Source organism: Pantherophis guttatus, chromosome 3 (assembly GCF_059756535.1).
Source record: "Pantherophis guttatus breed Tessera chromosome 3, ASM5975653v1, whole genome shotgun sequence".
Taxonomy (NCBI): domain Eukaryota; kingdom Metazoa; phylum Chordata; class Lepidosauria; order Squamata; family Colubridae; genus Pantherophis; species Pantherophis guttatus.
This window is the reverse complement of record NC_142065.1, coordinates 141,923,153-141,995,241: the sequence shown is the minus strand read 5'-3', so window position 1 is coordinate 141,995,241 and position 72,089 is coordinate 141,923,153. Positions and strand designations below refer to the sequence as shown.

General features: G+C 41.6%; 1 protein-coding gene and 1 long non-coding RNA gene across 2 annotated transcripts in view; both read right to left on the bottom strand.

The window, feature by feature from the left end:
• The window catches only part of LOC148114841 (uncharacterized), a 5,330-nt gene extending 588 nt beyond the window's left edge, over window positions 1-4,742 (bottom strand). The window contains exons 1-2 of the long non-coding RNA XR_015732891.1: window positions 4,611-4,742; window positions 1,323-1,373 (exon numbers count right to left, since the gene is read on the bottom strand). This is a non-coding gene — a long non-coding RNA (uncharacterized LOC148114841). The remainder of the gene's footprint in view (window positions 1-1,322; window positions 1,374-4,610) is intronic.
• A 37,216-nt stretch (window positions 4,743-41,958) lies between these two features.
• On the bottom strand, window positions 41,959-57,540 carry LOC117659446 (serpin B3-like). The gene is made up of 8 exons (XM_060691139.2): window positions 57,442-57,540; window positions 53,927-54,111; window positions 50,652-50,702; window positions 48,730-48,873; window positions 47,944-48,061; window positions 46,994-47,136; window positions 46,601-46,756; window positions 41,959-44,325 (listed from the first exon to the last, which is right to left on the bottom strand). Exons 2-8 carry the CDS (start codon window positions 54,092-54,094, stop codon window positions 43,912-43,914), a joined length of 1,194 nt encoding a protein of 397 aa, XP_060547122.2. The 5' UTR covers window positions 54,095-54,111; window positions 57,442-57,540; the 3' UTR covers window positions 41,959-43,911.
• Window positions 57,541-72,089: the final 14,549 nt, after the last annotated feature.

The following is a 72,089-nucleotide window of genomic DNA, read 5'->3' as shown; positions in this document are numbered from 1 at the left end:
CTTTCCAAGCAGAGGGAAGACCTGCAGGAGTGCAAAGCCAAGTATTGGCGTCTGGAGGCTCAGTGAGCTGAGATGGTCAGCCAGTTCCATCCATGATGCATTCCCACTGGAACAAAGCTCTTTGCCACCAGCAGCACTTCCCTCCAGCCTTTCCCAAAGCCCCGCACCAGGAGGCTGAAGCAGAACCCAAGTCAGAATTTCTTCCCGACTCTGACCCACACAAGAAGACCCTGAATTTTTCTGCCGACCACCAAAATTTTCTTGTGGACAAAGACCACCAGTTGGTGACCACTGCTCCAAAATATCCTCCAAAGACTGTATTACTATTATTCTTCTCATCCTTCCTATTACCTACCTCCTCCCACTTATGACTATAACCATGTTGCTTGTATTTTTACGATTTATATTATTCTGTTTGTTTCCTAGTATGATTTGATTGCTTATTAGTAACCTATGACTATCACTAAGTGTTGTATCTTATGATTCTTGATGAATGTATATTTTTTTTTCTTTCCTTTTATGTACACTGAGAGCATATGCACCAAAGACAAATTCCTTGTGTGTCCAATCACACTTGGCCAATAAAGAATTCTATTCTATTCTATTCTATTCTATTCTATTCTATTCTATTCTATTCTATTCTATTCTATTCTATTCTATTCTATTCTATTCTATTCTATTCTATTCTAAATATTTACATTTCCCATAACTCATAACAGAGTAACTCATAATAGCAATAGCACTTAGACTTATATACCATTTCACAGAGCCTCTCTAAGTGGTTTACAGACTCAGCATATTGCCCCCAACAAGTTGGGTCATTATTTTACTGACCTCGGAAGGATGGAAAGCTGAGTCAATCTTGAGCCTGGTGAGATTCAAACTGCCAAACTGCTGACAATCAGCAGTGCCTGCAGTACTGCATTCTAACTCACTGCTGCACCATGGCTCATAACAACACATATATGACAATTCTTAGCTAAACGGTTTCAAGATGTGAATATATGTTTTATTTTTACAGCAGAAGTCCTCTTAGGGGTCATTGTCCTGATCCTTGAGATATTCTCCTTTAAGATGAGAGTCTAGGAAGTGAGCCATTATTCTTATCCATTACTTTGTGGACAATACAGGTTGGGCCCAATCACTTAAACATCATAACAGATTTCGGTTAGGATATACAATTCTGATTGCCGATATTTAATATTTCTTTACTAAGAAAGAAATTATTTTCTATTTTTCAAGTGCTTAGAACACTTTATACCAAATAGTTCATTTAGTAGAGTTAGTAAAATGAAATTCAAGTAAAATGAGAATTTTCTTACAGGCCCATCTGTAGGGGTCACAGTTTCTGGCCATCTCCAGAAGTGAAGAGCCTGCAAAACAAAATATATAAGTTTTGTCCCAATTTGTCTTTGTTGGGTATAAGATCAGGCTAAAGCTGACGTACCTCAAGATGAAGCAAGCAAGGAAACATGGAACAAAGTTGTTAAAGAAACAAAGGAAAAAATGTCACCTGAACCAGACAAAAGAAGTTGAACTTGAGCGGAGAAGAAACCCCTTCACAAATCCTCTGAACAGCTACCAGACTTTTAAATCAACAGAGCAATGACTTTTGGGGATAAAAGGGGTCCCAAAGCCTGCCTACTCTGGGAGTCATCTTTGAATCCGGACTTAGCGACTCCCATCTCTCTGCTTAGTGTCTGCCAGCCTAGGACATGGGCAAGTGTGGATGAGTGTGTGTGTGCGTGTGCCCCACCCCAACAACCTGGCCAATGATAATGGGTGATACAATGGAATTCTCAGAGCTTGGAAAAGAGGACGGATGTTTCCAAAATATTGAAGAATATGAAGAGATGGGACATTCCTTTCATGGCTATAAACAGATAGCACCACGTCTGCCTTGCCCTCAAAGCTACCAACATTATGTAACCTAACTCATATTTTCCCTCGCAATACACCTGATTAATTAACCTGTCACAATCAAGCTTTCTTCTGCTTGGGGCTTTACAGATGCCAGAAATGAAAAAAACTAATGAGTGTGTTATTTTTTTAAAGTTATTTAAAACATAGTGGGGTTTGTATTTTTAGTATTATTATTATTATTGCAATATGACAAACAAAACTGCAGGAAGTGGGGATATGTCCATTTTGGAAAGTCCTCATTTTCCTGCTAGTCTTACATATCCTCTAATGAATGCTGTTCCTGCAGAAAATACTGAAAAATAGTTGTGTCCTGTTAAATTACATGAAGACATGGCCAGGCCACTTGGACGCTCAAGTATCATCTCAAAATGGCAAATGTATCTTTCAGCACCTGACATAAAAGTGGGCTAGCTCTTAACCAAGAAAACTTGTTTGTCATTGTTCATCTTTAATTATATGCCATCCAATAGGGGCTGCGGTGGCTCATGTGGTTAAGAGACCGAATCAGAAGGCCATTGAAAGGATGACAGCTCAGAAGTTCTAAACCCGGGAGCCGCATAATGGAATGAGTTCCCTCATCAATTTGACCCAGCTCCTGCCTGCCTAGCAGTTTGAAAGCATGCAAATGCAAGTAGATAAATAGGTACTACTTTGGTGGGAAAATACCTGGGGGACATGAAAGAAGTCCCCTCAGGCATCCACTGGCCAATGGTGATGTCATTAGCTAATCCTTCCAATAGGGAAGAACCTTGTGCTTTCAACATGAATGTAGTAAGTAGTATCCAGGAATTTCTTTCTGCTTGAAGTGAGGGACAAGGTGTTGCCCTCTAAGGATCCTAGAGAAATACATTCACCTGACTTAATGCTCAAGACTGCTAGTGGGATCCCTTCTTCAGTTGTCACTGAGGGCAGCAGGAAAATTTAGAGAATTCAGGGGATAACTCGCAACATGCTAAAGTCTGATTGCAGTTTGCTGCTGAGGGCCATGCAATATGGACTTTGTAATACTTAAAATATAGGTTTTGTAAATAATATTATTGCACCAGCTAGCTAACATGGGTTTTCTTGTATTTTAATTTGCCTTATTTTCCTTCTTTTAAATGTATTGCTTACAATTTGCCATAAACCTTAACCTTCTAGAACAGGGATGCCAAACTTGATTTCATTGAGGGCCACATCAGGGTTGTGTTTGATTTGGGGGGTAAGAGGGGGCCAGGGGAGGCATGGCCAGTGTGACATCACTCATGTTGGGGGTACCTGTGGTGGCCTGAGCACTCTGCCAGCAAAAATGGGCTTCCAAGCTCCATTTTCGGCTGCAATGGCCTCCTGCAACCCTCTGCCAGCGAAAACGGAGCTCACAACGGCCCTCCCAAGCTCTATTTTTGCCACAGGCCGGTCATTCGCTGTTTCCAGGGTGGCCCCGTGGGCCAGATCTAAGCACTCTGCAGGCCGGATCCAGCCCCCGGGCCTTGAGTTTGACACCCCTGTCCTAGAAGAATGTAAAAAGCATTTCTTTTAGAAACTAGGACTGGCCAAATATTTGATACAAGTCTATGAGTCCAGAGCTGGGAAAGCCATGTGAATGTATCTCATCAATATCTCGTCTGATGTTTTTCCCTTGGAAATCTTTCTTTTACTTTTACTCAGAATACAACACTCTTCTCCGTTCTTACACTTACATATTATTGAATGTCTAATTTTTCATGATGTAACTGGAGAGATTATTTTTCTTAACCCAATCAACTTTTACTTTGAAATGTCTTTATTGTGCAAACTATAAAAAGAAATGTAAGTCTATGTTTTAGGTTCTCTCTCTAAGAGAATCCTCTTTATCTTGGAATATTTCTAAATGAATCATAAATTAATAGATCTTCCTGTCCCAGTAGCTGCATTGGGGTTGAGCATACCAAGGCACAAATACAGAGCCATATTTGGACATCACCGACTCTTCTTGTTCCTGATCATCTTATCTCCTGAGCTTCTTGCATCACCTTGTCTACTTGTTAGGGTTATGATAATTTTCCAAAAAGGTGTTTGAAAACCATTGCTCTGTGTCATTTTTCCTGAGCTGGAGGGCAGAAATATTTTAGCCACTCATCCTCTCCCCTGCTTTATACAAATACCGTCACTATACAAAGCTTTAAAACTCAGGAAGATAGAAAAGACAGGAGTTTTCTATGGGACCTTAAATTAATAAGCCATTGTCATTACTGGATGCCAAGAAGTTTTGGGCATTTGTGCATGTGTGACTCTGTGTGTGTTAGTTATATATTAATTTTACTAGTTTTGGAGTGAATATTCTAACCCATCAGGAGTTTTGTTGGAATGTGGCTGTCAGCAAGAATGAAGATTGAATAAGGAGGTACATAAGTAAATATTTCCTTTGTGCATGGTGACATGCTTATTGCAAAAATGCACAGATTTCTTTACATTTCTTATATCATTTCCTCACTGAAGATCCAAAAAGGTTCCTTTCCAAGGAATTTTGGAAAGTCCAGTTGGGAAGAAAGGCTGCTAATCAGGAGAGATTTCCCCATGGTTCCATGCAGATATTCATATGACAGATACCAGGAAGAAACATTTTCTAGCAATAACATAGATGTGATTATATGTGTGACCTATAGTTAATAATTTAATAAGACTTAAAATAACTATTTTAAGGAACACAAGTACTTGAGGACACTTACCTTTCTTATTTCATCAGCAGTCTCTTTGTCACTGCCAAGCAAGATCAAGGCTAATGCCATTTCTGCGCCGATTGAGAATGAAATGACATTTTTCCCAGAGTTGTCCTGCAGTTGCAATTTGAAAAGTTCTACAGCAAAATTGCCATTAGCCTCAACAAAGTCTTTCATGGTGGAGCTAATAGTACCTGCAACAGTAAAGAAATGAGATCAATAGTTTGTACTGACATTTGTTTTTTTCCTTTGTACAAGAGAGAATAATGGAAAAATGACAAATACCAGCTAATCTATAACTGCTGCATGAACAAACTACACTGATGGTACATTTTTATGGCTTAGCCCTTCCCTTTTCATTGTCTACATTCACACTAAGGTGAAAGTGGGCCAAATAAATATATCTGAAGCTTAAGCATCTACCTCTTCTCATATTTGAAAATTAGAACTCCTAAGCACTTTTTAAAGAATCAGGATTATTTGTCATTACATTTGAACTAGCAAAAGTCATGATTAGCTTGAAATCTTGGTTGTTTAAAAACACCATCCTATCAAAACTACAGTTTTGCTTCCCATGTTCCCATAAATCAAAATTGATGCTAAACTGTGTCTTCATTCATTCATCAATGAACTGGGTGAGCTGAAAACTGAATCACCTGCTTTCAAGCTGCTTATGGATACAGGTTATGGAAGAACCAAAGTGAGGAATGGGAGGGGTATCTTCAGACTTGCAAGATTGATGTCAGTCTTAGGCATCCATGCAATTGTGTCAGAAGCACCAAGGTGCTTCCGGATTGAAAGAATTAACCAGTGACATCACCGTTGCCCGAGGGACACCCAATTGAGAGCCCCTTTCACAGTCCCATTAATGTGTCCACCAAAGGATGCCTATCTATCTACTTGCAATTGCTCACTTTTGAACTGCTTTTGAACTGCTAGGTTGGAGAGCGCACTGTCCTTCAGCCTCACTTGGTCTCAAACATGGGCTTGCTAAATTGTCAACCCAGTGTCCTAACTACATGAGCCATTCTGTTTCCATCAGACCTATGGGGAGATCCAGACAAGGAGACAGGAGTACTAACTTTATCTTTCTTGTAAGATTTCATTAACAGAATCTTGCAAGTCTGAAAGTACCTCTCCAGTCCCTCACTTTCACTCTCCTGAAAATTAGGGAGGGTCCCTTCTGAGTTGCTTTTTGCCACCCCTCCCTGTTCAGACTCAAATTTGGTTTATCCCATCTTTGTCTTGGCTTCACCTGTTCCCCCTGTCTCCCAAAATCATTCTCACATACCATTAAAAAAGGAAAGACAAGGCTATAAAGCAGGGGTGTCAAACTCAATTTCACTGAGGGCTGCATCAGGGTTGTGTTTGACCTCGGGGGGCCGGGGTGGGCATGGCTGAGGTGGGTATGGCCAGATCGATGTCACTCGTATTGGGCGTGGTGTGACTGTGGTGGCCTGAGCACCCTGCCAGTCAAAACAACCTCCTGAGCTCCGTTTTCAGCTGTGACCACCTCCTGCAACCCTCTGCCAGCAAAAATGGAGCTCAGGACCCGTTTTGGCTGGCAGAGGCACCATGGGCTGGTCCTTCACTGTTTCCAGAGCGGCCCTGCACGCCAGATCTAAGTACCCCGTGGGCCTGATCTGGCCAACGAACCTTGAGTTTGACACTCCTGCTATAAAGTAATTTAAAAAAACATGTTTCATTCTCCATTTATTAGGTAGCCATACTAGTATGCAAATAAGGCCACTGTCTATAGCAACCTTGCAGCCACCTCATCTTCTTCATTCACCAGAACAACTAAACACAAGAACAGTTTTTTCCTGAATGCCATCACTCTGCTAAACAAATAATTCCCTCAACACTATCAAACTATTTACTAAATCTGCACTACTGTTAATCTTCTCATCGTTCCCACAACCTATCTCCTTCCACTTATGACTGTATAACTGTAATTTTGTTCCTTGTATCCTTACAATTTATACTGATATTGTTTCCTGATTGCTTATTTGTACCCTATGACTATAATTAAGTGTTGTACCTTATGATTCTTGATGAACGTATCTTTTCTTTTATGTACACTGATAGCATATGCAACAAGACAAATTCCTTGTGTGTCCAAATCACACTTGGCCAATAAAGAATTCTATTCTATTCTATTCTAATTTCCAGGAACCAAAAATTGGGAGCCACGCTTTTTTTTTTTATGTGATCAAGCCAAACTATTTTGGCAAAAATGGTAGATGGAGTACGGCAGTGCGGCAGTTTGATATGAAGCCATATTTGATTAAATCTGATTTTAAAAGCTTGCTCCTATTCTTATCCTGTGTTTCTACTTTGGAAAGCATGCAGTTAATGTGATCTTATATAGGAAGGCAAAACCTGTTACCACTTGTGAGGAAAACTTCTATTAAGGATCTTTCCAAAACAAACAGAACCACACATCTGGGCAAGCGCAACCAATAACCAGCAAAAGTGGCTCCAGTTTCAATTTTTTTGAAAATGAGAATGACAATGCCAGGTATGGGGACAAGCTGATCCAACTGGCAAATCATTTGATATATCAAAAACAGAAAGCAATAACATGGAAAGACAAAAACAGGACTCAGAACAAGGCTTTGAGGAAGGCTATATAGAAGAGAGACAGAGAGGGAGGGAGGGAGGGAGGGAGGGAGGATGTCTGGCAGATTGAGAAGTTTCAAGTATACGTTACTTCATTGTGCATACAATATCGTTATTTCATTTTACATTGATCCAGAACTTCCTTATTATTTCCTTATTGCTTTTTTTATTTTTTAATAATTATTATTATTTTACACCAGGATTTAATGATTCCAGGCTCTGTAGGATCGTTCAGTCAATCTCCAGCATGATCCTCACTTTTATGTGGTTTTAATTTTAATTTCTGCTCATTAATATTGTTCACCATTTTTTTCTGCACATCATTGTTCTTATGGATCAGAACAATTAATTATTATTAATATATACCCTCCTGCCCCCTCATGGTCAGGAATCTGCATCATTGGATGTATACCTTCAACACTAAAAACTCCTAGATTAAAGGGAAAGGAAGGAAGCAGAGCCTTAAATAAAGTGTGAGCTAGCCATTCATGGAGAACCTTTGTTCAGTTGTGTCTCTTCCTTCAAGAAAGACACAAACCCAATTAATACAGAAACCTCATTGTCTGCAACAGAAGCATAAGGTTTCTCTCTTCCTGATTTTACTGACTGTGCCTCCATTGGCTGCTTCCTCTATAACCACAGCCCCATGGGGATTACTGTACCGTGGGAATGACACCAATTTAGATTTTCCTTAGACAAGATTCAGGATAAATATCGAGTGGAGTAGTAAAGCTGAAATAGAAAGAAAAGCTGCCTTCATGAAGTCTAATCAGAAGGCACAGATAGGTAGGGAAGTTGAATATGTATACCGCACATCTGTTTTAGGAAGTAGGGTGATGAGTTAAAGAACCCAGCATAACATGGCATCGGGCCTAGCTATCTTCGAGACCGCCTGCTGCTACCAACGACCTCTCATCATCCCGTGCGCTCCCACAGAGAGGGCCTCCTCAGGGTGCCATCAGCCAATCAATGCAGGCTGGTGACCCCCAGGAGGAGGGCCTTCTCTGTGGGGGCACCTACCCTCTGAAATCAGTTGCTCCCAGAGATAAGGAGAATCCAAGACCTTAGCGCCTTCCGCCGTGCCCTTAAAACCCACTTTTTCCAGCAAGCCGGGCTGGCTTAAGAAGAAATTTTAAATGTTTTAATTGGTTTGTATTTTTAATTTTGGGCCAAATTTATATATATATTAATTGTTTTTAATATTTGTATTTCATGTTTTTTAATTCTGGCTTTACACCGCCCTGAGTCCTCAGGGAGAAGGGCGGTATATAATTTTAAAATAAAATAAAATAAAATAAAATAAAAATAAACATGTTGCAGCTTGTTTAGATGAAAGTTAGTTATGCAATTGGATTTGGGTTCACACAAACCACAGTATAGCTTCCTGGACAGTGGTGGGATTCAAATAATTTAACAGCCGGTTCTCTGCCCTAATGATTTCTTCCAACAATCAGTTTGCCAAACAGTTCAGAAAGTTAACAACCGGTTCTCCCAAAGTGGTGCAAACTGGCTGAATCCCACCGCTGTTCCTGGGTTTCTTTAAGTTGGCCAAATACAGTTTATACAGTAAGCTGTGTTTTAGTGCCCTTAAGATATCCCAAGTATTTATAGCTTTTATGTTCCTCATTTTGAACATTTAACATGAAGATCTGCTATAAAAAGGAATGCTTGCCTAATAAAACACAATTAAATCCACTGAACAATAGAGGTTACACCTTGTTCACAATGGCCAGAGATTATTCTGATTCTTCTTGAACAGATTTCTTGTGGAGGAAGTCTTCTTGCTGTGATCTTCTTCTCTGCTTAATGGGACATCTCTTTACTCTTTGCCTGACTTTAGTTTTGTCTGATTAACAGTGGAGTTTGACTTCAACTCTCCTTTTTTTCCAGCATGCCAAATCAGTCAGTTCATTTTAAGAATTATATTCTTTCACCTGGGATTTTGAATCAGGTGCATCGTACATGTATTCACACGCCCATGTAAAGGGATGGTGTTTTGATTGCAATTAGCCTATGCAGATCTCCAGAGAAACCAAGACGTGAGCAGGTCCAGAATTCTATCAGAGTAAGATGTGTGGTACACTGTAATTATGTTAATATTAATATTATTTCTTCCTTTTTTGTGGTAAGATAGGGTATTTAATGGGGGTATAGAATATTTCATTTAGAATACAGTATGAAGGGAGAGGGCTGTAAACTGTAAATTAAGTTCTACCGTCAACAACATCCATGCTTCTTTTGAAAAGGAAAAGCGTCGTATTAACGTAAGTTAAATGTGACTTAACTTAGAGATTGGGTTAACAGTATAACAAAAGGGACCTTGGAATTCTTCTAGTCCAACCTCTGCTCAGGCAGGAAATCCTATACCATTTCAGACAAATGGTCATCCAATCTCTCCATAAAAACTTCCAGTGTTGAAGCACCCACAATTTCTGGAAGCAAATCATTCCACTGATTAATTGTTCTAATGGTCAGTAAATTTCTCCTTAGTTCTAGGTTGGACCTCTCTTTGATTAATTTCCATCCACTGATTCTTGTCCTGCCTTCAGGTGCTCTGTGGAATAGGTTAACCCCTTCTTCTTTGTGGCAGCCCCTTAGGTATTGGAACATTACTCCTATGATGTCATTCCTAGTTTTGTTTTCATTAAACAAACATATCCAATTCCAGCAACCGTTCTGTATATGTTTTATCCTGCAGTCCCCTAATCATCTTTGTTGCTCTTCTCTGTACTCTTTCTAGAGTCTCAACATTTTTTTACATCAGGTTCAGAGATGGGTTTCAGCAGATTCTGACCAGTTCCGAAGAACTGGTAGCGGAAATTTTGAGTGGTTCGGAGAACTGGCAAATACCACCTCTGGCTGGCCGCACAGTGTGGTGGGAATGGAGATTTTGCAATATCCTTCCCACAGGAGTGGGGAGGGAATAGGGATTTTGCAGCATCCTTCCCCTGGAGTGGGGTGGAAATGGAGATTTTACAGTATCCTTCCCCTGCCATGCCCACCAAGCCACACCCACAAAACCGTTAGTAAAAATTTTTTTTAAAAAAATGTGAAACACACCACTGATCAGGTTGGAGATACATTTTACATACATCTATCCAACTGATATTTTGATCAGAGCAAAAGGACGTACTATATGTCATATAAGCTTCCCATGTCAGATTCAGCCCCTTATGACCAATAAGAATGATAAATTTATTTTTGGTTCTTAAAGAGTATGACATGTTTATGTTTATGTTTATGTTTTATTTGATTTGTATACCGCCCTACTCCCGAAGGACTCAGGGCGGTGAACAGCCAAACAATAAAATAACATAGATACAAAAAATTAAAAAACCAGATAAAATCAAATTAAATCATTTTGGCCCAGACAAATTTAAGACACCCCAATAATTTAAAAACAGATTAAAATTTACATGTTTAAAAAGGGAAGAGATTAGGCCAAGCCCACCTGATGGAATAAAAAGGTCTTCACAGCGCGGCGGAAGGTGCGCAGATCCGGGATCCTCCGTATCTCTGGGGGGAGCTCATTCCAGATGGTAGGTGCCCCCACAGAGAAGGCTCTCCCCCTAGGGGTCGCCAGCCGACATTGTTTGGCTGACGGCACCCGGAGGAGTCCCTCTCTATGAGAGCGTACTGGCCGGTGGGAGGCTATTGGCGGTAGTAGGCGGTCCCGTAGATAACCAGGTCCTAAGCCATGGAGCGCTTTAAAGGTGGTAACCAAAACCTTGAAGTGCACCCGGAAGACCACCGGGAGCCAGTGTAGCTCGCGCAGGAGAGGTGTCACATGGGAGCGCCATGTCGCTCCCATTACCACCCGCGCGGCCGCACTCTGCGCCAGTTGGAGCCTCCGGGTGCTCCTCAAGGGGAGTCCCATGTAGAGAGCATTACAATAGTCCAGGCGGGAGGTGATGAGGGCATGAGTGAGCATGCGTAACGAGTCCCGATCCAGAAAGGGACGCAACTGGCGAATCAGGCGAACCTGATGAAAAATCCTCCTGGTCACGGCCGTCAAGTGCTCTTCTAAAGACAGCCGTGAATCCAGGAGGACGCCCAAGTTGCGAGCCCTCTCCGTGGGGGCCAATGATTCGCCCCCAATAGTCAGTGATGGCATCAACTGACTATATCGGGACGTCGGAAACCACAGCCACTCGGTCTTGGATGGGTTGAGCCTGAGCCTGTTCCTCCCCATCCAGATCCGTACGGCCTCCAGGCACCGGGACATCACTTCAAGGGCATCGTTGGGGTGATCCGGGGTGGAGATGTACAGCTGGGTGTCGTCAGCGTACTGATGGTACTCCACCCCGAAACCACGGATGATCTCGCCCAGCGGCTTCACATAAATGTTGAACAGGAGAGGCGAGAGGACCAACCCTTGCGGCACCCCACATATGAGGGGCCTCAGGGTTGACCTCTGTCCCCCTGTCAACACAGACTGCGACCGGTCAGAGACAAAGGAGGAGAACCACTGCAACACAGTGCCTCCCACCCCTAACTCTTCCAACCGGTGCAGCATGATACCATGGTCGATGGTATCAAAAGCTGCTGAGAGATCTAACAGGACCAGGACAGAGGAGCACCCCCTGTCCCGAGCCCTCCAGAGATCATCAACCAACACGACCAATGCCGTTTCCGTGCTGTACCCGGGCCTGAAGCCCGACTGGAACGGATCCAGATACGTCGTTTCTGGACGTATGGGGGTGCTGGGGGAGCTGTTGCACAACCACACTCTCAACAACCTTCGCCACAAAACGAAGGTTGGAGACCGGACGATAATTTACCAACATTGCCGGGTCCAGGGAAGGCTTCTTGACGAGAGGCCTCACCACCGCCTCTTTCAAGGCGGCAGGAAAGACACCCTCACCCAACGAAGCATTTATAATCCCCTGGAACCAGCCTCGTGTCACCTCCCGAGAAGCCAGCACTAACCAGGAGGGACACGGGTCCAATAAACAAGTGGTCGCGTTCAGTCTACCCAGAATCCTGTCCACGTCCTCAGGGGTCACAGGATCAAACTCATCCCAGATAACATTCTCAAGACCTGCCCCCGTCCCTCCCCCTGAGACTACCCAGTCGGAGTCCAGATCTTCCCAAATCTGAGTGATTTTGTCATACAGATACTGAACAAAATCCTCGGCTCTACCCTCCAAGGGGTCCTCCCGCGCTTCCTGGTGGAGCAGGGAGCGGGTCACCCTAAACAGGGCGGCTGGGCAATTATCTGATGACGCAATAAGAGCAGCAAAATAGCTACATTTTGCTGCTTTTATCGCCACTAGGTAATTCCTAATATGAGATCTTACCAGTGTCCGGTCAGATTCAGAAAGACTGGCCCTCCAACTGCTCTCTAGGCGTCTTTTCCAGCGCTTCAACTCCCTCAGCTCCTCAGTGAACCAAGGAGCTAAATGAGATCGGCGCTGGGTCAGAGGCCGCAAAGGCACGACCCGGTCCAGAGCTCCAGCGGCCGCCCTATCCCAGGCGGCCACTAGGTCTCCAGTCGAGGCGTGTGCCAGAGCCTCAGGGAATGGCCCAAGCTCCATCTGGAACCTATCAGGTTCCATCAGGCGCCTGGGGCGGAACCATCTTACTGGCTCCGCCTCCCTGCAGCGGGGTGTAGCGGTTCGAAGGTCGAGACAAAGGAGAGAGTGATCAGACCATGACAAGGGCTTGGTGACTATATCCCCTATCTCGAGATCACTCAACCACTGTCCAGAGACAAAAACCAGATCCAGCGTGTTTCCCCCCGTGTGGGTAGGGCCATGAATTAACTGGGTCAGGTCCATGGCTGTCATGGAAGCCATGAACTCCTGAGCCACCTCTGACACCTCACCCACGGACGGCAGGTTGAAATCCCCCATGACCATAAGCCTAGGGGTATCAACCGCCACCGCGGCGATGACGTTGAGTAGCTCAGGCAGGGCTGCTGCCACGTGGCAGGGAGCCAGGTACGTGATCAGCAAACCCCTCTGAACCCCGTGACCCCATTTCACAAGGAGGGATTCACAGCCGGCCGCCTGAGGAACAGTGGCCTCCCTCGGTCTCAGGCCATCTTTAATGATAACCGCTACCCCCCCGCCCCTCCCCTGTGACCTTGGCTGATGGAATGCGTGGAAACCTGGTGGGCACATTTCAATGAGGGGAACCCCTCCCCCTCCTGGCCCAACCAGGTCTCCGTAATACCTGCCAGGTCTGCACCCCCCTCCTGAATAAGATCACAAATGAGGGGGGCTTTATTTACTACGGACCTGGCATTGCACAGCATCAGCCGAAGGCCTGGGCCCTGAGGGTCTATGCAACCTGGAGAACAGGTGGAGCCTAGGGGGCCGGAGCACACCACCGCTCGTAGACAGCGGGTGTGCGCTCCCCTAACACGATATGGCCCCCTGCTCCCGCCGTATCTACCCCTCCCACTCACAGTATTGATGTTTGAAACACTATCCGGATGAGCTCTAACACCCCCCTCGACCCCAGGTCCCCCACCCCCCCCGCCGCACTTCGAGGCCAGACCCAACCCTCCCCCTTGTGGGTTTTCCCCCAAACCCACAACCCGAGTTCTAATTCGACCCTCCCCCTCCCTGGGACCCCTTAAAAGTTTAATTAAAAAATTTGATAAAAAACCCCTCAACCCCCTGGTTTTCACATGCCACCTCTCTGGGTCCCAAAACCCATCCTTGAGGTAGGCCCTCGATAATGTGGAGGGCCAGATCTGTGAGAGGGGGGAATCTCGCAGCGCAAGAAGTTCATAGGTAGTATACATCTTAGGTTACAGTGAGGGAGGCGGAGATCATAATCAGGGGTCCATTTGGTAATCCCAAAATCAGATGTAACACACAGCCATGCGGCTCCACCGGTAAATACACTGTCCTCTCACGACAGTTTGAGGGGTCTTTCACAGTTTCAGCCAACGGAGAATGACATCCAGCCCACCCTCTCACGGCGGGAGGCCCTTAAATAGCCCTAGAGATAGAAATGTTCCATCCTTCCGGTGGTGAATTCATGATGTAAAAGAGACGACCCCCTCAGTGGTTGCCACATGGTTGTCCCAAGGTTGGAGAGAATGATTTATAGTTCAGTCAGTCAGTTCATCCGGGGGTTAAAGATGACAGTCCCTGCTCTTTATAGTCGCACCAATATGAAAGTTCCAGTAAGAGACACAAAACATACGAGGGAAGGGGAGGGGGGGAGAAACCCCTTTACCTGGGGCCAGATGGTAGCCCATTTCACGGCCTAGACAAGGTCCGGGAGGGAGGGGGGGCGGGGGAGAGAGAAGGGCTGGCATCAATGCAACAGGAAGAGAAACCCCTCCGCTGGCCACCAGCCCTATCTCCCCCAGTTCTTCCAAGTAAAAAACCCCCAGTTCTTCCTGGTAACATAACCCAATGCCATGTCCCAGCCTCCAGTACGTTTCTCGGAGGCCTCCAGGTCCTCTGCAGCCGCCAGGATCTTCCTGAAGGGGTCTCTCACTCATTACCCGAAGCCAGAAACCGGCTACTGGAATCCCCTCCGTCACTAGCCCCGCCGTCAAGGCCACCATTGCCTTCGTCTCTCACAATGCCTCTAGCAACGCTGCTAGCAACGCCGCCGCTGCTGCTGCCGTCGTTCTCTCACAGCCGGTAAGCCACCTTTCTCCCTTCTCAGCTGCAACGCGGCAGCAGCGTGGTAGCAGCAGGGCTGCAATTCTCCATTCGGTCGACTCCGGGTGAACCCTGAGGGGCGAGAAAGGTCTCAAAACGCTCACCCCAGTCTCATCCAGCCAAACGGGGGGTCGTTGATGGTCAGGACCCCCCTCGACACCCCGAAACATCCAAAAACGCCCCCATCTGACCGCAGCACTCAGGGAGCGACCACCATCTTGCGCTTGCTCAGAAGCATTTGGTTATTCTCATGATTAATACATAGGGACCTAATTTGGACTCTTCTAGTATACTGCATAAGTACTTTCACTATTTAGCAGAGTTATCATATCCTACATTATTATGGAAGTGAGCCTTCATGATATTTCTGTCTTTAAACTAGACAGAAGTTACCTAATAATAATTAGCAGAAAGCTACAATTCAAAGATTGATGGTAGGGTTAAATTTGAATTGAATTTGAATTGAATTGAATGTATTAAATTTTTATACCGCCCTTCTCCCAGAGGGACTCAGGGCAGTGAACAGCCAGGATTAAAATACATACAATATGAAAATTAAAATAATTTAAAACATAATTAAATCCATTTGGCTTCCCCAATTTAAAACCCCTTTCCCATAAAACAACTAAAAATTTTAAGCCAGCCCGGCTTGCTGAAAGAAGAAGGTTTTCAGAGCCCAGTGGAAAGTACGGAGGTCCGGGATCAATCATATCCCTGGGGTTATCTCGTTCCAGAGGGCGGGTGCCCCCACAGAGAAGGCTCTCCCCTGGGGGTTGCCAGTCAACATTGCTTGACCAACGGCACCCTGAGGAGACCCTCTCTGTGGGAGCGTATTGGTCGGTGGGAGGTTGTTGGTGGCAGAAGGTGGTCTCGTAGGTACCCAGGGCCTAAGCCATGGAGTGCTTTAAAGATGGTAACCAACACCTTGAAGCGCACCCGGAAGTCCACCGGAAGCCAGTGCAGCTCGCGCAGAAGAGGTGTTACATGGGAGTGCCATGTTGCCCCCATAATCACCCGCGCAGCTGCATACTGGACCAGTTGGAGCCTCCGGGTGCTCCTCAAGGGGAGCCCCATGTAGAGAGCATTACAGTAGTCCAGGCAGGAAGTAACGAGGGCGTGAGTGACCGTGCATAAGGAGTCCCGATCCAGAAAGGGGCGCAACTGGCGTATCAGGCGAACCTGATAAAAAGCCCCCATGGCCACGGCCATCATGTGCTCTTCTAAAGACAGCCATGCATCCAGGAGGATGCCCAAGTTACGAGCCCTCTCCGTGGGGGCCAATGACTCTCCCCCGATAGCCAGCGATGGCACCAGCTGGCTATATCGGGATGCCGGCAACCACAGCCACTCAGTCTTGGAGGGGTTGAGTCGGAGCCTGTTCCTCCCCATCCAGACCTGCACGGCCTCCAGGCACCGGGACATCACTTCAAGGGCATCATTGGGGTGGTCTGGGGTGGAGATGTACAGCTGAGTATCATCAGCATACAGATGGCACTGCACCCCAAATCCACGGATGATCTCACCCGTGGTTTCACATAAATGTTGAACAGGAGAGGTGAGAGGACCGACCCTTGCAGCATCCCACAAACAAGGTGCCTTGAGGTCGACCTCTGCCCCCCAGCCAACACGGACTGTGACTGGTCAGAGAGATAGAAGGAGAACCACCATAACACGGTGCCTCCCGCTCCCAACCCTTCCAGCCGACGCAGCATGATACCATGGTCGATGGTATCAAAAGCCGCTGAGAGACAGAGGAACAACCCTTCCCGAGCCCTCCAGAGATCATCAACCAATGCGACCAATGCCATTTCCGTGCTGTACCCGGGCCTAAGCCGGACTGGAGCAGATCTAGATAGACAGTTTCATCCAGGTACTGTGGGAGCTGTCGCGCAACCACACTCTCCACAACCTTCGCCACAAAGCGAAGGATGGAGACTAGGCGGTAGTTTGCCAAAACAGCCGGGTCCAGAGAGGGCTTCTTGAGGAGCGGCCTCACCACCGCCTCTTTCAAGGTGGGAGGCAAGAAACCCTCACTCAAAGAAGCGTTTATAATCCTCTGGAGCCAGCCTTGTGTAACCTCCCGGGTAGCCAGCACCAGCCAGGAGGGGCACGGGTCCAATAAACATGTGGTTGCATTCAACCTCCCCAGCATCATGTCCACGTCCTCGGGAGTCACAGGGTCAAACTCATCCCAGATAACATTCTCAAGACCCGCCTCGGACATCCCGCCTGAACCCACCCAGTCAGAGTCCAAGACTTCCCGGATTCAAGCAATTTTATCGTGCAGATAATGTGCGAAATCCTCAGCTCGCCCTTGCTCGCCCAATAAATTTGATTTACCATTGGTGATTCCCAAATCTTAAACAATGGGGATACAGGTTTTATTCAACACTTCACCGAAACCTTTTTCAATTATAATTTTTTATCTCTTCCCCTTTTAATATTGATACTATATGCATATAGGATCATAGTTCAACTATATAAAAATACATTTTCAACAATATTCTTAACTGCTTGCCATTATTATTTCATTATAGATTTGTTGAATAATGTCAATTTTCTAAAACAGATTGATTCAGAAACATTTCAAGATTTTGAATTAAATGCATGCCCAGCTAGTTCAATTTTATGCTATGCATATGCATTTAAAAGAACACCCCCCCCAAAAAAATTCCATGAGACCAATCTAAAAAAATAAACTGAAAACATTTTGTGTATAAATAGCTAGAGATCCCACAGACACTTTATACAGAGATACACAGTAAACTAAATTTAAGTTAAATCGTATCTTCTAAAGATAGGACTTTGCTTTAATATGTTGCTGCCAAATCAATTCCCAGCAAAGATTTTTATAAGAAGAGTTAGTAGATCCATTTACTATTTATGAAATAAAAATTGTGATACTTTCTTTGAATGGTAAAGCACCAAGATCAATTTTATGTGGAATGGTAGATGTTTTCTGATACATTTTTCTTCAGTGTTATGGCTTATAAAATGTTTGGAAGAACGTATTTTATTATTGGCGTTCAGTAAAGCTATGTTTTGTACCAAAACTAGGTAAAGTTCATAGTTTGTGTTTCAATTATTATCCTATCACTTTTTTAAAAAATGGACAACTCTTTTAGTGAACAAATTAACAATTCTTTTAGCTGACAACAATTGCAAAAAGTAACACCAAAAGACATGGTTTTTGGTGGCTACGTGGGCAGGTCTATACACTTTTCTTGACAATATGTTTTAGAGATGGCTTGCCTTCTTCCTTCGACTGAGAGAGTTTCTCTGGCCCAAAATTGCCCGACTGCCTTCTTGCTTAATTGGAGACTAAAAAGTCATGTTTCCCTATTCTTAGCCCAGTATCTTAAATGTTTAATGCTTCTAAAAACTGACATGGATGATTGATTTAAATAAGGATAGAGAGAGGCAAACATGCACTTATACCACTGGATGCTGCAAAAGTCTTTGGAATAGCATTAGTTGTTAATAAATGTAACACCTGGAGGAAATATAATTCTACATTAAATTGCAGGCAGCAGTTACATAAATATATAAACTGATTTTTTTTTTCCTGGTAAACAATATTTTTTTAGAACCTCTTATTAAATATTGGTATTCAAAAAGACTTTCTTCTAACATCTTAAGGCTTGATTGCTTATTTATCTATTACATTAATATAACTACCCATCTCATCATAGCAACTCTGGATGCTATGGTTACCAACAACTAACATTTATCCATGAGTGAATTATAATATCCTCAATTTATTACCTGGTCAGCAATGATTTTTTTTCCCAAACAGTGGTTGCCAAAATTGTTATTTTGGCAAACAATGGCTTGTTGACCATAAAAGAAAAGAAAAGAAAAGCACAGCAGTCCACTATTTCCTGAGTCAACATAAAGATACCTTGATGTTCCAGCAGAGACCTCTTTCTCTCATCTTACCTCTTTACTGTGTTCAATCTTGATGCCAAAGCAAAGGTAGCCCAAAGCTTCCTCACTTCTGATGTGATACCGCAATCTGAGGCTGCCAGTGAGTGAGATGCCGTCAACAGTGAAGTGCAGATATTTATAATGTACCACTTCAAGACCCATGTCCATTTACACAATGATTGCATTTATAAATCTGCAACAATTTGACTAAATCAAAATGCAGTATGAAAACAGCATGCTGTGCAAACTATAATAAACTAAAATTAATTATTAAAAATTCTGATATTATGAAATTTACTACATATTCAGTAGACAGTTTAGAGAAAAGAACATTCCCCCATTAAAAATACTTGATGTACTGCTAGGACATCCAGAAATTGTAATCATCTAGGTTGTTTATTTGTTTGTTATTCAATTTTTATGGCCTCCCATCTCAAGCAATGACTCAGGGTGGCTTACAATTCAGAAAATATGTTACAATTACATTTTTTACAAAATTAAAACAATAAGAATGATAAAAACAGCTAAAAGATGAAAAATCCAAATTCAACATATACAAGAGCAAAATATTTGGCCAGCTATTAATATATCCAGGAAACATGGCCCTTAACACATTCAGTGCCCCAGGCTCAGAAACATAGCCAAAAATAATTGTTGATTTCTTGTCTTTGTTATAACTATGTTGGGTTTTATATTTGCTGTTTCCATTTATTAGAAAATGTGTTTTTGATGTTATTTTGTGATTTGTACTGGGTTTTTTATGATTGATTCTGTGGCTAATGGAAAAGTTTGATCACAAATTATTAACTCTACTCCCAGAATATATTGTGATGTGTTAAAATTAAACAAAAAGGATTTACTAGAAATAGACATTCATTATTAACATTCCCCAGGGTTTAGTATGATGCAGAGGGTGCAATTTTAAAAAATGGGGAAACCCAAAGTCACAGGAAGATTGGAACTAGATAAACTCAATAATAGAGGAGATAAATTAATAAAATGTTACATGGAGAATTATTTGTTTATTAGCAATAACTTCATAGAGTGTGTGTGTGTGTGTGTGTGTGTGTGTGTGTGTAAAGTGAGTTAGGCGGTTCCTTTCCAGGTTGAGACTGAAAAACAATAAATTAATTATTAGTGTCCATTATATACATTAAATATAGAAAATTAAAGAGAGCAGCTATGGCAGCAAAGATTTCACCTGGAAAACATACAATTAAAATATAAAATCATTGTGAAGAATAAATTTAATATGTTTAACAAACATATTCAATTGTGAATCTGAAAATTATTAATGATGATTACAAAACCTGAGTCATTAAATCCTTTGTTTATTGAAATGTGTTCCGGTTAGCAGGAACAAACAAAGAGGCAGTAGACTTTCATACATTCCATGAAAAGCAAGCATCTCAGAAGCTTCAGAGAAACATTTTTGATGGTTAAAATCCACTCTTTGAAAAATCGAAATTGTATTAGTTTCAACACAACTCTGCTCCAAAGTGTATCCCATTCAGTTCAATTGGGCATACTCCCATGTAAAAAAATACAGGACCAATATTGACTTTAGCTAAAGTAAGAGAGCAGAATCTTACCTAGCAGCTGTATTCCAAAGCAACATGTTAATGTGTATCCAAAACAATTTCTATTCATTTCCTGTTCTTGGCTTCATCTAGATTTGTCATCTATGATGAAGAATCTGGAGTCTTTCAAACAGAGGCTTAAATACCAGTTGTTGAGAATGCTTTAGCATGGGGGGGGGGGTCAAACTCAAGGCCCTGGGGTGCTTAGATCCGGCCTGTGGGGCCACCCTGGAAATAGCAAAGGACCAGTCCGCAGTGCCTCTGCCAGTGAAAATGGAGTTTGTGAGGGCTGCGTGTGGTTAGAAGGTTGCAGGAGGCTGTTGCAGCCGAAAACGCAGCTCAGGAGCTCGTTTTCGCTGGCAGAGTGTTCAGCCACTACAGGTGCCCCCACAAGTGATGTCATGCTCACCACGATCCCCCCCCAGCCATGCCCACCTCACCCCCCCAAGATCAAACACAACCCTGATGCAGCCCTCAATGAAATTGAGTTTGACACCCCTGCTTTAGTAGGTCTTTCTTTCAACAAAGGTTGGACTAAATACAGCTGAAATTCTTCCTAACTTTATGGTTCTCTAATTATAATTCTTAATAGCAGTGGGCATCCTTTGGCTCTTATGTATCAGATATATAAAATATCTACAGCTAGCACTGTAAGTAATAAACAGGTATCAAATACATTGCACTTAATTTGAAGCACCTTCTCTGATAAATGGCCATCACTGAGAATTTTGGGAGTTGAAGTCTATATAGTTAGAGGATACCAAGCGGGTTGGGGAAAGACTGAATTGAGTCAGTTTATCTCAAAGAAACAGGCCTATTTAAGAATCCCACAAAGGATTCAACCGGAAGCGTCACGGCGAGACAGTCGGGGAATTAACAGGCTCTGATGAGCTCCGCAAAAACCCAGACTGACGAACCTCTGCCGAGGGGTGTTCGGACTGGAACTGTCCTGTAGAGACAGGGAAGAAGGAGAGGCACCTTGGAAGACCAAGAAGACCAAGAGGAACAGGCAAGTTCCTTGAAGGTCAGAGGAATCTCTCTCCAATTCGGTGGCGGGGGCGGCAGCCATTGCAGCTGTCAAGAAGCTCGGACAACCGGACTAAGTATTGAGCAGGAGTGGTGATTGCAACAGAGTTTTTGAAGCCAGGTGAGTGACAGCCAACTCACAGGCGAAATAAAAAAATCTCAACAAAAGTACCATGGTGGAACTGCTTCAAAGTCACACCTTCTTTTGTTGCCAGAGAAATCTGTTCTTTCAGGATCTGACAGATTTTGAAGATCCAAGAATTCATCAAGATAGTGGCTCGCCTCCAAAATGAACACTGGAATGGATACCAACATTTTTTCATGCTTTAGAATCCAGGACCATTCATGCAGGTTCTTGTAGCAAAGTCCATCTTCTAGCTAGAGGAACAAACAGATTGAATAGCAAGAGGCAAAAACCAGGAGGACTGCAAAACCAAGGTGATACCAGATGATTTCTGCACCAAAGTTAGGTTATGGGGTGCCAGGAGTGATTACATTGAATAATTACACAGAGTCAATATTCTCTTAGAAAGTACATTTTATATTACCTGTTGAAGAACCTCAGCACTGGAATCTGTTGGTAGCAGGATAGAAAAGCTCAGCTCATTGTTTTTGTAGAGAATCTCCAACACCATGGCCAACTCACCCTGGCTGACTCACCTTGGCCAACTTGTCGTGGGACAACTTGCCATGGCCAACTTGCTGTAGGACAATTGGTTGTGGGACAATTCAACATGGGATAACACAAAAGAAGGAAAAGTGAATTGCAGTGGACCTTCTCTTGCTTTTAATTTGAACCTTCTCAAATTAGAATCCTCGAGACTGGGATGAGCTGCAATTTTACTTGTCTCTCTCTTGAGTTGTCCTACATTGAATTGTCCCACAGCAAGTTGTCCTGTGGCAAGTTGGCCACAAGTTGTTATGTGATGAGTTGGCCACAGTGAGTAAGTCGGGGCAAGGTAGCTGCAGTGAGATGAGTGGGGCGAGTTGTCCCATTCCCTCTCCAACACCTGTACTTGCATATTGGCTATACCAGCAGTGGCTGTGTTGTAAATGCCCATCCTTTGCATATATTATACAGTGTACTGCTTATTCTGCAAAAAGGAAAAAAAATGGAGTGAAAAAACAATATTTAGAAGGAGAAATCAATTTCCTTTCCTGTTTTTCAAAATTGTTGTCTTGCTTCCTCTGTGTGGATGCACGGCAGTGGTGGGTTTCAACCGGTGTTATCACCGGTTCACTTCGTGCAAGCGCATTGAATTTCACAACAGCTGAGGCACAGCAATCTGCTCTGCCACGCCTATCAGCTGGTCTAAAAATGAACGAATATAGGTAGGCATAGCGCAGGGGTGGGCGGGAGGGCCCAGCTGACGGTCGGAGCAAACCGTTTTGCTCTCATCTCACCATTTCCACCACCAGCTTTCCCGAACCGGGGAGGACCGGTAGCAACCCACCAATGATGCACGGCCAGTGAACCAGTAGCAAACCGGTTCAGATTTCACCACTGGTTTATAAGGATGATATTCAAAAGCAAGCAATCCTTTCTGGATATTAGAAATAAAAAATAGGAACTCATGGCCACTTTTTATCAAGCACATTAGTTTAGTAGGTGGAAAAGAAAAAGTGAAAAAGAGACAAGCAATATGCTAAGAAAAGATATGGTAATGGAAGTCTCATAATGGAATCATTATTGCTAATTATCTATTAGGTAACAATAGTTTAAAACTTTTGAAATGTATCAAAAGAAAAGCCATTTATTGGAACATCTGAATGGAAATACATACAATTAAAACATTTGTTAGCCCTGCCATTTAGTCACCAATGTCTGTAGAGGGACTGGATGAGTTTAGTAGAAGGCCTTTCTTGAAACTGAACAGACAATTTATTATTAAAGTAAAGTAGCAGACTTTCTCATCTCAGGAAAAACAAGTAGCCAAAAGAAATATGATTAGTTTATATTACTCACCCCATCATGTCCATAAAATGGTCCTCCTGTTGTAGCTTCTTTGTTAAATGTAATGTCCCATTGTCCCTTGAAATAGAGTGCATTAACCAATAGTAACTGAGCATGGTAATCAAAGCTCTCCTTGGGGAAAAGTTCTTTGCTTTTGCCTGAGAAAGAAATGGGCACAACCTTCACAATTAGAATCTAAATTTCTGTTCTGACCCAGCCTTTGCAAGTAATGATAAGCCGCTTACTTGCAAATAAAACAAAGCCCTTTTTAAAACAGGGCAGCAATAGTCTTTTATTCACATGGATAACCAAAAACCAAATGTAAGTAGTCCCAAGAAACCTGGTTCTGGCCAAGGAATCCGGATTGCTTGCTATATACTAGAAAACGAACAGATGTCTGCAACAACAGCCACTCCCAAACTCCTATTATTTATTTCCAAGCCAGGAAGGGGCTGGCTAGCATCTACTTCTGCCTTTCCCTGCATGCTGGTTTATTGTTTTCCTTTGCTCTCCTCTCCTTTTCTCCCTCCGCATATTCTGTTTCTCCCCCTCACTCAGCTCAGCCCCTGAAGACAGCTGCTTCTCCACCTGGGGGAAGACAGAAGGTCCCTGCTCTGCCTCTGCCTCTGATGCTGTTTCCTTAACAGAGCCTTCCAATGGCTCTGAAGCTGGCCCAGGCTCACCCTCAACCTCCTCCTTGTCTGACTCTGCTGCTTAGCTCTACTGGCAGCCAACAGGCCACAACAACTTCACTGCGTTAATATATTCCTATAGTTTTTGGAAAATCAATTTTTGGAAAAACAACTTTACCTGGATGACTGAAAATCTTGTAGAATAAATAATGATTGCGCTAAAAATTACCGGAGGTGACCTGGATTTTAGGCACATTTCTGGCTGAAAGTGATAGAATCATTAATCCAGTGGTGATACAATTCAGCCAATATTTTTGTTTCCACAATGCAATGGCTTGTGCAATGGCAAGTTCTTGGCTGTGTTCAAACTTACCTGCTTGAAGGCAATAGCATAATCGCCCTAGAGACTATTGGTGAAGCACAAAATATAGTGGAAGTTTGGTTTATTAAGCGCGGCAAGAATTTTGCTGAACTCTGTATGAATTCTTTTAGGATTCAGATTAGATTCAGAATCTGGAGCATGTCTTAAAGTTGTCTAATTTGAGAAATACTGATTTACAACTTTTGTCTAAGGTAAAATGCCAAAAAAATAGGAATAGTTAGGAATAGGAATAGGAAAAGTCCTAATATAAAGTCTTTATCTTGCCCAGCCACATACATTGGACAAACTAATAGGAGAATAAATGCATGCATTGCAGAACACAAGAATGCAATCAGAAAAGAAGAAAAAACTTCCTTCCTTTTCCAGCACCTTAAAACAACAGGACACGAAATTGACTTTGAAGGAACCAAATTAATCTCCAAAACTGAACACTTCAACAAGAGAATAATCATGGAAGCCATCGAAATAGAGAAACACCCCCATAACATGAATAAACACGACGATACCTCCTGACTACCGGACATCTGGAAACTAGCCCTAGTCAACAGAAGAGTCCCAGCCACGAAGATTAACACCGGACCCAGATTATGGGGGCAATAAAATGACTTTGTATAAATATACAAAAGTATGAAGGCTATTGGTCATGGGGGATTTCAACCTGCCATCTACCGGTGGGGCGTCTGGGATGGCTCGGGAGTTTATGGCTTCCATGACAGCCATGGACCTGACACAATTAATTCATGGCCCCACTCACGCGGGAGGACACACTCTGGACTTGGTTTTTATCTCTGGTCAGTGGCGGAGTGGTCTGGATATAGGGGATATAGTTATTGAACCCCTGTCATGGTCGGACCATTCTCTCCTGAGACTGGACCTTTCGACCGCTGCACCCCACTGCAGGGAGGCGGAACCGACCAGGTGGTTCCGCCCCAGGCGCCTGATGGATCCTGATAGGTTCCAGAGGGAGCTTGGGCCAGTTCCTGAAACTCTGGCACACGACTCGGCTGAAGATCTGGTGGCTGCCTGGGATAGGACAGCCGCCGGTGCTCTGGACCGAGTCGTGCCTTTGCGGCCTCTGACCCGACGCCGAACCTGCCCGGCTCCTTGGTTTTCCGAGGAGCTGAGGGAGATGAAGCGCCGGAAAAGATGCCTAGAGAGTGGTTGGAGGGCGAGTCGCTCCGAATCCGACCGAACACTAGTTAGGTCTCATATTAAGACCTATCTAGTGGCGATAAAAGCGGCAAAGCGTAACCACTTTTCCGCTCTTATTGCATCGGCAGATAACCGCCCAGCCGCCTTGTTTAGGGTGACCCGCTCCCTCCTACATCAGGGAGCACGGGAGGACCCCTTGCAAGGGCAGGCTGAGGATTTTGCACAGTATCTGCACGATAAAATCGCTCAGATTCGGGAAGGCTTGGACTCTGACTGGGTAGATCCCGGCGGGGTGACTGAGGCTGGTCTTGAGAATGTTACCTGGGATGAGTTCGACCCTGTGACTCCTGAGGACGTGGACAGGATCCTGGGGAGGTTAAACGCAACCACATGTTTATTGGACCCGTGCCCCTCCTGGCTGGTACTGGCCACCCGGGAGGTAACACGAGGCTGGCTCCAGAGGATCATAAATGCTTCTCTGAGAGAGGGTTTCTTGCCTCCCGCCTTGAAAGAGGCGGTGGTGAGGCCCCTCCTCAAGAAGCCTTCTCTGGACCCGGCCGTTTTGGCAAACTATCGTCCGGTCTCCAACCTTCGCTTTGTTGCGAAGGTTGTGGAGAGTGTGGTTGCGCGCCAGCTCCCACAGTTCCTGGATGAAACCGTCTATCTAGATCCGTGCCAGTCCGGCTTCAGGCCTGGGTACAGCACGGAGACGGCATTGGTCGCATTGGTGGATGATCTCTGGAGGGCTCGGGACAGGGGTTGTTCCTCTGTTCTGGTCCTGTTAGACCTCTCAGCGGCTTTTGATACCATCGACCATGGTATCATGCTGCGCCGGCTGGAGGGACTGGGGGTGGGAGGCACCGTGTTGCGGTGGTTCTCCTCCTATCTCTCTGACCGGTCGCAGTCTGTGTTGGCAGGGGGGCAGAGGTCGACTTCGAGGCGCCTTGCTTGCGGGGTGCCGCAAGGGTCGGTCCTCTCGCCGCTCCTGTTCAACATTTATGTGAAGCCGCTGGGTGAGATCATCCGTGGTTTTGGGGTGCGATGCCATCTGTACGCTGATGACACTCAGCTGTACATTTCCACCCCAGACCACCCCAATGATGCCCTCGAAGTGATGTCCCAGTGTCTGGAGGCCGTGCGGGTCTGGATGGGGAGGAACAGGCTTCGGCTCAACCCTTCCAAGACCGAGTGGCTGTGGATGCCGGCGTCCCGGTATAGCCAGCTGGTGCCATCGCTGGCTATTGGGGGCGAGTCACTGACCCCCACAGAGGGGGCTCGCAACTTGGGCGTCCTCCTGGACACACGGCTGTCTTTAGAAGAGCATATGACGGCCGTGGCCAGGGGGGCTTTTTATCAGGTTCGCCTGATACGCCAGTTGCGCCCCTTTCTGGATCGGGACTCCTTGTGCACAGTCACTCATGCCTTGGTTACGTCACGCCTGGACTACTGTAACGCTCTCTACATGGGGCTCCCCCTGAGGAGCACCCGGAGGCTCCAGCTGGTGCAGAATGCGGCTGCGCGGGTGATTATGGGAGCGACGTGGCGCTCCCACGTAACACCTCTCCTGCGCGAGCTGCATTGGCTCCCGGTGGTCTTCCGGGTGCGCTTTAAGGTGTTGGTTCTCATCTTTAAAGCGCTCCATGGCTTAGGGCCAGGGTATTTGCGAGACCGCCTGCTGCTACCGATAACCTCCCACCGGCCAATACGCTCTCACAGAGAGGGCCTCCTCGGGGTGCCGTCGGTCAGGCAATGTCGGCTGGCGGCCCCCAGGGGGCGAGCCTTCTCTGTGGGGGCACCCGCCCTGTGGAATGAGCTGCCTCCTGGAATACGATTGATCCCGGACCTCCGGGCCTTCCGTAAAGCCCTGAAGACGTTTTTATTTCATCAAGCCGGCCTAGCCTAAATGGTTTTTAATTGGGATTTTAAATTTTATGGATTTGGGGTTTTAAATTTGGGTAGCCAATGATTTAATTCTTTTAATTATCTTAACTTTTGCATTTGTATGTTTTTTAATCTTGGCTGTTCACCGCCCTGAGTCCCTTCCGGGAGAAGGGCGGTATACAAATTAAATTAATAAATAAATAAATAAATATTGCTTAATGCATTGTAAGCCACCCTGAGTCTCTGGAGAAGGGCGGCATATAAATCAATTTTTTTAAAAAAAAGATAACACATGACACCACCACCAATCATCCTCACCAGATTCAAACCCAAACCCATCCCATAGACGAAATACAACCACCATCCAGAAGCCAGACTACAGCGGCATCACCAGCTGCTGCACCCCCCTCCGATCCCCACACAAAGCAAACTGACACACGCCATGAACACATGGCAAGACCTCAAACCCAGAGCCAAACCAAAGCCCAGGATGTGGCATCACAGCCATCTGCTCAGGACATTACATCAAATAACTCAGGATATCACAACACTAGAATTCAGGATGTTAGCACACAGCCCATTACCCAGGTCGTTAAAACACAAAAGACTAATGGGCACACATCAAGGACCTCACCCACACAGGATGTTACGAAACAGCTGACTAATCTGCAAACATCAACTCCATCAACCAATCAAGTTGTAACAACACAGGCAACCAACCCGCTCACAGCAACAAAGCCAGCACCCCACACCTCCCCACCAGTATTTATAGAGAGACGGCAGCTCTGATCACGCTTTCATCACACAAGCATGAAGCCGAAGACACCAGCCTGAAGATGACGAGTGGTATCTCGTCGAAAGGTCACCAAGATACTCTCAATCTTACACAGGAAAAGACGTAAACCAAGATATTATGCAGCCCTAGTTCAGTGAAATCACAATTCACTAGTTTCTGGGCTTTTTTTTTTTTCTTTTTCTTCTGGCAGCCAGCAGACCCTTTGCTGCCCATTGGGAGACTAAGATAGATCTATTTCGGCCTTATAAAGCCTCATCAGTTAGCCACACCCTCATCTCATGTATCCTCCCTGTAAAGGTACAATATTTGTTTTTCTTTCTTTTTCGTAGGTTTTATGTGTATTTCTCTTTGGCCAGGTTCTACCTACATAAACCAAGATATTATGCAGCCCTAGTTCAGTGAAATCACAATTCACTAGTTTCTGGGCTTTTTTTTTTTTCTTTTTCTTCTGGCAGCCAGCAGACCCTTTGCTGCCCATTGGGAGACTAAGATAGATCTATTTCGGCCTTATAAAGCCTCATCAGTTAGCCACACCCTCATCTCATGTATCCTCCCTGTAAAGGTACAATATTTGTTTTTCTTTCTTTTTCGTAGGTTTTATGTGTATTTCTCTTTGGCCAGGTTCTACCTACATAAACCAAGATATTATGCAGCCTTAGTTCAGTGAAATCACAATTCACTAGTTTCTGGGCTTCTTTTTTCTTCTGGCAGCCAGCAGACCCTTTGCTTCCCATTGGGAGACTAAGATAGATCTATTTGCTCCAGATGGCTTATATTGGATAAATGGAAAGTTTGCCTATGTGCAATTGCCCAGCCGATGGTATGAAGCATGTGTATTAGGAACTGTGAAATCTATTTTTCTTCCTTTTTCTACTGCCCATACAACAAGGTGAAAGACTGGGTGTACTTATTTAAATAATTGTTTAGGTATACGGACCAGCCACCTGGGCAGAAGATGGCATAGAACTCCCATTTATATGCTGAATAAAATTATAAGGTTACAGCCAATGATTGCAATGATACTTAATGCTACTGCTAGTGCTCTAAATTTCTTAGCTAAAAAGCATACTCTGTTTAAAACAGCAATATTCCAGAATATACTTGCTTTACATTATTTGTTAGCAAAAGTAGGTGTGTGTGGAAAATTTAATCTCACAAACTGTTGTTTGCAAATAGATGATCAAGAACAAGCTTTAGAGTACACAACTGCCAAAGTATGAAAGTTTGCATATGTCCCATTGCACACTTGGATTGGGGCAGTTGACTTCACCTGGTTTGGCAGTCCCTTCTCTTACTGGAAGAGGATTGGATTTCTAGTGTTGTTAACCTTTGGAGGTCTCCTCCTCCTCCCTTGGCTTTAAGAGGTACAGGGCAGTGGGAAAAGGTGGCTGGCCCCACCAAACCTCGCATGCCCACCCTGGGGGTCAGGCTCAGAGAAAGCCCTCGCCAAAGACACTCGTCTGTCAGCCAATCTCCCCCCTCTCTCTATGTCTGTATGTGTGTGTGTGTGTGTGTATCTTGCATTCTCTCTCTGTCTCTGAGTCTCTTCTCTCTCTCTCTCGGAAAGGCATGGCTTGGCCAAGTTAGCAAGCTCTCCTTGGGGCGCTTTGCTACTCCTTTTATTTCTTCTTTTTGGAAATCTGGGCTGGCTGAGGAATGATCACCAGCCATGGTGCAGGCTTCCCTTTGGGCAACCCTCCTCCTCCCCCTCCTTCTCCTCTTGCAACCCCCTGGCCAGCTGTGGTGGGACTGGGAGGGTGCACAAGAACAGGGAGACCCTCCTCAAGTGAGCACCAAAGTGCAACAAAGGCGTGCATGGGGTGGGTGGGTGCTCACTTAAGGAGGGTCTCCCCATGCGTGCGCACCTTCCAGGCCCTGCCACCGCTGGCCAGGGGGTTGCTAGAGGAGGAGGAAAAGGGGGGAAGAGGAGAATGGTCACCCCAAGGGAAGCTTCTGGCAATCATTCCTCAACCAGCCCGGATTTAAAAAAAAGAAGAAATAAAAGGAGTAGCGAAAATCCCCAAGGAGAGCTTGCTGGCTTGGCCCAGACATGGCTTTCAGAGGGGGGGGAGGGGGGGGAGGGACAAAAACAGAGATACAGGGAGCGGGGGGGGGGAGAAAGAGACATAGAGAGTCACACGCAGAATGATACACAGAGAGGGGAGAGAGAGATGGAAAGATAGGGAGGGAGCTTTCAGAGAGAGAGGGGGGGAGAGGGGGGGAGAGAGAAGAGGAGAGAGTGATACAGAGAGGGGGAGAGAGAGATACAGAGAGGGGGGGAGAGAGATACAGAGAGGGGGAGAGGAACAGAGAGATACATAGAGAGAGAGAGAGAGAATGGTTTGTGGCTGGGTAGGCATAACTAGGGGGTCATGTGACTGGGTGGGCCAGGTTTTGTGGCTCCCAGTGTTTCTTTTTTCTGTGGGAAACGGGCTGAGTGTTTAAGGTTGCAGACCCCTGATCTAGAGTAATAGATGACATGAAAATGTCATCTAGAGTAATCTAATAAAATGCAACTGAAGGATAAGTGGAAAGTTCTAAATGAGGACTAACAAATTCTGCAATTTCTAAATAGCAAAGCTGGAATTTCATAATTCTGAAACTAACACAGTATGTTTGAGCTACCTCCCTGCAACTAAACATCTTTAGTAATAATGAAAAAAAATCTGACCCCTAGTTGGAGAAGTAGGGCACAGGAGAGTAATAAAATAATTAACAATGTTATGCATCATTTGCCTGAAGGTAAGTAGCAGTGAATTTAGTAGGATTGACTACTGAACGCAGGTGTGTAGAATACAAATATTTTAATCGTATGCAGGTTAAATGTTTTATGTACATTAGTCTGTTTGATATACATTAATGCCATAATTTATTTACTTGTCAAGACTTTCGCGTGAATTGGATTAAAGTGTGGGAGAGGTGTGCATAGTCAGCCTCACTCTCTCTTCCCAGATTCCATCTTGCTCCACAAGCAGGACAAGAGTTGAGACGGTTGGAAATGGGCTGGGTGCAGTGGTTGACCAGGACATCTTTCGTGTCTTGCCGTGCTCTTAGCATACCACATCGCTTGTGGAGACTGCCTTCATCACTGTTGTCCTATTCTAGTAGGTTTCATCCACTCAATCTGCCAGAATCTGTCTTCACATGCTCAGGATAGACAAGTCCCTATCTCACCGAAGGTCAAGGACCCAATGGCTACTCTCAACCTGGTTTGGTCAGCCTGTCGAAGCTGTTGCCCGGGGTGTGGCCACTGCGCATGCTACAGCTACTAGGAGCCACAGTCTGGGACCAAGCATGGATGAGCTGCCCTAAAAGCTGTCCTAAAATGAGCTGCCCTAAAAGGATACAACATGCCCTACAACAGAGGTGCTACCCCAGAGGTGAAATGCTCCCAGTTCGGACCGGATCGCCTGATCTGGTAGAGATGGAGGCGGGTGTTTCAGAGAACCAGTAGCAAAAATCACTGCCCCCCCCCATGCCCAGCTGAGCTGCACAATCATCAGAGGCTTTTTTTTTTTACTTTTAAAAGTTTAAAAGTTTCAACAACCTCTTCGGCCAAAAAAATGCTTTTAAAAGTTTTTTTTAAAAAGCCTCTGATGATCGCACCGCTCAGCTGGGATCATCAAAGGCTTTTAAAAGAAAAAAAAACTTTTTTTCTTTTAAATGCCTGTGACGATCCAAGCTGAGTTGCCTGATCGGCAGAGGCTTTTTAAAAAACTCAGCTTGGATCGTCACAGGCATTTAAAAGAAAAAACCCTTTTTTTCTTTTAAATGCCTCTGACGATCCCAGCTGAGTTGCCTGATCGGCAGAAGCTTTTTAAAAAAGCCTCTGCCGATCAGGCAACTCAGCTGGGACCATCAGAGCCTTTTGAAAGCATATTTTTACAACCTCTTTGCCAAAGAGGTTGTAGAAAAAATGGTTTTAAAAGTAAAAAAAAAAAAATTGCCCATGCCCAGCCACTCACATTACACCCCCCCCACCAAGCCATGCCCACAGAAATGGTAGTAACAAATTTTAGATTTCACCACTGTGCTACCCCTCCCTGAACACACCATACACCCCATAGAATTCTGAGGATCCAGTGGCAGGGCAAGGTGCCAGACACAGAAGTTATCTCCAGAGCAGGCCTGCCATCAGTTCACACCCTGCTGATGAAAGACCAGACACACTGGGCAGGCCATGTTGCAAAGATGCCAGACCATTGCATCCCTAAACAGCTCCTCTATGATGAGCTGTCTCAAGGAAAGCAATTGCATGGGGGAGAAAGGAAGCAATACAAAGACACGATCAAAGATTCCTTCAAGTCCCTCGACACCACCTCCTGGGAAACCTTGGCAAGATCGATTGACATGGTGCACGTTACTCCACCAAGGCTGCCAGACATCTCAGGCAGGGGTGGGTTCTACTTACCTTTACTACCAGTTCGCAACAGGATCGCAGAACATTTCATGCCCGTATAGCCTTACCAACCACCTGCGGACACATCGTGGACAGCCCACAACCTGTGAGAAATCAAGGTCCTCTTCGAATGCGATGAACGAACATCAATTTATTTACTTACATTTGCTTTCCAGATTCTGCAAAGTGGTTTATGAAAATTTCGAATACAAGAACCAAACTTAAAAAAAGGAAAGAAAGAAAGAGTTTATGTGGCAATAAACCATTGCTTGTCACTCAGCAGCAAAAGGACCTTAATGTAGTTCAAATATTTCTTATTGTGCACCTTAGCAAGAATCAGTGAATAATGGTCCTCCTTTTTAACAAGCACATGGACCTTTTTATTATAGTCATTGAAACAGGGGATACATGAGTCTGTTCCTGTCTTATAACTTGAATTTTCTTAATGATGCATGGAGATGAGTTGTCTAACAGGAAAATATCCCTTCCGAGACATTCTGGAGACAGCTAGGCAAGATGTCCAGAGTGTCAGAAGTGAAAAACATCAGCAGAAAAACAGGAAATCTAAATTGATGTCTCTTAATTATTGTGTCAAAATTATGATGGAATACCTCTCAGATAAATCAAATTTACATGGTACTACTAATCCAATGCAAAGCTCATTTAAGTTCGTGCATTTCAATGGGAATACATGACAGTGTACTTAAGTCCCTTCCACTGTGACACATGCTGGGCTGTGACGATGCAGATTCTTTTTTAAAAAACAAGTTTTATTGGTTTCCTCCCCACACACATGCATTCACCCACATCTTTTTTGAACAGAGTATTGGCCATATCTTATCTTATACAATTAATCAAATTCAAATACATTTTACTCAATTACAGTTTTTGCCAAAATCTTTCCCCCCTTTTTTTTATCATCTCAATATTTCTATGCTTACTTACATAAACAACATCTTCATTTGCCCTTAAATTCTAACTATTGCTATTTATTCATATTTGTTCTCTTTTATTCTTTAAACAATTCATTCTTTATCTTAATATCTTTATATTTGTTTGGGGTTGCCTTTCTTCCATTTCATCTTTTTTATTGTATAGCAATCTTTCTCCTCAAACCTACCCCCTCTCTCTTTTCTTTCCTTCTTACTTTCTCTTCCCCTCCTCTTCTTCTCCTCTCTACTTCCCCTTCCTTTCTCCTTCTCCTCCTTTCTTCCTCCCACTCTTACCCTCACTCCTACTCTAATTCCCCTTCCCTTCCTTCCTCCCTTCTCTTCCTTCCCTCTCTCTCCTTCTTTCTCTCTTCCATTTCTTTTCTCCTTCCTTCATCCCTCTCTATTGCCATATTCATTTTCAATTTTATATTTTCCACTATGGCGTCCAGGCAACCCCGATCTTTCTTTCACTTATCAAGTATATTTCTCAAAATTCCCCCTCATCTTTTTCATTATTAGCAGTATATTTCATCTTATTCCATTTTTTCTTTTAAATCTTTAGTCAAACAATCTTCCAACCTTTAGACTTCTTACTTTTAACAATTTTTTCTACTTTACTTCTTACAAATATGTCATTTAAATCATTTTTACATTTCAATTTCATTCAATTTGCAGTTAATTTCCATTTTCCATCTTAATTTCAATTAATTCTTATGTTATAATTTATTCTCTCCTTTTAGTGCTTCCTCCAATATCATTCTTTCTTTCACATTGCATCTACTGATCTATTTTTCATTTAACAGCATTTTCATATACAATTTCTACAACTAGCATCCTTCTCTTTATTAACAAATTAACATTTTCACTGGCTCTTAACCATTTTCTCTTAATCTCTCCACAGTTCCCTTTCTTGATGTTTTCCTCCCTTTCTCCCATTTCTTTCCCTTCTTCTTTTTCCTTTTCTTATATCTCCCCTTCAGCCTTTTTCCTTTAATTTTAGCTCTATTGCTTTTCATTCTCAATCTTTCCCCATTTATTTCTCTTCTCTTCATATTTGAGATGTATTTTCCCTTATCCATTTTTATTCTATCACTGTTGAACCCAGTGTGATCATCTTTATCTTTTTTTTCAATTATTTCCTTTTCAATAATATCTCCTTGTTTCTCTTGCTTCTCATTCATCTTTTCTCTTTCTTTCTTTCTTACTTTTTTTTTTTGCAATCTAACCAATCCTTTTTTATTTCCCTTAAATGTTTCTCTTATTTTTTGAAACATCTCCCTTAGTGTCTCATATTCATCCTCCCAATTCTCCATATTTTCAATTTTAAAAGGCTAGGATTTTTAAGCTTGTTCTTTTCATTTACATATGCTTCAGGTTTCAAAGTCCATATAATGTCTCTTAAAAAAAAATAATGTCCACTTCAAATATTTACTTGAGCCAGCACAGTTTTAGTCTTTGTCTCTTTAACCTTGCTTCAGCTGCATGAATATGCATTCCCACACCTCTCTCTCACGCTCTTTTCGCCAGCAGATGTCTTTCTCCGATTCACTAGTCTTCTGGCAACAAAATCTCCATTTTATAGTCCACAGGAACGCTTACTTTCTCTTTTCCAAATTAAATCCTTTATTGTTTAAAAAATGTTTTTCTGTCTCCTTTTTCCTTGTCTTATTCTTATTTTTTCCAAATCCAATTATAAATCCAGGTGGAAGATTCCTTTTAGGGCTTTAGGTTTGATTTTAAAATTCCTTTTTTCTCTCTCTCCACTTAAGTTCCCCAGTGCTAATTAGCCGCCAATTTCCACTGGGATTTCTTTCAAGCTGTTAAAAGTTTTTTCCTTTTTACCTGTGAGTTGGCTAATTACTCACCCGGCAAACAATATTCCATTCAATCTGGGAATTTCTATGAGCAAATTCTAATTTACTGGAATTGCATCTTTGGCTTAATTGTAATTATATAGTCAATTAAATTTGAAGCCTTTTATATAATTGTTTCTTCCACTTCAGGAATAATTATAAAAATGATGATGTTTGTTAGATGCTATATCCTGTATTTGCTCTGGGAAGTCCGGGGGGGGGAGGGAGGGTTGGGGTAGGAGGGGGTCGGAGGGAAAGGAAAACATGTGTAAAGAATCTGGAGAGGTTCTTGGAGTCTACGTAATTGTGTTTTTTTTTTTCAAAGAGGTTGTTAATTTGCAAATGTGATTGTACAATTCATACATGGAAAGATGGCAAACGGTTTATGTTTTTCTTGTAAAAATGTTTTTTGTCTTGTAAAACTCTTTAATTAAAAAAAAAGTTTTTTCCTTTTTACCTGTGAGTTGGCTAATTACTCACCCGGCAAACAATATTCCATTCAATTACCGCTCCAAAATTCCCTCTTTCCAATCCTGGCCGTTCTGGCTTGTGACAGCTCCTTAATGGCTGCCTTCCTTCGCCGACGGGTCGAAGACTAATGCCGGCACTTCAGGGAACTTGCTCATTCCCTATCCATGCCAGCCAGTGTCTTCTTTCTTCGCTGTCTCCACAAGACAGCTATGATCCCTGGGGATCCCCAAAATCGGCTAGGATATCGGTGTTCTCCTGGAGCCCAGAATCCACACCATATCACCCGGGGACAATGCAGATTCAATGTCATATCTCTGCATTCCCACAATGCCAAATATCTTGGGCTGATTGTTGGCATTGTGGGTTGACCTGTTTACTTTTCAGATCAAAACGTGAAAGAAAATGCTCCAAAGAAAATGTCAAGAAGACAGTGCCACAATATTTCCTCTAAAACTGTAGATTGGATAGTTTTCCATTAGAAGGGACTGTTGCCTTGCCCCAGTCCCCAGCTCTTTGGATTCTCTCTTCCCTCTTAAAGCCTCCTCCTCACTAGTAGATCTGACTCCATAACATGGTTGCCATTTCTCCTCCCTCATTTTATAGTCCCTTCAAATCAGAAAGTATGGTTCCTGAATTTCTTTCCAACCTCTTAAAATATCAGTGGTGTAGGTCATGTGACTGGGAAGGGAGAGGGTTGGGGTCTTAGAATGGAGGAGCCATCGGCATTCTGAAGTGTTGCATCTCCCATAGAGATGTGCTGGGGGTGGAGTGAGGTTTTTTTCCTCAAGTACTTGATGAGGATGAATTTGCTGACTTGTCAAAGATTATATCATGTTAATTTGTCATAAAGCCAGTGGTGGGCTGCAAAATTTTAACAACCGGTTCTCCGCTGTAATGGCTGGGTGGCTGGGCGTGGCTGGGTGGTTGTGTGACTGGGTGGGCGTAGCCAACTTGACATAAGTTTAGTTTAGTTTAGTTTATTAGATTTGTATACCGCCCTACTCCCGAAGGACTCAGGGCGGTGAACAGCCATGAAATAAAACATATCAATACAAAATTTAAAATAGAAATAAAACAAGTTAGATAAATTTGGCTGAACCATATTTAAAACCCCAATAATTTAAAACCAAATTTAAAATTCCCATTTAAAAGAGGAGAAGTTTAGGTCAGGCCGGCTTGCTGGAATAGGAACGTCTTCAGCGTGCGACGGAAGGTACGCAGATCCGGAATCCTCCGTATCTCGGGGGGGAGCTCGTTCCAGATAGTAGGTGCCCCCACAGAGAAGGCTCTCCCCCTGGGGGCCGCCAGTCGACATTGTTTGGCCGACGGCACCCGGAGGAGCCCCTCTCTATGGGAGCGTACTGGTCGGTGGGAGGCTATCGGTGGTAGCAGGCGGTCCCGTAGATAACCAGGTCCTGAGCCATGGAGCGCTCTAAAGGTGATGACCAAAACCTTGAAGCGCACTCGGAAGACCACCGGGAGCCAGTGCAGCTCGCGCAGGAGAGGTGTTACATGGGAGCGCCACGTCGCTCCCATCACCACCCGCGCGGCCGCACTCTGCGCCAGTTGGAGCCTCCGAGTGCTCCTCAAGGGGAGCCCCATGTAGAGAGCGTTACAATAGTCCAGACGGGAGGTGACGAGGGCATGAGTGACCGTGCGTAACGAGTCCCGATCCAGAAAGGGACGCAACTGGCGAATCAGGCGAACCTGATGAAAAATCCTCCCGGTCACGGCCGTCAAGTGCTCTTCTAAAGACAGCCGTGAATCCAGGAGGACACCCAAGTTGCGAGCCCTCTCCGTGGGGGCCAATACTTCGCCCCCAATAGTCAGCGATGGCACCAGCTGACTATATCGGGATGTCGGAAACCACAGCCACTCGGTCTTGGATGGGTTGAGTCTGAGCCTGTTTCTCCCCATCCAGATCCGTACGGCCTCCAGGCACCGGGACATCACTTCAAGGGCATCGTTGGGGTGGTCCGGGGTGGAGATGTACAGCTGGGTGTCGTCAGCGTACTGATGGTACTCCACCCCGAAACCACGGATGATCTCGCCCAACGGCTTCACATAAATGTTGAACAAAAGGGGCGAGAGGACCGATCCTTGTGGCACCCCACATATAAGGGGCCTCGGGGTCGACCTCTGCCCCCCTGTCAACACAGACTGCGACCGGTCGGAGAGAAAGGAGGAGAACCACCGTAGTACGGTGCCTCCCACCCCCAACCCCCCCAACCGGTGCAGCATGATACCATGGTCGATGGTATCAAAAGCCGCTGAGAGATCTAATAGGACCAGGACAGAGGAACAACCTCTGTCCCGAGCCCTCCAGAGATCATCCACCAACGCGACCAATGCCGTTTCCGTGCTGTACCCAGGCCTGAAGCCCGACTGGAACGGATCTAGATACGTCGTTTCATCCAGGTACCGGGGAAACTGTCGTGCCACCACACTCTCAACAACCTTCGCAACAAAGCGAAGGTTGGAGACTGGACGATAATTTGCCAATATTGCCGGGTCCAGGGAAGGCTTCTTGAGGAGAGGTCTCACCACCGCCTCTTTCAAGGCGGCGGGAAAGACACCCTCACTCAATGAAGCATTTATAATCCCCTGGAGCCAGCCTCGCGTCACCTCCCGGGAAGCCAGCACTAACCAGGAGGGGCACGGGTCCAACAAACATGTGGTCGCATTCAGTCTACCCAGAATCCTGTCCACGTCCTCAGGGGTCACAGAGTCAAACTCATCCCAGATAACATTCTCAGGACCTGCCTCCGTCATCCCCACTGGATCTACCCAGTCAGAGTCCAGATCTTCCCGAATCTGAGTGATTTTGTCATACAGATACTGAACAAAATCCTCGGCTCTCCCCTCCAAGGGGTCCTCCCTCGCTTCCTGGTGGAGCAGGGAGCGGGTCACCCTAAACAGGGCGGCCGGGCGGTTATCTGATGACGCGATAAGAGCAGCAAGATGAGTACATTTCGCTGCTTTTATCGCCACTAGGTAATTCTTAATATGAGATCTTACCAGTGTCCGGTCAGATTCAGTGCGACTGGCCCTCCAACTACTCTCTAGGCGTCTTTTCCGGCGCTTCATCTCCCTCAGCTCCTCAGTAAACCAAGGAGCCAGGTGAGATCGGCGCCGGGTCAGAGGCCGCAAAGGCACGACTCGATCCAGAGCTCCAGCGGCCGCCCTATCCCAGGCGGCCACTAAGTCTCCAGTCGAGGCGTGAGCCAAGACCTCAGGCATTGGCCCAAGCTCCGTCTGGAACCTATCAGGTTCCATCAGGCGCCTGGGGCGGTACCATCTTATCGGTTCCGCCTCCCTGCGGCGGGGAGCAGCGGTTCGAAGATCAAGGCGAAGGAGAGAGTGATCCGACCATGACAAGGGCTCGATAACTATGTCCCCTATCTCGAGATCACTCAACCACTGTCCAGAGACAAAAATCAGGTCCAGTGTGTTTCCCCCCATGTGCGTAGGGCCATGAATTAGCTGGGTCAGATCCATAGCCGTCATGGAAGCCATGAACTCCCGAGCCACCTCAGACGTCTCACCCACGGACGGCAGGTTGAAATCCCCCATGACCATAAGTCTGGGGGTATCAACCGCCACCGCGGCAATAACGTTGAGTAGCTCGGGCAGGGCTGCTGCCACGTGGCAGGGAGCCAGGTACGTGATCAGCAAACCCATCTGAACCCCATGACCCCACTTCACAAGGAGGGTCTCACAACCGGCCGTCTGAGGAACAGTGGTCTCCCTCGGCCTAAAACCTTCTCTAATAATAACCGCTACTCCCCCACCCCTTCCCTGAGACCTCGGTTGAGGTCTCGACATACGTCGAGTGGTGCCTCGCCTCACCTCGCTTGCCTGGCCTTCTGAGCTCTTCTGGTCTTTGTCTATTAATTTGTCTACTACTACAGTGTCTGGTTGATTATCTAATGCCTGCCTGTCCTTCTGGAGCCAGAACTCCCACAGATTCTTAGCTCTATTATTCTCCACAATCTTCTGTGGAAATTACTTGATGGATGGCTGGGGAATTCTGGGAGTTAAAGTCCATACATCTTTCAGCTGAGAGACATTGATCTACCCTTTGGGTTCTACCTAGTGGGGTAAATCCCTGCTTCTATGGATCTGCTGTTTGATGCCTGTTCTTGTCTGTTACGATCAGTGATCACTGCTGCCTTTTACACACACACACACACACACACACACACACACACACACACACACATCAGAGCAGGGGTTTGCAACCTTAAACACTCAAAGAGCCATTTGGACCAGTTTCCCACAGAAAAGAAAACACAGGGAGCCACAAAATCCTTGAGACGTCTAAAATGAAGATAACATTGCATATATCATTTTTTACCTTTATGCTTATACTCTATTTAACTCAGTACTATTTCTTCTGCGCCTTAGGTAGAAAAAGAGCTTTCCTATCACTTGCTGGAGATGTCATGGGTTAATCTGGGAATTTCTATGAGCAAATTCTAATTTACTGGAATTGCATTTTTGGCTTAATTGTAATTATGTATTCAATTACATTTGAAGCCTTTTATATAATTGTTTCTTCCACTTCAGGGATAATTATAAAAATGATGATTTTTCACTCATTTCTTTATTAGTAGTAGAAACAAAATAAGCAGCCATAAATGTCACCTAAAGTTGGAACCCTATATTTGGATTCTGATGGATATTGTTGTGAATGCTTTTGCAAAACAGTGGCTGGGAAGACTTGCCACAGATAAGTTTACAAAGCACTTATTTCAAATAACATTTCTTGATTGTGTATTCTTATTTGCCCTCTTGTACTGTACCACTGCATTTTGGATTCAAATGCAAAAATATATATTTTGGAGAGCACAGAGAAAGGAATGCTGCACCTGTTTGCAATTCTTTAAGGCAGCTGCATTTTTTTTCCCGGGGTTAGTTTCATGGGATTATGCAGCTGCCTTTCTTCCCCAGAAAAGGCCATATTTTGTTTAAAGAATTGCAGACAAATGCATCCTTATCCACCATAGCAAAGCACAATCCTACTCTTATAGTTTTTCTGCTTTTTCAAGACAGGTGGACGCTCTTCTAAACAAAACACTGGCTGCAGATAGGTCTCTTTTTCACATTGCAGGAAAGTTCAGAAATGGCTCAGTGAGTTAACAACTGACTGGCTGATTTTGGGCCAGTCATTCCCTCTCTCAGCCCAGCCTACCCCACAGGACTGTGGTGGGGAAAATAGGAGGAGGAGGAGGGATATTTGGAATGTTTGCTGCTTTGAATTGCTTACAAAAATAATGATGGACTATAAATAAAGATGTAAATGATTTTTCTGGAGGATGGTAGAAGATAAAAAATAACCGGCATGAAAAACAGTCTTCTACTTCCAAGAACTCTGGTGGTTAGTTCATAAAATATCCATCAGTTGTTTTTCTCAAATATGAAAATTCTGTATATAACACTAATAGTAAGAAGAAGAAGAAGGAAGTGCCCCCAAAGCATTAGAGAATGCCTCATAACATGTTTGATCATTACAAAAAACAATCCAAAAAATTTCTTATGGATGCTCAAGGTCAGAAAAGAAGTATTGTCTCTTTGCTTTATAAGGAAGGCTAAATCACCATTATTTTCCCATTGCAATAAAAATCTTGGTGACCACTTCCCTATCCTTGTCTTTTGGCAACATTAAGACAAACACCATTATTTTCTTGTAGTAGAAATGTTTTTGCTTAATTTGATGTGTGTGTACTTTTAATTTTGAAGCTCTGGGTAAAATCCTTCAATATCATTTCGATTAAACTTTTGCTTCTAATATGTGATATGAGCCAGATTTTCACAAGGAAAATATGTATTCTATTGTCACTAGGAAACTAGCAGATATGAAACCTGTATTCTACTATATAGACTTCGTATCCTGCTTGTTTGGATCTGCTGAGCCTTTTTCATCTGTTTGTCTTATGCAGTGAGTTGAATAGCTTAGTCCAGAGTTTAGTTGCCATATTTGGCAACTTTAAGACTTGTGGACTTCAATTCCCAGAATTCAAGGAAGTTGTCAAGTTTGGAGAGGCCTGGCTTAATCCATACAGTGAAATGGTACTAATTTTTCAAGGAAACCATAAATTCAAACTGACACTGTAAAGTACTTGCATGATAGAGCTTTATTAGGCTTTTTTTTTTAACAGTAGCGTTAATAGACAGAGTTTCATAAGAGTTGCTTTTTGCTGATTCAGAAACTTCCTGGCAGAACTTTAGCTTTCATCTCTTCAAACCCACTCACTATGTGGCTGGTCCATTCAATCAGTCTGCAGGGACTTTGACATGTACTGTCGCTGTTAAGACACCTACCACTTGGGGAAATGAATAAGAATTCCATTCTGACATTTAGAAGCTTTGCAAAACTTTTTAAAAAAAAACACAGAGAAATATTTCAGCAGAGCCCATGGTCTGATTTCAGCAGGAAGCTATTTCTCAAGAGAGAAAATTGAACCTAGCCCTCCTTCTTTCAACTGTGCTGAAAGTTCTTCTGCTAAATCACGCCTGACACGTTCTTTTCTCTGGCCTCCTTTTACACATAAAAATTGGGTTGTCCAACTCTGCCTCCATATGCAGTGAAATCTGGAGAAATCAGCCCTTTGAAGTAGGCCAGGTTAGGAAATAGTCATCACAAGGACTACTAAAACTCTATTGTTTCAAATTCTATTGTTGTTTCCTAATTTGGTCTGCCTTATAGGACTGATTGTCTCAGGGAAATATGTAGATATAGATATATAGAATATATAGATCACTTAGAATGATTCACTGCTTTCCTCTGTCTGTCTATTTATCTATCTATCATATATCTATCTCTATTTATATCTATTTCCTGATGCCTCAGATTATTCCCCAGATTAAAAATTAAGAGTGGTGCACAGAGATATGCCACCACATTTGAATCTCTCAAGGAGAGAAAAGAGACCATAAGACATTGAAAGCTTCTAACGGGCAGGATTTCTTGACCAGCAAAAAGAAGCTACTTCCACAATCCCAGAAGGTCAGCTATTTTAAAGGAAGAACCAACCACACAGAATGAACTGAATGAACTGCAGCCCAGCCAAAATAAATCATCTTGGCTATTGATCAGAAAACCTATTACATATTAGGCTATGTTATTAACATCATCAGACAAATTTACAGAATCATGTACGTTCCATTTGCATCAGTTACAATTTGCAATTCCCAGCTTTAGACCTCTTCCAAACCAAGATTTGAATAAATCAAAAAAAGGGTGAAAACCTGGGTGTGTTTTACACTCCGAATGTAGCCCCGCCCAGCTTTTCAAACGGAGGTTTCAGAGGCTGAAAAAAGCATCAGAAAAGAAGCTTCAGAAAAGAAGACCCCAAACAGAGCTTCAGAGGCTTTTTTTCTGAAGCTCTGTTTCGGAGGCTTTCAGAGGCAGGAAAAAAAAGTTTTTTTTTTCTGAAAGGGAGTTTCAGAAGTTTCAGAGGCAGGAAAAAAAGCAAAAAAAAAAAAAGCAAGGCACAGAGCTCACAACTAAGGAACCTGTTGCTAAAATTCACCTCTGGAACAGCTGATTGGGGGTATTTCGGGAGGCTGATCCACCCACCAATTAGCTTTTTTCTTATTTTCCTCCCCAAAAACTAAGGTGTGTCTTATACTCTGAAAAATACGATAGTTGTATTTGTCCTCCTTTGCCCTACAACTACCCCCTTTAGTCCCAAAGGTGTTTTTTTCTAAAAGGCAACTGGACTTGACCTGGATGATTGAGGACATTCTTTTACTTTAGGTTTATTCTCTAAGGAGGATTCTCCCCAATTGTTCCGTATTCCATGTATGAAATCCCAAATATGCACGTTTTGCTGTTGAAAAGGAGTTTAATGCACAGTATAAGAAAAGTTTATTATGGATATATCACTTTTGCACTGGAGAGGAATTGCAAATAAACTCACAAAGTAAAAGCCTTTTTTTTTTCCCAGATAGGCAAATAGGAAATCAATTTTGGGCTTATAAATTTAGACAAGATATTGGCCAAGTTGAAATAGAATTAAGAATATAGAAGGCTCCACTGTTTACAACACCTGGGAAGACATTTGTTATTATGGCAGCTCCTCCCACTTTGGCATACAAATCCTGCCCAAAAACATGATGAAGTTAGTTGCCTTATGTTTCACAAGAAAAATGAATTCCTTATTCACTTTAAGTTCACTGAAAGCCCCATCTACTACCTCTGTACGAGAGGCTCCAGCTGCCTCTACACCATCTTCGTTGACAGTAAAGGTAATTGATTGACTAATCTGAGACACCATCGCCTGAGTATTCCCAGTCATGCCAGATAAATCAGCTTTGCCTGGAGTAAACAGATCTTTCACCCCCATTTTTGAAAATACATCTTTCATTGAATAGTTCATTTTCACTTTGAACTTTGGAAAAGAAATTTTAAGGTCTTCCTCTCTCATATTTGCGGGATCGATACAACTTTGCAATTTTTCGGGAGTGAGATTCGTTATAATCTGTCAAGTAAAATAGAAACCAATCCAATAGTGAAAAAAAAATATTGGAGGGGAAAAAAGAACAAAACAGACAAATGGTTTTCCAAAATGCCAAACATCTTCACAATAACCACATTATCGTTTTGACATAATCTAATAAATTTATCTGCTGAAATGCTACTTCTCTTCAATCTGCTGAGCAGTGCATCTAGGAAGAATGTATCTTGCTTCAGGGTTGTGAATATGTCTGCTTAAACTGGATATTCTCAATCTCATAGGCTGCCAGGCATTTACAGTTTATGCATTCCCTGTAAGGGAGATTTCTCTGACATGTAAATGAAGGGAAATAATCTAGACCAGGGGTCCCCAACCTTGGCAACTTTAAGACTTGTGGACTTCAACTCCACAAGTCCACAGGTTTTAAGGTTGCCAAGGTTGGAGACCCCTGATCTAGACTCCTTGCTGAAGGGAGAAAATGTGAGCCCTTTTAAAACAAAAGGCAGAATTTGAAGAGAAGTGACGGCTGGGGTTTCCACCAATTCCCAATTCCCCCCAGCCACTGATTAAAATCAGGAATCCCAGGAAAAGGAGGGATATAATCTCTGTAGAGATAAAGGGCAAAAACTAGCATTGCCAAGATTCAAAAGATTTCACTGTTTGACTCTTCTCTCAACCCAGTCAACCTAACAGAGATTGTGAGAATTCTGAGGGAGAGAGAAAATTACTGCATGCATGCTGTTTTTTGTTCCTAGAGGAATAGTGAAATAAAAATGCTGGTCATACATACAATTTATTAATATGCTGTATGTTTTTTTTTTCCTATCTAGGTTTTACTTTTTTTACCCCTTATCCATTCATGTCACCCAATAGAGCAATGTCTTTCCTAAATCATATTAATTCAATATACAGGAATTAAGGGCAGAAGGTACAGGTTCAGCTGTTAAAATACAGCTTTTCCCAAATGCCAGGCCACAGTTCAGCACAGAGTCGAGAGCCTCCTAGTGCTAGCTGGTGTCATATTTTCATATATGGTGGCCATTGTTCTTAGAATGGCTTAAGAGTAGGTGGCAGTTGAAGTAAGAGAACCACACTAATAAAAATTGACTCTCAATAGTACACACACATACACAGAAGAGAGATCCTACTGGAGAAAGAAAAATATTGTACAAAAGCATACACAACAGTTTGCTCCCTCTGTTTTCCAAGCTTTGCATAAGTTTGCCTAACAACATGGCCAAATATTTCATATACTGGTCGTTGTAGAAGAGATAGAAATATCTCTTGTATATAAAGTAGTGTTCTCAGTACATCACTGAACATGAGACCAGACATGAACCAGTGGTCTTGGGGAAGACTGTTCGACTCAGAAGATAGATAAGGAGAATATTTGTAGCTCAGAGTTGAATGGGGGGTCCTTAGCGCTCTCTGAGCTTAGTTGTTTTCTTGCAGAAGTTTCATTATCCAAACTAAGTAATATCATTAGTCTTAGTACTAGCATTGATGATGTTAAGTAGTTTGGGTAATGAAATGTCTGCAAGAAAATAACAAAGCTCAGGGAGCACCAAGGACCACACAATCACACACACACACACACACACACACACAGAGAGAGAGAGAGAGAGAGAGAAATGGAGGGAGGGAGGGAGTGGGAGAGAGAATAGATTTGGGCAAAGGTGCCCAATACCTCCATGTGGAGATTCAATGTAAGGAGATATACGTGACAACTCACAAATGCCAGTGGATGCAGACAGCCATTCACTGCAAAAGAACACCTGCCTTCCCAATTATGATGAGAGAAGGCAGGAATCTGGGAAACTCTCCAATCAGTGGCTTTAAGGAGAGATTGTCTGAAAAAGTATTTTTGCTGATACTGGATAATAGGCTATATTCTGGATAGTGAGTTTCTATCCCCCCCCCCCCCCAGTGATAAAGTCCTCAGGACAGTATTAGTCAGCAAATTTTGGCTAGTGTGTCACTAGAATAATTCCTGCTACTCTATGATAGCTAGCAACATTGATCTCTAGACTACCATTGCAAGCTAGTATATTGTTGCACACAAACTAAGGAATGTGTTCAGTATACCAACAGATTTAAAATCCTACAGTTAGTTATTATACTGATAAACAATATGAGAAAAAAATATATCCAAGCTGAGATTTGAGAATTGTTTAGGACTAGAAACACAATTTCCTGTAATTCTATGATTTTTAAAAAGTTGTAGAGGTAAATTTAGGGATGTGTGTTCAGATCTTTTACCAAGCATATTATTAAAATACAGATTCAAAACTCAAATTACCTCATCTGTAGATAGGCGGTTACCTGGCACAAAAATGTACATAAACATAATGTCATCATAATAAGGAAGCTGCACCACTTTCATTGATGGACTCGGTATATTAGCTATTTTAAATCTGCCCCTTTGAGTCATCATATCCACATAAATGCTCTGATCCTATAAGAAAGAAAGTAATGTTTAAAAGTAAAACAATAACAATATCAGGAGTTTCAAGATGAAATGTTGAGTATAGTAAGCCAAGGCCAACTGTAATACCAGTTTTTCACCTCAGACTCTGATAATTCAAGATACCACCTAATATATAGATTTTGTGTTCCCACCATGGTCAACAAGGCTGTTACTTTTAATTGTTTGATAGAATTATGACTTTCCCTAGTTTTTTATATACTGTACCTGACAATTCCAAAAGACTCCTCTGTATGTATTTCTTGGATTAAATGGAAATTTCCACCTTCCTTGGAAAGAGGTTGTATTTAATAAGATCAGGGAAGTTGATTGATCAAGGGATTGAGGAGGAAAGAATTCCTTGATATCACCTTTAGGAAAAGACATTGAATGAAAATATCTGCAAATGGTGGAATACTGTCAATGAATCACTTCTTTCTACAACACAATTTTTAAGTCCGAGAATAGAAAAAAATACACAAAACATCAAAATCCAAGATAAATGAAAGAGTGAAAACATAAGCCTAAAATGACCTGATTTCATTCACTCATTATATTTATGTAGCCACCTATCTCACTCTGGGAAGTATACAGTTAAAAAAAACCCACAATAACTTAAAGGAAGAATGACACCAGAGATACACATAACACAGTGTTAAAAACTTAGACATAATGGAGCCATCTTGTGGGTTCCCTGTATCTAAGGGAAGGTTGGACCCAACTCTGCAAATCCTTTATCTAAAGTCATGGATGAGGATCGCAAAGGTTCATTGAGCTGAAGGCCTGAAACTCTGAGCCTCTGATATATTGCAGATTGGCAATACACTCAGGCCTACCCCAGACCATAGGTTAATTTTCTCTTCTTCAGCATCTTGGTAGGACATATTCATTGACCCTTCCCTGCTCTACAAATCTTTTTGTATGTATACCTGTAATATTTAAAATTCATGAATGATCTTTTTGGCATTTAAAGTGGCAGGTTAAAGTATACAGGAATTGGCCTCATGCTTCATCTCACTCCACAGCACATCAGCCCATAAAAATCCACTGCACATCTCTAATTTTTCTTGCAGCAGAAAGTCCATTGTCTGTCCTCTCCCGTTAGTTCGCAATGACTAAACGTTCTGCTTCTTGATATTCAGTGTGGGAAATCCAATGAGCAGCGTATGATATCTTACCATTTGTTTTGCTTTCAACCCAGGAATTCATGTTCCGTCTAGTTTCCTCAACTGCATTCCTAAAATCAACTTTTTCGAAATCCGAATTGTATATCTCTTTAACGCACTTTATGTAATGCTGCACCAAACGAAAGAAGACATAGCAATATATTCATTCACCTATTATCACATGCACTGAATCAATAAATCTAGTTGACACTGGTTACTGGACAATCTAGATGGGAGCACCTAATTTGCTGTGGCTCAGTTAGTAGGCTAGACTGGAAAGTTGAAAATAATTCTGGAGCTGGGGAATTCTGGGAGTTATAGTCCCCACATCTGAAAATTGCTTTTCAGGTTAAGAAACTTTGTCCTAGAAGAATAAAATTCCTGGTGTTTGAATGACATCATTGCCTGGAAAAGTGTGTGTGTGTATCAAACCGCATTTGCCAAAGAGTTACCTTATCTTATCATCCACTATTTTACTGTTTAATGTTTTGTTTGCTGTTATGCAGAAATGAATATTCATGGGAAACGAACATGGTCCTAGATTTTGAAATTGCTTCGAATAATGGAGCAATGCATGTTATTGGCCCTAGGTGAAGGAACATTTTCACATACATTAAACCTAATATGTTAACCCAGACTTTTCCCCACGTGTGCATTGCAGTTTGCCAGAAGTCTTATACCTGATCTAACCTAATTTCCTGCTTCACAAAACATGATACCTGTAGAATTTCTAGTAAACCACTAGAATCCATCAACATTGGATTAAGAAGGGAAGAGAGAAAAAGCGTTCTTTCTTACCTCCAGGAAATCTTCAGCCTTTGATCCATATATCCGGCCACCTATCTTCAGCATATGATATTTGGAATGCTGGTTGAGGATTGTTAGGATTCGCTTGAACCGGCTGTGAAATCCTCCAGGTATATCACACTCAGTCCCAGCATGCTTCAAGCAGCAAAGGATAGCAGATTTACAATCATATAAATCATATTTGCCAACATCCTCCAAAACAAGGGTCACCAACCTTTCGGACCTCAGGGACCATTAAATTCATAATTTTAAATCCCACGGACCACTAATACGATCTGCCTAATGACCGGCTGGGTGGACATGGCTGGGTGGTCATGTGACTGGGTGGGAATGTGGCTGGGTGGACGTCGTCAACTCAACATCACTCACATCGAGGGGTGCCTCACCAGCCTCTACTCACCCTTCCCCTCCCCTCCCAGCCTCCTCTCCCCACCCAGGCTCCTTAGGGCCCCAACAGGAAGCAGTTGTTGGAGCTAAGCAGCCACCACAAGAAAGAATTAGCAAAACAGCTCAGTTCAAATTGGATCTGACTGAGAAGGAGGCTCAGCAGAAGCACCTCACTGAGAACTATGAGCATAGGCTTTCCAAGCAGAGGGAAGACCTGCGGGAGTGCAAAGCCAAGTATTGGCGTCTGGAGGCTCCGTGAGCTGAGATGGTCAGCCAGTTCCATCCATGATGCATTCCCACTGGAACAAAGCTCTTTGCCACCAGCAGCACTTCCCTCCAGCCTTTCCCAAAGCCCCGCACCAGGAGGCTGAAGCAGACCCCAAGTCAGAATTTCTTCCCGACTCTGACCCACACAAGAAGACCCTGAATTTTTCTGCCGACCACCAAAATTTTCTTGTGGATAAAGACCACCAGTTGGTGACCACTGCTCCAAAATATCCTCCAAAGACTGCATTACTATTATTCTTCTCATCCTTCCTATTACCTATCTCCTCCCACTTATGACTATAACCATGTTGCTTGTATTTTTACGATTTATATTATTCTGTTTGTTTCCTAGTATGATTTGATTGCTTATTAGTAACCTATGACTATCACTAAGTGTTGTATCTTATGATTCTTGATGAATGTATATTTTTTTTCTTTTTTCTTTCCTTTTATGTACACTGAGAGCATATGCACCAAAGACAAATTCCTCGTGTGTCCAATCACACTTGGCCAATAAAGAATTCTATTCTATTCTGTTCTGTTCTATTCTATTCTATTCTATTCTATTCTATTCTATTCTATTCTATTCTATTCTATTCTATTCTATTCTATTCTATTCTATTCTAAATATTTACATTTCCCATAACTCATAACAGAGTAACTCATAATAGCAATAGCACTTAGACTTATATACCATTTCACAGAGCCTCTCTAAGTGGTTTACAGACTCAGCATATTGCCCCCAACAAGTTAGGCCATTATTTTACTGACCTCAGAAGGATGGAAAGCTGAGTCAATCTTGAGCCTGGTGAGATTCAAACTGCCAAACTGCTGACAATCAGCAGTGCCTGCAGTACTGCATTCTAACTCACTGCTGCACCATGGCTCATAACAACACATATATGACAATTCTTAGCTAAACGGTTTCAAGATGTGAATATATGTTTTATTTTTACAGCAGAAGTCCTCTTAGGGGTCATTGTCCTGATCCTTGAGATATTCTCCTTTAAGATGAGAGTCTAGGAAGTGAGCCATTATTCTTATCCATTACTTTGTGGACAATACAGGTTGGGCCCAATCACTTAAACATCATAACAGATTTGGGTTAGGATATACAATTCTGATTTCCGATATTTAATATTTCTTTACTAAGAAAGAAATTATTTTCTATTTTTCAAGTGCTTAGAACACTTTATACCAAATAGTTCATTTAGTAGAGTTAGTAAAATGAAATTCAAGTAAAATGAGAATTTTCTTACAGGCCCATCTGTAGGGGTCACAGTTTCTAGCCCTCTCCAGAAGTGAAGAGCCTGCAAAACAAAATATATACGTTTTGTCCCAATTTGTCTTTGTTGGGTATAAGATCAGGCTAAAGCTGACGTACCTCAAGATGAAGCAAGCAAGGAAACATGGAACAAAGTTGTTAAAGAAACAAAGGAAAAAATGTCAACTGAACCAGACAAAAGAAGTTGAACTTGAGCGGAGAAGAAACCCCTTCACAAATCCTCTGAACCAGACTTTTAAATCAACAGAGCTATGACTTTTGGGGATAAAAGGGGTCCCAAAGCCTGCCTACTCTGGGAGTCATCTTTGAATCCGGACTTAGCGACTCCCATCTCTTTGCTTAGTGTCTGCCAGCCTAGGACATGGGCAAGTGTGGATGAGTGTGTGTGTGCGTGTGCCCCACCCCAACAACCTGGCCAATGATAATGGGTGATACAATGGAATTCTCAGAGCTCGGAAAAGAGGACGGATGTTTCCAAAATATTGAAGAATATGAAGAGATGGGACATTCCTTTCATGGCTATAAACAGATAGCACCACGTCTGCCTTGCCCTCAAAGCTACCAACATTATGTAACCTAACTCATATTTTCCCTCGCAATACACCTGATTAATTAACCTGTCACAATCAAGCTTTCTTCTGCTTGGGGCTTTACAGATGCCAGAAATGAAAAAAACTAATGAGTGTGTTATTTTTTTAAAGTTATTTAAAACATAGTGCGGTTTGTATTTTTAGTATTATTATTATTGCAATATGACAAACAAAACTGCAGGAAGTGGGGATATGTCCATTTTGGAAAGTCCTCATTTTCCTGCTAGTCTTACATATCCTCTAAATGAATGCTGTTCCTGCAGAAAATACTGAAAAATAGTTATGTCCTGTTAAATTACATGAAGACATGGCCAGGCCACTTGGACGCTCAAGTATCATCTCAAAATGGCAAATGTATCTTTCAGCACCTGACATAAAAGTGAGCTAGCTCTTAACCAAGAAAACTTGTTTGTCATTGTTCATCTTTAATTATATGCCATCCAATAGGGGCTGCGGTGGCTCATGTGGTTAAGAGACCGAATCAGAAGGCCATTGAAAGGATGACAGCTCAGAAGTTCTAAACCCGGGAGCCGCATAATGGAATGAGATCCCTCATCAATTTGACCCAGCTCCTGCCTGCCTAGCAGTTGGAAAGCATGCAAATGCAAGTAGATAAATAGGCACTACTTTGGTGGGGAAATACCTGGGGGACATGAAAGAAGTCCCCTCAGCATCCACTGGCCAATGGTGATGTCATTAGCTAATCCTTCCAATAGGGAAGAATCTTGTGCTTTCAACATGAATGTAGTAAGTAGTATCCAGGAATTACTTTCTGCTTGAAGTGAGGGACAAGGTGTTGCCCTCTAAGGATCCTAGAGAAATACATTCACCTGACTTAATGCTCAAGACTGCTAGTGGGATCACTTCTTCAGTTGTCCCTGAGGGCAGCGGGAAAATTTAGAGAATTCAGGGGATAACTCGCAACATGCTAAAGTCTGATTGCAGTTTGCTGCTGAGGGCCATGCAATATGGACTTCGTAATACTTAAAATATAGGTTTTGTAAATAATATCACACCAGCTAGCTAACATGGGTTTTCTTGTATTTTAATTTGCCTTATTTTCCTTCTTTTAAATGTATTGCTTACAATTTGCCATAAACCTTAACCTTCTAGAACAGGGATGCCAAACTTGATTTCATTGAGGGCCACATCAGGGTTGTGTTTGATTTGGGGGGTAGGGGGTGGCCAGGGTGAGCATGGCAAGTGTGACATCACTCATGTTGGGGGTACCTGTGGTGGCCTGAGCACTCTGCCAGCAAAAATGGGCTTCAAAGCTCCATTTTCGGCTGCAACGGCCTCCTGCAACCCTCTGCCACCAAAAACGGAGCTCACAACGGCCCTCCCAAGCTCCGTTTTTGCTGGCGCCACAGGCCGGTCATTCGCTGTTTCCAGGGTGGCCCCGTGGGCCAGATCTAAGCACTCTGCAGGCCGGATCCAGCCCCCAGGCCTTGAGTTTGACACCCCTGTCCTAGAAGAATGTAAAAGGCATTTCTTTTAGAAACTAGGACTGGCCAAATATTTGATACAAGTCTATGAGTCCAGAGCTGGGAAAGCCATGTGAATGTATCTCATCAATATCTCGTCTGATGTTTTTCCCTTGGAAATCTTTCTTTTACTTTTACTCAGAATACAACACTCTTCTCCATTCTTACACTTACATATTATTGAATGTCTAATTTTTCATGATGTAACTGGAGAGATTATTTTTCTTAACCCAATCAACTTTTACTTTGAAATGTCTTTATTGTGCAAACTATAAAAAGAAATGTAAGTCTAGGTTCTAGGTTCTCTCTCTAAGAGAATCCTCTTTACCTTGGAATATTTCTAAATGAATCACAAATTAATAGATCTTCCTGTCCCAGTAGCTGCATTGGGGTTGAGCATACCAAGGCACAAATACAGAGCCATATTTGGACATCACCGACTCTTCTTGTTCCTGATCATCTTATCTCCTGAGCTTCTTGCATCACCTTGTCTACTTGTTAGGGTTATGATAATTTTCCAAAAAGGTGTTTGAAAACCATTGCTCTGTGTCATTTTTCCTGAGCTGGAGGGCAGAAATATTCTAGCCACTCATCCTCTCCCCTGCTTTATACAAATACCGTCACTATACAAAGCTTTAAAACTCAGGAAGATAGAAAAGACAGGAGTTTTCTATGGGGCATTAAATTAATAAGCCATTGTCATTACTGGATGCCAAGAAGTTTTGGGCATTTGTGCATGTGTGACTCTGTGTGTGTTAGTTATATATTAATTTTACTAGTTTTGGTGTGAATATTCTAACCCACCAGGAGTTTTGTTGGAATGTGACTGTCAGCAAGAATGAAGATTGAATAAGGAGGTACATAAGTAAATATTTCCTTTGTGCATGGTGACATGCTTATTGCAAAAATGCACAGTTTTCTTTACATTTGTTATATCATTTCCTCACTGAAGATTCATAAAGGTTCCTTTCCAAGGAATTTTGGAAAGTCCAGTTGGGAAGAAAGGCTGCTAATCAGGAGAGATTTCCCACATGCAGATATTCATATGACAGATACCAGGAAGAAACATTTTCTAGCAATAACATAGATGTGATTATATGTGTGACCTATAGTTAATAATTTAATAAGACTTAAAATAACTATTTTAAGGAACACACGTACTTGAGGACACTTACCTTTCTTATTTCATCAGCAGTGGCTTTGTCACTGCCAAGCCAGAGCATGCCTAATGCCATTGTCGAACCCAATGAGAATGTAATGAAATTTTTCCCAGAGTTCTCCTGCTGTTGCCTTTTGAAAAGGTCTACAGCAAACATGCCATTAGCCTGAACAAAGTGTTTCATGGTGGAGCTAATAGTACCTGCAACAGTAAAGAAATGAGATCAATAGTTTGTACTGACATTTGTTTTTTTCCTTTGTACAAGAGAGAATAATGGAAAAATGACAAATACCAGCTAATCCCACAGCCTCACTTGGTCTCAAATATGGTCTTGCTAAATTGTCAACCCAGTGTCCTAACTACATGAGCCACTGTGTTTCCATCAGACCTATGGGGAGATCCAGACAAGGAGACAGGAGTACTAACTTTATCTTTCTTGTAAGATTTCATTAACAGAATCTTGCAAGTCTGAAAGTACCTCTCCAGTCCCTCACTTTCACTCTCCTGAAAACTAGGGAGGGTTCCTTCTGAGTTGCTTTTTGCCACCCCTCCCTGTTCAGACTCAAATTTGGTTTATCCCATCTTTGTCTTGGCTTCACCTGTTCCCCCTGTCTCCCAAAATCATTTTCACATACCACTAAAAAAGGAAAGACAAGGCTATAAAGCAGGGGTGTCAAACTCAATTTCATTGAGGGCTGCATCAGGGTTGTGTTTGACCTCAGGGGGCCGGGGTGGGCATGGCTGAGGTGGGTATGGCCAGATTGATGTCACTTGTATTGGGGGTATTGTGTCTGTGGTGGCCTGAGCACCCTGCCAGTCAAAACAGTCTCCTGAGCTCCGTTTTCAGCTGTGACCACCTCCTGCAACCCTCTGCCAGCAAAAATGGTCAATCTCACACAGTCAATCTCCAGCATGATCCTCCACTTTTATGTGGTTTTAATTTTAATTTCTGCTCATTAATATTGTTCACCATTTTTTTCTGCACATCATTGTTCTTGTGGATCAGAACAATTAATTATTATTAATATATACCCTCCTGCCTCCTTATGGTCAGGAATCTGCATCATTGGATGTATACCTTCAACACTAAAAACTCCTAGATTAAAGGGAAAGGAAGGAAGCAGAGCCTTAAATAAAGTGTGAGCTAGCCATTCATGGAGAACCTTTGTTCAGTTGTGTCTCTTCCTTCAAGAAAGACACAAACCCAATTAATACAGAAGCCTCATTGTCTGCAACAGAAGCATAAGGTTTCTCTCTTCCTGATTTTACTGACTGTGCCCCCATTGGCTGCTTCGTCTACAACCCCAACCCCATGGGGATTACTGTACCGTGGGAATGACACCAATTTAGATTTTCCTTAGACAAGATTCAGGATAAATATCAAGTGGAGTAGTAAAGCTGAAATAAAAGAAAAGCCGCCTTCATGAAGTCTAATCAGAAGGCACAGATAGGTAGGGAAGTTGAGTATGTATACTGCGCATCTGTTTTAGGAAGCAGGGTGATGAGTTAAAGAACCCAACAAAACATGTTGCAGCTTGTTTAGATGAAAGTTAGTTATGCAATTGGATTTGGGTTCACACAAACCACAGTATAGCTTCCTGGGTTTCTTTAAGTTGGCCAAATGCAGCTTATACAGTAAGCTGTGTTTCAGTGCCCTTAAGACATCCCAAGTATTTATAGCTTTTATGTTCCTCATTTTGAACATTTAACATGAAGACCTGCTATAAAAAGGAATGCTTGCCTAATAAAACTCAATTAAGTCCACTGAACAATAGAGGTTACACCTTGTTCACAATGGCCAGAGATTATTCTGATTCTTCTTGAACAGATTTCTTGTGGAGGAAGTCTTCTTTCTGTGATCTTCTTCTCTGCTTAATGGGACATCCCTTTACTCTTTGCTTGACTTGAGCTTTGTCTGATTAACATTGGAGTTTGACTTCAACTCTCCTTTTTTCCAGCATGCCAAATCAGTCAGTTCATTTTAAGAATTATATTCTTTCACCTGGGATTTTGAATCAGGTGCATCGTACATGTATTCACACACCCATGGAAGGGATAGGGTTTTGATTGCATATGCCTTTGGGTTCCAATTTGCCTGTGCAAATCTCCACAGACAACAGGAAATGAGCAGGACCAGAGCTCTATCAGAGTGAGGTGTCAACACTGACATTTTTGGTGACTAGATGGACATATTTATAGTTTTCTTTGCAACAGTTTTAGAGATGGCCTGCCAGTATCTTCTTCTTTGGACTGAGAGAGATGCCCAGCCCGAAGTTACCCAAATGGCTTCATGCTTAATTAGGGATGAAAAACTCAGGTTTTCCCACTCTTAGTCTTAGTATCTTAACTCTTTAATGCCTTTAAAAACTGACATGGATCAGATAACATTTGGCCTGTGGTAGAACTGATTCGTTTAAATAAGCAGAGAGACGGTCAAACATGCACCTATAGTATTGAATGATGCAAAATCTTCGAAATATCACCATTTGTGAATAAATGTTTCATTTCCGGGAGGAAATGGAATTCTACATAAATCCTGGACAGCAGTTACATAAATCTATTAGCCGATTATTTTCCTGGGAAACAATTCATTTTTTTTATTCCAAGAAGCCTCTTATTAAATACTGGGGTTCAGAAATACTTTCTCCTCACATCTCAAGACTTATTTGCTTATTGATTTACTAGCTGAATACCCGTGCTCCACTACGAAACTATGTGATCAAGCTTGATAAATTGACACTTACAGCTTGAAAATTAATGAGTAGTTATGATTAGCCTCTCCTCTCCCCTTCTTTCCCTCAGCCTTGCCCCACAGAAGCCTCTCCTATCCTATCCCCTTCTCTCCGTCAGCTTTGCCCCACAGAAGCCTCCCCTATCCTCTCCCCCTTCTCTCTGTCAGCCTTGCCCCACAGAAGCCTCTCCTATCCTATCCCCTTCTCTCCCTCAGGCTTGCCCCACAGAAGTCTCTCCTATCCTATCCCCTTCTCTCCCTCAGGCTTGCCCCACAGAAGCCTCCCCTATCCTATCCCCTTCTCTCTAGAGTTATTTTCAGGTTGGGAGGGGGAGTAGAACGTCTAGCTAATTAGCATCAGAGCGGGTTATAATAATATAAGAAATACTAACGATCTGATGGTCATTTTGAAACATCCTTTCTTAGCAAGCACATAGAAGCCAAGAGGAACATACATGCCAAATTTCACGTTTGTAGGCTTTACGGTTCTGGAGATTTCATGATCGCGGCATGAGTGGTTTTCTCTTTTATATATATAGATTAGATAGATATGTCTGTCCATCTCACCATAGCAACCCTGGATGGCTAACAACATCTAACATTTCTCCATGAGTGACTTAAAATATCCTCAATTATTACCTGACCACCAATGAAACAATACAAAGCCTCTCTCCATTACTGTTATTCTGGCAAACAATGGCTTGTTGACCATAAAAGAAAAGAGGAGAAAAAAAACACTACTTTGAGTCAGGAAAAGGATACCTTAGTGTTCCAGCAGAGACCTCTTTCTCTCGTCTTACCTCTTTACTGTGTTCAGTCTTGATGCCAAAGCAAAGGTAGCCCAAAGCTTCCTCACTTCAGATGTGATACCGCAATCTGAGGCTGCCAGTGAGTGAGATGCCTTCGACAGTGAAGTGCAGATATTTATAATGAACTACTTCAACGCCCATGTCTGTTTACACAATGTTTGCATTTCTAATCTGCAGCAATTTTGACTAAATGAAAATGCATTATGAAAACAGCATGCTGTGCAAGCTGGACATTTGTAATTATATAAACTAATTATCATAGATTCCTACATACACTGCATATTTAATCTGATATTATGAAGTTTACTACATATTCAGTAGATGGTACAGAAAGCAGAACATCAAAAGCAGAACATCCTCTTTTTTTTTTTCATTGAAAATGCTTAGGTGTAGTGCCAGGCCCTCCTGAGACTGTAACCATCTTGTTTACTTGCTTGTTTGTTTGTTTGTTCAATTCCTAAAGCATTTTATCTCAGTCGGTGATTCTGGGTGGCTTACAATTCAGAAAATATATTATGATTAAAAAAAATTTAAAATTAAAACAACAAAAACTGTAAAACAGTAAAAACACGAAAAGCCTTCAAATTCAACGTAAAGGTAAAGGTTCCCCTTGCACATATGTGTTAGTCGTTCCCGACTCTAGGGGGCGGTGCTCATCTCCGTTTCAAAGCCGAAGAGCCAGCGCTGTCTGAAGACGTCTCTGTGGTTATGTGGCCGGCATGACTAAACGCCAAAGGCGCAAGGAACGCTGTTACCTTCCCACCAAAGATGGTCCCTATTTTTCTACTTGCATTTTTTACATGCTTTCGAACTGGCAGAAGTTGGGACAAGTAATGGGAGCTCACCCCGTTACGTGGCATTAGGGATTCGAACTGCTGAACTGCCAACCTTTCGATCGACAAGCTCAGCATCTTAGGCACTGATCCACTGCATCCCTTAAATTCAACATACACAAGAGCAAAATATTTGGCCAGTTAGCAATATAACCAGGAAATGGGGCATTTAGCACATTTAGTGCCCCAGGCCTGGGAACATAGAGGTAATCCTCGACTTACAACAGTTCGTTTAGTGCCCATTCTAAGTTATAATGGCTCTGAAAAAAGTGACATATGACCATTTTTCACACTTGCAACTGTTGCAGCATCCTCCATGACCATGTAATCAAAATTGGGATGCTTGGCAACTGACTCATACTTATGATGATTGCAGTGTCCTGGGATCATGTGATCCCTTTTCGCGGCCTTCTGACAAGCAAAGTCAATGGGGAAATCAGATTCACTTAACAACCATATGACTAATTTAACAGTTGCAGTGATTCCCTTAACAAATGGGGCAAGAAAAGTCAGAAAATGGGGCAAAACTCACTTAACAAATTTGTCATTTAACGACATAAATCTTGGGCTCAATTTTGGTCATAAGTTAAAGACTACCTGTAGTTGCTTATTTCTTATTGTTGTTATAACTATGTTGGGTTTTGTCAATGTTGTTGTTTGCTTGTATTAGGAGGTATATTTCTGATGTTTGGTCATTAGAACTGTTTTATATGATTGATACTATGGATAATAGATATCTCAAAGGTGCTTTTTCAGGAGGCAACTGGACTTTCCTGTTTTTTCTTTGAAGCTGTTTTGCTTCTCATCCAAGCAGCTTCTTCAGCTCTGACTGGATGGTGGGGAATGGAAGGATTTATATTCCCCACAGACAGCTGATCATTTGCATCCTCTTGGAGATTTATCTTTACCCTGTTTCCCCCAAAATAAGACATCTCCTGATAATAAGCCCAATTGGGCTTTTGAGCACATGGCAATAAGGCCAAGCACTTATTTCAGGGTTCAAAAAAATATAAGACAGGGTCTTATTTGTGGGAAAACACGGTATCTTTTCTTCAAAGAAAAAACAAAGAAGTCCGGTTGCCTCCTGAAAAAGCACCTTTGGGACAACCATGACCTGGTTGACAGAATTGCTATAGATTATGGATAATAGACATCTTTGACCATAAATTACTATCTGTAACCTAAGAATGTATTGTGTTGTGTTAAAATTAAAGAAAAAAGGATTTACTAGAAATAGACATTCATTATTAATATTCCCAAAGATTTAATATGATGCTGAGGGTGCATTTAAAGAAGTGGAGGAATCCATAATCACAGGAAGATTTGAACTAGGCAGGAGAAAAATTAATAAAAGGTTACAAAGAGAATTATTTGTTTATTAGCATTAGTTTCAAGCAACCTACAACCTACAGAAAATATACATCCAAAACCTGATATTAATGGATTGATATTAAAATATATTAAATATATTAAAATATAAAATCATTGTGAAGAATAAATTTAGTATATTTAACATATGCAAAAGTGAACCTGACAATTATTAGTGAAAATTACAAAACCTGAATTATTAAATAATTTATTAAAATGTATTGCAGTTAACAGGAATAAATTAAGAGGAAGTTAGTATTTCATATATTCCATGAAAAGCAAGCATCTCAAAAGCTTCAGAGAAAGATTTTTTATGGTTACAATTCACTCTTTGAAAAAGCCAGATTATATTAGTTTCAACACAAGTTTCTCCAAAGTGAAGTCCATAGGCCATAGTTCCAGTGGTGAGTTGCCTCCGGTTTGCACCGGTTCTATAGAACCGGTAGTAAAACCGGCGGGAGGCTCCACCCACTGACCCCGATGTCATCAGAATGCTTCTGTGCATGCAACGCGCACGCAGCCCCATTGCGAACCGGTAGTAAAGATAAGTAGAACCCACCCCTGCATAGTTCCCCACCCTTGCTATATAGTTAGAGAATATCAATGGTGGGAAAGACTGAATTGAGTTCATCTTATCCCAGAGAAACAGGCCTATTTAAGAATCCCACAAAGCATTATTTCCTACCTTATAATACACTAATGAGCTATAGAAAACTGCAATTTCTACCTACTGCGTTTTAAAAAGATCTTAAAGAGACAGATATATATCTGACATTTCTTGTCACATACTGCAAGGAGTATAAACTTTCCGTTCCACACCATCTAGTGATTCTAGTCAGAGCTGCAGAAGCTTCTTGAATGATAAGTGAAACATCTTCAAAGAAGAAAGAAAAAACGAGAAAGTCCAGTTGCCTCCTGAAAAAGCACCTTTGGGATAACCATGACCTGGATGACTGAGAATCTTCATTAATGTTCTTCTCAGTCCTTCCTTCTTTGATTATACTTTGCAATATTCTTCCTTAAGGCCACCAGCTGAATCAATACCATTTTTAAGCCCAATTTGTCATTGCTTAGCGCACACATAGGAATGATCACTTTCGAAACAGAGAACAAATGCCAACTGTCCAGCTTCTCAAATGAGGTAGTTTGCAAGTTTACTAAACCAAAAATGCACAAGCAAATGGGCATGGGTTTTTTGTAGCCCTAAATTGCCTATATATTATAGATGTCTAATCTAAAGGTAAAATTCTTGCCAGAATTCTTCTGATGCAATCTTAACCTTTCTTCTAATTAAAACTATTGATTAGAGTTCTTAGAATCTTGTACGTTGCATTAGCTGTTTCTGGTTGAAAGCAAAATACTAACAAAACGTCTCCATCTAAAGTCTTCCTCCCTTTTCTAAATGGATGGTAGATTTTGTGTTAATGTACTGTGAATTTCATTTAACAATGTAGCAGAAATATTTCCCTGGTGACTTCCTAGAAATCTGGCAATCAAAAGTCAAGAAGTTAGTGTTGCATTGTTAATGCTGGATTGGGACTGTAATACGTGAAATATGAGAAACAAACAAACAAAATTACTATTATCATCATTGTCATTATTATTATCAGCCTGAATCAAACCATTATAAGATGATGGGCTCGTTGAAAGTTGTAGTCCATAAGCCACTATGTTATGTGATGAGGTAGATGTTTTTCAATTTCCCAGTCTAGCCTCAGAGAGAATGACTGGTCCCAAATCACCCAGCCAGCTGTCATGCTTAAAGAAGGACTAAGAAACTCACATTTCCTGGGTTTTAGTTCAAATTCTTTTAATTACTGATACACACTTTAATTCAGAGAGTTCTTAAAATGTATGTAAAATTGAAAGCAGAGGTTGTTCTTTACATTTGATACATAAACAGATTGGGGGAAAAACATGGGACTTTGTTTTTATCCAATACAACAACAGCAAGACTTTTGTATTCTTCACAGAGATGGAAGACTTACAGATCCCCACAAAGGAAGAATGAATGGTGACGTTAATGGAGTTGCCTGAGATGGCAAAAGTGACTGCTTTGATTAAAGAAAAGACTGTCTGCTTGGGAACCACTTCTGGACTTTTTGCTTGAAAATGATTTGATTTGATTTGACAATGAAAACTATTTACGATTATAGAAGTACTATGGTGAGCTGGCTGCTAAAACAAAGCAAGGCTATGGCATACACTTGAAAGAAAATCAGAATGTATATATTTGTGGAGTCTGTTGGCAAGATCAAAGAGTATGTATTCACAGAGAATATGCACATGTAACACTCCATTCCAGGTGGTTAGAGAACAGATAACAATAAGAAAGACATCCTGCATACCTCAGCAAGAAGTTAGAAATAAGCATGGCCTGGAGCAAATAGAATGTCTATTAGCTTCTGGAGCATTCATTAGCCAAGGCTTAGGAACAGGGATGGTTAGAGACTAATAGAACAAATTGTTAGATTATTACTAAAATGTTTATTAGATGAGATTTCTTATGTATCCTGCCTTGTCCCACCTTTTGCTTTAATGAAATTGTATAAAGCTTTCTTTATCCTTTGTTGTGGGTCCTGGCATTTTGCTGGCTGGAACCCCTTTTGCTGAAGCACTTTAATAAAAGGAAACAAAACTTGCACCTTGTACCTGGTGTTTTTTATTGGCTTTGGCACCAGGCTCAGACCCGAATTGGGGACAACACTGTGTATTATGGTTCATTTCAGAGCCAAATATTGATGTTTTTTTATATCAGTGAAAGTTGAAAGTTATTCTTTTTCTATATTTTTTCTTCCCTTTTCTTTTTCCGCAATTCCAATTCTGCTAATTCCTCAAACTTCCCTATTTTTCTTTTGTTTCCTTGTTTTTTTTATCTTCTGATAAAATTTAAAATAGTCTTATAAAAAGATTTTTTTAATTACTACATGAAACTGGCTATTATACATATTATTGTATGAGAAGAAATAGGTCCTGTTCTTTCTTACCCTGAGCTTGGTTGCTGATATTTGTAAGCTTCGGGCTTCTTCCAAACGCCTTCTGTTTTTGTCTCTGACACAGTCTTTCAGTTCATCCCAATGAAGCAACTTGAATGTAAAATTAACGATTTTTCTAATATTCAGATGAAAAACAATAGCCCAGTTAAGTAAGGTATGTGTTTTGGGAGGGATCAATCCGGGGTGAAATGCTCCCGGTTCGGACCGGATTGCCCGATCCAGTAGCGATGGTGGCGGGTGGTTCGGAGAAACAGTAGCAAAAATCCCTGCACCCCCATCCCCCCATGCCCAGCTGAGCCGCGCGATCATCAGAGGCTGGGTTTTTTTATTTTTAAAAGCATTTTTTAATAACCTCTTCAGCCGAAAAAATGCTTTTAAAAGTAAAAAAAAAAAGCCTTTAATGATCGCGCGACTCAGCTGGGATCATCAGAGGCTTTTCAAAGCATTTTTTTCTGCAACCTTTTTGGCCGAAGAGGTTGTAGGAAAACAAATTCCTTTAAAAGCCTCTGGCAATCCCAGCTGACTTGCCTGATCACCAGAGGCTTGTAAAAGCATTTTTTTCTGCAACCTCTTAAGATTGTAGAAAAAATGCTTTTAAAAGTAAAAAAAAAAAGTTGTCCCCACCCAACCAGTCACATTACCATTCCCCCACCACCACCAAGCCATGCCCACAGAACTGGTAGTAACAAATTTTAGATTTCACCCCTGGATCAATCTGACTTCTAAATATGAACTCAAAAATTTTCCACATAATTACAAAATCATCGTGCTCATCTGGCAGATGGTTCAACACATGTAACACATTATGCTTAAATCATATCAGAGTAATTCAAAACCTGTTTAGGAATTTAATAGCTTCTCTTTTGCTGTAGTAGTAACCTTGCCACTGAATATATGAGAATGCACAGGGCAATAGTGAAAAAAAATAATGAAAATTCAGTTATACATTTGAACTTTTGTTCAATGCAACAAAAAAGCATATAAAAGAAATTAAATATTCTAATTGTACAAAAGCTTAACTATGTCTATATAAGACAAATAAGATACAGATACATTTTTTGCATGTATGCAATCCCAGAGTTGTTGATTAGATTGCTAAACCAAAAAAGGCCATGGAAAACAAGTCCATGCTGCTGCCAAGAAACCTACACAGTTGCATCAATATGGTCACCAAGGGCTGAGCATAATTTGAGGGTGTCTCCTTCTTAATAGATGTAAAGTATCCTACATGTATACCTACGTATATGTGTAGATGTAATTGTATTACTGCTATACTCTTAAATCAGTAATATTCTCAGTTTTGGAATATAACATTGAGGTTTGTGTTTTCAAGACTTGGAAAAATCACCGTCAATCCTTTGAGGCTACCCAAATCAAGAAAAAAAATATACTGCAGATTCCAGGAAAAACTATTTTATTGCTGTGGGTAAAGTAACAGAATCTTGAAAGCCTGTTCAATTTTTTTTTAATCCCACCATTTCTTATACTAAAGAAATTCAAAGCAAGGCAGTTTTGAGTTTCTGTTCACACTTGCTTCAATCTTTAGCCTATGTAATATCTTCACTATATCTTTATTTAACAGCCCATTCATTCCTCCTTGAACCTCTTTTTCATATTGTCCCAAAGCCATCTCTAAATTCCTTTATAGTAAGATGATCCTTACTCTCTCTAGGCTACACATCTCAGTATAAAAGGGGAATAGAGTAACAAGGGAGAATGGCTTGTTGTATCTGAAATGTGACTAAATTGAAACACGTAGCAAAATTGCACTATAATAAATCCAGAAAACTATTTATAATGAATCTAGTTTGACAGCAACATCCCTATGGCAGCTGCTGGATGGCATTCACCTTCTCAAGCTCATTTGTCTGTTCATTTTTAGAAGCTAAGAGAAGCAGGCCAAGGCTGTTGGTGGCAGTAAATGGATAAAGATATTGTCAGGGGAATGTTTCTCACTCAACCAATGGAAAAGATAAGAAGCAAATTTAGCATTGGCTTCAGTAAAGAAGTCATGATGAAGACAACAATTCAGAAGATCCATGATGGAGGAAGGAAAAACAATATTGATCCACTAGTTCACATTCTCTTAAAAGACTCACGTCTGAGCAAAGCAAGTGCCCAAGCAAAGAATTTGCTTAGTAAAACCACAATCTGAGAGAACTACCCAAAGTCAAAAGGATTTGTATTCTGAGTCAAGAGATGGAGAGAAGAATACCTTAGTATTCCAGTGAAAGCCTCTTTATCTTCCATTTACTTCATTGTCTCTTATACTTGGCAACTCATACTGGCTAGGGAACTCTGAGGATTGAAATTCACACATCTTAAGGCTGCCAAATTTGAGAAACACCGATTCACATCTTTATGTAATTTTGTCTCAGGTAAAATACCAAGAAAAGAATGGTGCACAAGTCCTAATAAAAGGTCTTCGCAAGAGTGGTGATCCAAAGCTGCCAAAGCATTGTAATGCCCTCTGCTTCGAGATATTGAAATTTATGGCAGGTTGTTTCCACCCCTACATCCATTATCTCAAAGTTTGCATTTCTAAAACTGCGGGATTAGGTTAAATGCAAATGTATAATGAAAGCAACATCATGCACAAACTGGATATTTGTCATAATCTCAAATACTTGCCATCGATTATTACACAGATTGCATATACGACCTACTGAAATGATTTTTATTTCATTTAGTGTCGGAAAATAGAGACTACAACACCAAGTGAAATGGCTTTTGGAGAATTTTGTATGCTTGAATAGGGCTGGCAGTGTATTAATGTCCTACAAGTTGAGCTGTGTTGTTGTTGTTTTTCTTCCTTAAAAAGAGTACAACCAGTAAATGCAATGACCAAAGAGTTTATTTGTAAATGAATACCAATGAACATAATTGGCCTTATTTTGAGATAAGCATGCTGAGGATTGAGCTGTGGGTTAATGAAAAATTGTCCCAGTTTGCTTAGGATGAAAATATCATCTATTACTCTAATAAAATGCAACTGAAGGATAAGTGGAAAGTTCTAAACAAGGACAAACAAATTCTGATATTTCTAAAGAACAAAACTGGAATTTCATAATTCTGAAACTACCGTAACTAAGTATGTTCTGCCTACTTCCTGCTCATTAAACTTTTAGCTATATTGAAAAAAAATTCCGACCCCTAATGGGCAAGTAGGGCACGGGAGAATAATAAGAAACTAACAGCAATGTTATGCATTATTTGCCTGAAGGCAAGTAGCAGTGAATGTAGTAGGATTGACTACTGAATGCACATGAATGGAATTGCAAGACAAATGTTTTAATGGTATGCAACTTAGATGATTTATGTACATGAGTTTGTTTGATATACATTTATACAATAATTTATTTACTTAGATTTGCTTTCCAGATTCAGCAAAGTAGTTTATGAAAATTTCTAATACAACAACTGAACTTAAAGAAAGAAAGAAAGAAATGGTTTATGTGGCAATAAACCATTGCTTGTCAATCAGTAGCAAAAGGATCTTAATGTTGTAGTTCAAGTATTTCTTATTGTGCACTTTAGCAAGAATCAGTGAATAATGCTTTTTAACAAGCACATGGACTCTTTTTATTATAGTCATTGAAACAGGAGATACACGAGTCTGTTCCTGTCTCATAACTTGAATTTTCTTAATGATGAATGGAGATGAGTTGTCTAATAGGAAAATATCCCTACCGAGACATTCTGGAGACAGCTTGGCAAGATGTCCAGAGTGTCAGGATTGAAAAACATCAGCAGAAAAAACAGGAAATCAAAATGGATGTGTCTTAATTATTGTGTTGAGATTATGATGGAATAGCTCTCAAATAAATAAAATATACGTGATTCTACCAATCCAATGCAAAGCTTACTTAAGTTCCTGCATTTCAATGGGAATACTGTACTTGAGTCCCTTCCAATATGACACATGCTGGGCTGTGATGATGCAGATTCAATGTTAAATCTCTGAATTTCCACAATGCCAATAATCTTGGGCTGAATGTTGGCATTGTGGGTTGATCAAAATGTCAAAGAAAATGCTCCAAAGAAAATGTCAAAAAGAAAATATCACAATATTTCCTCTAAAACTGTAGATAGGGTAGTTTTCCATTGGTAGGGATTTAGGTAGGATAGAATATAATAGAAAATAGAATAGAGTAGAGTAGAGTAGAGTAGAATAGAATAGAATAGAATAGAATAGAATAGAATAGAATAGAATAGAATAGAATAGAATAGAATAGAATAGCTGGAAGGGACTTTGGAGGTCTTCTAGTCCAGCCCTCTGCTCAAGCAGGAGAACCTATATCAGGGGTGTCAAACTCGATTTCATTGAGGGCCACATCAGGGTTGTGTTTGACCTCAGGCCCTGTGGACATGGCCAGGATGGGCATGACCAGTTTGATGTTACTTGAGTTGGGGGTGCCTGTGGTAGCCTGAGCACTCTGCCAGTGAAAATGGAGTCCTTGGTTCCACTTCCGCTGTCAGAAGATTGCAGGAGGCTATCAAAACCAAAAACAGTGGCCCTCCCGAGCTCCATTTTTGCTGGCAGAGGGTTGCAGAGGCCATTGCAGCTGAAACAGAGGCCCTCCCAATCTCCGTTTTCACTGGCAGAGGCACTGTGGGCTGGTCCTTTGCTGTTTCCAGGGCAGCCCTGTGGGCCAGATCAAAGAACCCCGCAGGCGGGATCTAGCCCACAGGCATTGAGTTTGACACCCTTGAGCTATACCATTTCTGATAAGTAACTCTTCTTAAAAACCTGTAATGACGGAGCACCCACAATTTCTGAAGGCAAGCTGTTCCACTGATTAATTGTCCTCACTGTTAGGAAGTTTCTCCTTAATTCCAGGTTGCTTCTCTCTTTTATTAGTTTCCAGCCATTGTTCCTTGTCCTCCCCTCTGGTGCTTTGGAGAATAATTTGACCCCCTCTTCTTTGTGGCAGCACCTCAAATACTGGAATACTGCTATGGTGTTATGTCACTCCCAATTCCTCTTTTCCTTAGACTAGCTAAACCCAAATCCTGCAGCTGTTCTTCATATGTTTTAGTCTCCAGGCCTTTGATCATCTTAGTTCCTCTTCTTTGAACTTTTTATAAAGTCTCAACCTCTTTTTTGTAATATGGTGACCAAAATTGGTTGCAGTATTCCAGTTGTGGTCTTTCTAGGGTTTTTTAAAGTGGTACTAATACTACACAAGATCTTAATTCTGTGTCTATTTATACAACCGATGATTGTATTAGCTTTTTTGGCGGCGGCTGAACACTGCTGGATCATATTCAAGTCATCATCCACTAGGACTCCAAGGTCCCTCTCACAGTTACTGTTTTTGAGACAGGTCTCACCTAATTTGTACTTATACCTTTGATTTTTCCTACCTAAATGTAAAACTTTGCTTTTCTCTACATTAAAATTCATCTTGTTGGATAGGGGCCATTGATCAAGTTTGTCAAGATCTTTTTGGATCCTGAGCTTATCTTCTGAGGTATTTAGTAATTTCTGCTGTCATCTGCAAATTTGATGGGTTCTCCTTCTATTCTCTCATCTAAGTCATTTATGAAGATATTGAAGAGTACTGGGCCTAAGACAGAGCCTTGTGGTACCTCACTGCTTACTTTTCTCCATGTGGATGTAGTACTAATAAGGACTACTCGCTGAGTAAAGTTTGTCACCCAGCTACAAATCTATCTGGTGGTGATATTGTCTATTCCACACTTTTCTAGCTTACCAAGAAGTAAGTTGTTGTCTACTTTGTTAAATGCCTTACTGAAATCTAAGTATACTATGTCGACAGCATTTTGCTGGTCTACTAATTTAGTCACTTTATCAAAGAATGAAATAAGATTGGTTTGGCATGATCTGTTTTTAACAAACCAGTGCTGTTACTAGTTATAACTTTATTTGCTTCTAGTTGTTTGCAGATCTGTTTTTTGATTATCTTTTCCAGGATCTTTCCAGGTATTGATGTAATTTTAAAAGTAATATTTCTGTGTTATTAGGTTCCCTGAAAAAAGTGCCAGAAGATAATACAAGTTTAAATTGATAATTTGCTGCCTTTTTGTGGCATACTCATGGTAAATTCTGGAGATGTTAAAATGGAACTAGAATGGCATCCAGTCCAGGAGAGATGCAATCCACTTAATGTGCCCATTTGCTTTATACAGAAGGAAGGTGCTAACTACCATCATTCTTCTATCATTGTTCTTGATGTTTTTCACATGTGAAGGGCACCTGCTTGCAATAGGGATCCTAGATTTAGGCTTAGAATAACTTTATTGTCACTTAAAATGTACACTAATCGGCATACATTAAAATGAAATTTCATTGCATACAGCTCTCAAAGGGCCACCACCTCCATTATACATTACATAAAGATGACAAATAAATAAATAAATAAATAAATAAATAAATAAATAAATAAATAAATAAATATGCATATACCCACATACCCACATATATTATACTGTATGACACAGAGAAACAACACGGTCTAGTTCAGATGCATACATGTACAGAGTGAGAAAAATGAATCTTACGAGTTTACCAGACGGTATGGCGTAGGGAACAAAACTGTTACAGAATCTGGTAGTGCTGTTACAAATACTTCAAAATCTCCTCCCAGAGGGAAACAACAGAAACAAACCGTAAAGTGAATGTGTGGGGTCTCTAACAATGCTTTGAGCTTTAAGCACATAGTGTTTATAAGCAGTATCCTGAATAATGAGAAGCGAGCTTCCTATAATCTTCTCTGCTGTCCTTACCACTCTCTGTATGGTCCTTCTATCTGAGGCACTGCTACCACCAAACCAAAAAATGATGCAGGTTTTTTTTATATATATAAAATAATTTTTATTAAACAGTTTGTCTTTAAAAACAACACAAAAAACAATCACGCATATATAAAAACAAAACATATCAAAACGTAACGTATTGAACATTACATAACATTAATGGTAATTTTACAGCATTTCGTATCAACTTATGTACTTTGCTTTTGTAGTTCTCTATTCTATCATTTCTATTTACTACTCAATAGTAGAATAATCGTATTACTCCAACATATATATATACACATTATAATATTCATTTGTTCTTATCTACACATTTATATTTGTTTATATTTACCTCTCTTTATTTAATGTTGTTCAGTTACTTTAAATTTCATCAATATTAAATTAAACATTTCTTGTTCTGATTTCTATTTTCAAGCCAACTGTACATTTTATTCCATATTTCATAATAGTCCGAATCCTCTCTCTCTTTCAACTCCATAGTCATTTTATTCATCTCTGCGCATTCTAGAATTTTCCTTATTACAGTTTCGTCTCACAGTATATTTTTTTGTTTCCAATTTTTTGCAAATGTGATTCTTGCTGCGGTAAGTATGTGCAATATACTGTAATAAAGGTTTTTATTCATTTTCAGGTCCAGTATTCCTAATAAAAACAATTCAGGTTTCATATCTATTTTTTGCTTTGTAATTTCTTCTAACCATTTTTGAATTTGACACCAATACTTCTCTGTGATGGGGCACGTCCACCACATATGGTAGAATGTTCTGGATTTATAGTTACATCTCTAACAATTAGGTGATAAATTGGGATACATCTTGGACAATCTCGCTGGTGGCAAATGCCACCTATAAAACATTTTATAGAGGTTTTCTTTGTAAGTAACTGCTGTTGTGAGTTTGTAGTTCCTTTCCCATAGTTTGTCCCACTGTTCTAATTCTATGCTGTGGCCGAAATTCCTTCCCCAACTAATCATCGTTTCTTTTACAACTTCCTCCTCCATTTTATGTCTTAGTATAAATTTATATAATTTTGTAATAATTTTCCTTCTATTCCCAATAAAATTTTATCCAACTCCAATTGTTTTTCCTATATGCCAAATTGTTCTTGATCTTTTTTTAGTCTTGTTTTGATTTGTAGGTAGGGCCACCATTCTATATTTATTCCTTGTATTTTCAATGTTTGCACTGATTTTAATTCTCCTTTCTCGTCTAAAATTTCTGAGTATCTTACCATTTTACTAAGGTCTATTGTATTTGGGTGTGTCATTGCCTTCATTGTCGATAGCCAATTTGGGATTTTCATATAGTGGTGTTTTTTAATCTTTACCCAGACATTGTATAGAGAATTCCTTATTATATGCCTCTGAAAATATGAATGTGTTTTATTTTTACCTTCCCATAGAAACCCGTGCCAACCTAGTTGGAGATCATGCCCTTCTAATGCTAATATTCTTTTGTTTTTAAATTGAATCCAATCTCTTAACTATGTCAACACTGGTAGTAGAGCTCCCAGTCTGAGAGATCGAAACCCCTGTGGTTCCTACTATCTTGTAACAGCTTAAATTTAATGTGAGGTTTTTCCTCCCCATATAAATTTAGATATTATTTTGTTTATTTGTTCAAAAAAATTCTTTTCTAATCTTACCGGTATCATTTGAAAAAGGTATAGCAGTTTGGGTAATATGTTCATTTTAATTGATGAAATTCTGCCAATTAGTGATATCTGTAATTTGTTCCAATTTTCCAAACCTTTTTGTATTTGTTTTATCAGTGTATTATAATTATCCTCTTTTATCGTATTACATTTTGCTGACAGCCATATTCCCAAATATTTAATTATTTTAACTCTTAAAATTCCCATTTTCTCCTCTAGTTCTTCATTTTGTCTTTTGGTTAAATTTTTGGTTATTTTAGTTTTCTATTTATTTTGAGCCCTGCCACTTTGCCAAATTGGTTTGTATCCTGTAAGAGTATTAATCCCATCTCTAAGGGTTCTTCTATAATAAATGCCAAGTCGTCAGCAAAGGCCTGTACTTTATATTCTTGTCCTCTAATTTTTAATCCATTGATTTCCTGATTCTGTCTAATTTGTTGCAACAGTGTTTCTACTGAAAAAATAAATAACAGAAGAGATAGGGGGGCATCCCTATCTAACTCCTTTTGTTATACTGAAACCTTCTGTTATTTCTCCATTCAATAGTATTTTTGCTTACTGGTTTGAGTATATTGCTTTAATTGTTCTAATAAATTTCTCGCCAAAATTCATTACTCCTAGTTGGTTAATTAAAGAATCCCAATTTAAATTGTCAAATGCTTTTTGTGCATCGAGGAATATCAAAGCTGCCTGTTTCTCTAGATGTATTTCGTAATATTCTAGTGTATTCATTATCGTTCTTATATTACCATATTTTTCGGAGTATAAGAAGCACTGGAGTATAAGATGCACCTACCTTTTTTGTTTTGTTTTGTTTTGTTTTTATTTTTTAGACAAACACATATACAAACATACAATGTATTTTCTTTGAACAGAGTATTTGGCCGGTTCACAAATTTGTGTTTAGTCATTTCAATTAAATTTACAATTTCTATATTTCCTTTTTGCCATATTTATTCCTCATCTATTTTTTTAAAAAAACAGTATTACCCTTCATCCTCATCTC

Bases quoted from the DNA above. Each gene is read 5' to 3' on its own strand.
- LOC117659446 (XM_060691139.2), bottom strand. From the start codon at position 54,094: ATGAAACACTTTGTTCAGGCTAATGGCATGTTTGCTGTAGACCTTTTC. The intron at 50,703-53,926 runs GTAAGTGTCCTC...TTTGTTTTGCAG, and splicing joins CTGCTGATGAAATAAGAAAG to GCTCTTCACTTCTGGAGAGG. The intron at 46,757-46,993 runs GTACAGTATATA...TCTTTCTTATAG, and splicing joins GAGTCTTTTGGAATTGTCAG to GATCAGAGCATTTATGTGGA.